This window comes from Aquarana catesbeiana, linkage group LG03, assembly GCF_042186555.1.
Source record: "Aquarana catesbeiana isolate 2022-GZ linkage group LG03, ASM4218655v1, whole genome shotgun sequence".
Lineage (NCBI taxonomy): Eukaryota > Metazoa > Chordata > Amphibia > Anura > Ranidae > Aquarana > Aquarana catesbeiana.
This window is the reverse complement of record NC_133326.1, coordinates 625,320,931-625,384,729: the sequence shown is the minus strand read 5'-3', so window position 1 is coordinate 625,384,729 and position 63,799 is coordinate 625,320,931. Positions and strand designations below refer to the sequence as shown.

Below are 63,799 nucleotides of genomic sequence, written 5' to 3'. Positions count from 1 at the left end.
ATATGGGGGGTGGTAATATATAGGAGAGGGGTGTGGGGGTGATATGGGGGGGTGGTAATATATAGGAGAGGGGTGTGGGGGTGATATGGGGGGTGGTAATATATAGGAGAATGGTGTGGGGGTGATATGGGGGGTGGTAATATATAGGAGAGGGGTGTGGGGGTGATATGGGGGGTGGTATATATAGGAGAGGGGTGTGGGGTGTAATATGGGGGGTGGTAATATATAGGAGAGGGGTGTGGGGGTGATATGGGGGGTGGTAATATATAGGAGAGGGGTGTGGGGTGATATGGGGGGTGGTAATATATAGGAGAGGGGTGTGGGGGTGATATGGGGGGTGGTAATATATAGGAGAGGGGTGTGGGGTGATATGGGGGGTGGTAATATATAGGAGAGGGGTGTGGGGTGTAATATGGGGGGTGGTAATATATAGGAGAGGGGTGTGGGGTGATATGGGGGTGGTAATATATAGGAGAGGGGTGTGGGGGTGATATGGGGGGTGGTAATATATAGGAGAGGGGTGTGGGGTGTAATATGGGGGGTGGTAATATATAGGAGAGGGTGTGGGTGATATGGGGGGTGGTAATATATAGGAGAGGGTGTGGGGGTGATATGGGGGGTGGTAATATATAGGAGAGGGGTGTGGGTGTATATGGGGGGTGGTAATATATAGGAGAGGGGTGTGGGGTGATATGGGGGGTGGTAATATATAGGAGAGGGGTGTGGGGTGATATGGGGGGTGGTAATATATAGGAGAGGGGTGTGGGGGTGATATGGGGGGTGGTAATATATAGGAGAGGGGTTGTGGGGGTGATATGGGGGGTGGTAATATATAGGAGAGGGGTGTGGGGTGATATGGGGGTGGTAATATATAGGAGAGGGGTGTGGGGTGTAATATGGGGGGTGGTAATATATAGGAGAGGGGTGTGGGGTGATATGGGGGGTGGTAATATATAGGAGAGGGGTGTGGGGTGTAATATGGGGGGTGGTAATATATAGGAGAGGGGGTGTGGGGGTGATATGGGGGGTGGTAATATATAGGAGAGGGGTGTGGGGTGTAATATGGGGGGTGGTAATATATAGGAGAGGGGTGTGGGGTGATATGGGGGGTGGTAATATATAGGAGAGGGGTGTGGGGTGATATGGGGGTGGTAATATATAGGAGAGGGGTGTGGGGGTGATATGGGGGGTGGTAATATATAGGAGAGGGGTGTGGGGTGATATGGGGGGTGGTAATATATAGGAGAGGGGTGTGGGGTGTAATATGGGGGGTGGTAATATATAGGAGAGGGGTGTGGGGTGATATGGGGGGTGGTAATATATAGGAGAGGGGTGTGGGGTGTATATGGGGGGTGGTAATATATAGGAGAGGGGTGTGGGGTGATATGGGGGGTGGTAATATATAGGAGAGGGGTGTGGGGGTGATATAGGGGTGGTAATATATAGGAGAGGGGTGTGGGGTGTAATATGGGGGGTGGTAATATATAGGAGAGGGGTGTGGGGTGATATGGGGGGTGGTAATATATAGGAGAGGGGTGTGGGGGTGATATGGGGGGTGGTAATATATAGGAGAGGGGTGTGGGGTGATATGGGGGGTGGTAATATATAGGAGAGGGGTGTGGGGTGATATGGGGGGTGGTAATATATAGGAGAGGGGTGTGGGGGTGATATGGGGGGGTGGTAATATATAGGAGAGGGGTGTGGGGGTGATATGGGGGGTGGTAATATATAGGAGAGGGGTGTGGGGGTGATATGGGGGGTGGTAATATATAGGAGAGGGGTGTGGGGGTGATATGGGGGGTGGTAATATATAGGAGAGGGGTGTGGGGGTGATATGGGGGGGTGGTAATATATAGGAGAGGGGTGTGGGGGTGATATGGGGGGTGGTAATATATAGGAGAGGGGTGTGGGGGTGATATGGGGGGTGGTAATATATAGGAGAGGGGTGTGGGGTGATATGGGGGGTGGTAATATATAGGAGAGGGGTGTGGGGGTGATATGGGGGGTGGTAATATATAGGAGAGGGGTGTGGGGTGTAATATGGGGGGTGGTAATATATAGGAGAGGGGTGTGGGGGTGATATGGGGGGGTGGTAATATATAGGAGAGGGGTGGGGGGTGATATGGGGGGTGGTAATATATAGGAGAGGGGTGTGGGGTGTAATATGGGGGGTGGTAATATATAGGAGAGGGGTGTGGGGGTGATATGGGGGGGTGGTAATATATAGGAGAGGGGTGTGGGGGTGATATGGGGGGTGGTAATATATAGGAGAGGGGTGTGAGGTGATATGGGGGGTGGTAATATATAGGAGAGGGGTGTGGGGTGATATGGGGGGTGGTAATATATAGGAGAGGGGTGTGGGGTGTAATATGGGGGGTGGTAATATATAGGAGAGGGGTGTGGGGGTGATATGGGGGGGTGGTAATATATAGGAGAGGGGTGTGGGGTGATATGGGGGGTGGTAATATATAGGAGAGGGGTGTGGGGGTGATATGGGGGGTGGTAATATATAGGAGAGGGGTGTGGGGGTGATATGGGGGGTGGTAATATATAGGAGAGGGGTGTGGGGTGATATGGGGGGTGGTAATATATAGGAGAGGGGTGTGGGGTGTAATATGGGGGGTGGTAATATATAGGAGAGGGGTGTGGGGGTGATATGGGGGGTGGTAATATATAGGAGAGGGGTGTGGGGTGATATGGGGGGTGGTAATATATAGGAGAGGGGTGTGGGGTGATATGGGGGGTGGTAATATATAGGAGAGGGGTGTGGGGTGATATGGGGGGTGGTAATATATAGGAGAGGGGTGTGAAAGATATGACAAGAGTACAGCACACTTTTCTTGTATATTTCCATGTTTGATGTATTTTCCTCTTCCTGGTATCCATGATATGTAATATACGTGTTGATGACCTCCCCCTCTCGCACCCCGCTCTATCAGCACAGAAGACAGTCTCCATGGAAACTGTAGACATGTCCAGCTCGTACTCTTCTTGTATTTTGTCCAGAAGCGCTTCAACTTGTGCTCGCCTTTGATTGGCCAGCCTCCATGTCAATCACACAGAACAGCTGCCAGCCTGCCAGTGTACATTATCCAGGCCGCGGTTCTCACTCAGCCAATCAGCTGCCCCGTCCCGCCCACCGTGTGACAATGTTGCTGTTTCAGGCAAACCACACAGGTACTATCTACTTTGCTAGTGGTTTCCCGCTTATCCAATAGCGTAATTCGGAGAGGAGATAGCCAGTGTTACGAACCAATGGGCTGGCGATATCGTGGTGTGGGCGGCGCTTGTGAAATGTCCTCTGTAAAGTGGAAGACTGAAGGGGTCAGGACTGGCAGGTGATGGTGTCACGTACACATTGGCTTTGTGGTGGGCACAGGGACATCTCTCAGGCTATAGCAACCTGACATGTCTGGAGGACTGCGAGTCCCAGTGTTCTCTCATGGTCATAGGCTGGCAGAGCATGCTGGGACTTGTAGTTCTGACATATCAAAGAAGAAATAGGCAAGCTGTGCCTTCCTGTTGGTGGGGTGGGGTCCCAGCATGTGCTCCCCTCCCCCACCCTGGGGCTGCATCTCTCTGGCAGCAGTAGGTGTACACATTGGGGGACATCTGTTGAGGGACTCATGTGACATTGTTTTCTGTGTACTGTGGACAAAACTCCAGGCAAAGGTCTGAAAATGCGTCAAAATTTCACTTGCACCATCGGGGGGCGGTTTTCATTCTGTGGCAGCGCTACTTTAGAGCAGCAGATGGGTGAATTTATGAATAGGGCTGAACGTTGAGGGGTCGGTTTACACCGGCCCGGTGCGCTGCAGTGCGTTAGATGCATGAGTATCAGCAGCCAGACAGTGTAAATGGGCCCAGTGCGCTGCCTTACTGAGCTGTTTAGTTTGAAAAGCACTGACACATCACATGTTAGTGCATGAAACGCAGCACAACGCACACACATGGATAATCTGTGTGATGTATTGTGCAGTAAAACTACCATGCACCATTTTAAGTGCGCTTCCACCGCTAGGGTTGCCACCTGTCCAGGATTCACCTGGACAGTTCAAGTTTGAAATACGTCTGGGTTTCTGACCACCTGAAACCTGGACACATTATTCAGACTAGATTGTGGCTTACCATCAGGGTTGATGGCTGCAGTTGTCTAAGCCAACAGTGTCTGTTTCACTCTCTTTCACACTGCCCGAAACCAGCACTAACAATCCCCCCCTCCCCCCCACACAGACTGGAGAGAAGAGAGGGCTTGATCTGCTCCTCTTCCTACTGTATTTACCCCTCTGTGTCTGCCCACACTCCAATCCCCGACGCTGTGCCTCAGAAAAGCAATGTGAGGGCCAGAAATTTGAAGTCCAGCAGCCTTTAGATACATCTGTATGAGAGGTGCTGACTGCCAAGGGGCAAGTGAGCTCACCATCCATCCCTGTCTGTGACTGAAGTCTCCCCCCTTCTCTCTCCTGCCTCTGAGTGAGTACACTAAGGTAAATCCGGGTTCTCAGAGAACCCCTTACATCAGTGTTCCCCCTTACACCAGAGTTCACAGTGTTCCCCCATAAATCTGGGTTTCCAGAACATCCCTTATGTTCAAGTCCCCCTTACATCAGAGTCTGCAGAGTTCCCCCTTACAGTGTAAGGGAACTCTGCAAGTTCAGAAGAAAAAGGGGAACTCTGCTGATTCAGCTGTAAAGGGGGAACTCTGTGATTAAGTTCATATGATTAGAAATGTTATTTAATTGCAAAATATACAGTTGGGACGGAAAGTATTCAGACCCCCTTACATTTTTCACTCTTTGTTATATTGCAGCCATTTGCTAAAATCATTTAAGTTCATTTTTTTCCTCATTAATGTACACACAGCACCCCATATTGACAGAAAAACAGAATTGTTGACATTTTTTGCTGATTTATTAAAAAAGAAAAACTGAAATATCACATAGTCCTAAGTATTCAGACCCTTTGCTGTGACACTCATATATTTAACTCAGGTGCTGTCCATTTCTTCTAATCATCCTTGAGATGGTTCTACACCTTCATTTGAGTCCAGCTGTGTTTGATTATACTGATTGGACTTGATTAGGAAAGCCACACACCTGTCTATATAAGACCTTACAGCTCACAGTGCATGTCAGAGCAAATGAGAATCATGAGATCAAAGGAACTGCCTGAAGAGCTCAGAGACAGAATTGTGGCAAGGCACCGATCTGGCCATGGTTACAAAAAAATTTCTTCTGCTTTCCTAAGAGCACAGTGGCCTCCATAATCCTTAAATGGAAGATGTTTGGGACGACCAGAACCCTTCCTAGAGCTGGCCGTCCGGCCAAACTGAGCTATCTGGGGAGAAGAGCCTTGGTGAGAGAGGTAAAGAAGAACCCAAAGATCACTGTGGCTGAGCTCCAGAGATGCAGTTGGGAGATGGGAGAAAGTTGTAGAAAGTCAACCATCACTGCAGTCCTCCACCAGTCGGGGCTTTATGGCAGAGTGACCCGACGGAAGCCTCTCCTCAGTGCAAGACACATGAAAGCTCGCATGGAGTTTGCTAAAAAACACCTGAAGGACTCCAAGATGGTGAGAAATAAGATTCTTTGGTCTGATAAGACCAAGATAGAACTTTTTGGCCTTAATTCTAAGCGGTATGTGTGGAGAAAACCAGGCACTGCTCATCACCTGTTCAATACGGTCCCAACAGTGAAGCATGGTGGTGGCAGCATCATCATGCTGTGGGGGTATTTTTCAGCTGCAGGGACAGGACGACTGGTTGCAATCGAGGGAAAGATGAATGCGGCCAAGTACAGGGATATCCTGGACGAAAACCTTCTCCAGAGTGTTCAGGACCTCAGATTGGGCCAAAGGTTTACCTTCCAACAAGACAATGACCCTAAGCACACAGCTAAAATAACGAAGGAGTGGCTTCACAACAACTATGTGACTGTTCTTGAATGGCCCAGCCAGAGCCCTGATTAATCAATCAATCCTTTTTTTTTTTTTATATAATTCTCCTACTGGGCACCTTTACTCCCCGTCTCCCCCGTCTAGTCCAATTTTCAGCTTTCAGCGTTGTCTCACTTTGAATGACAATTGGATGGTCATACAACGCTGTACCAAAACAAGCCTAAAATTAAAAAAAAAAACGATCACGGCTTCCCAGCCGTGGCAGCGCCGTTTTTTTTAATGCAGAGGCCGGGCGTGACATCATAACATCGCGCCGGCCTCCGAACAATCATAGAGACTCCAGCGACCATCTGGTCCGCCGAAAATCTCTATCGTCACCATCCGGGGCCGGTGGATCCATTCTCCGCCTCACCGATGGAAGCGGTGAGTCGGTAGAAGCACCGGAGTGCGGCGGGAGGGGGGGCGTCCCCTCCCTGCCAACCGTAAGAATGATCAAGCGGAGGAACAGCCGCTATGATCGTTCTTATGGTGCAGGGAATCGCCGGCTGAAAACGGCAATATCTGAATGATGTCTGTAGCTGCAGGCATCATTCAGATATCCCCGCACAAAGTCAAGGACGTTCCTGAACATCCTACATGGGGGCGAAGTGGTTAAAATCGATAAAAGTTTTCTTTCTCCAGGTTTTTTTTCCCCTTTATTTTCACCTGGTGATGCAGCCAGTAACACACTTTGGGAAAGATTTACTAAAACTGTACAGTGCAAAATCTGGAGCAGCTGTGCATGGTAGCCAATCAGCTTCTTACTTCAGCTTGTTCAATTAAGCATCAAAGCGGTTGTAAACCTCGGACATAAAATACGAACAACGCATATCCCTCTATAGTGTGTACTTGTCTCTATTAAGAACACTAAGGGATTGATTTACTAAGACTGGAGAGTACAAAATCTGGTGCAGCAGTTCATGGTAGCCAATCAGCTTCTAACTTCAGCTTTTTAAACAAAGCTTTGACAATAAAACCTGGAAGCTGATTGGTTTCTATGAAGAGCTGCACGAGACTTTGCACGCTCCAGTTTTAGTAAATAAACCCCAATGCATCATTTCTGTCTGCTGCTTCGTTAATCTATTATCAGCATGAGTCACTTCGGACAAGTTTTCCTGACACCAAGAGAAAGAAGGTAACAGGGGAGGGATCTCCAGCTGATTGATAGTTACAGCTCTGTTCCTGTGTGAAGGGGGTGTGTCTCTTTCCTCCGATCAGAACTCTCCTCGCTGAGCCGAGCTCTCCGTCCCCTTTTTTCTGAACTCTCAGACAAGCTTATAAATTCAGCACTTTGAACACATGTAGAGAAGAGAAGACTGCAGATAAACAGGTACAACGTATATAGGAGGATTTGTTCCATCTCTGTGGTACACCTGAGGCCAGTCACTTCACTGGGTATATGTGAGAGTTTACAACCACTAAACAATAAAACCTGGAAGCGGATTGGTTTCACCAGATTTTGCAGTTTTAGTAAATCTCCCCCATTCTGTCTTAGGGTGTCTCCACTCTAGTGGAGGAGCAATGGAGACACTTTTGCACAGCAGCATTGCCAAGCTGGGGAGAGGGTAGTGTTAGATGGCCTAGCAGATTTAAAGCAGCATTATACCCAAAAGCAAACATTTATTATATTGCAGCTTACCAATTCTTAGATGTGATGACTGACTGTATTAGTTTCCTTTTTTAAGCCTTCTTGCTTCTATTTCCATCTGGTGATTCAGCCAACAAATCTGTTGTTTTTCACAAACTCAAGCTCTCCAGCAGAATGTATCAGTTTACCTGGATGAGTCAAACCACTTAAAGTGGTGTTCCACCCATTTAAAAGTCAGCAGCTACAAAAAGTGTAGCTGCTGACTTTTAATAAACAGACACTTACCTGACCCACAGTTCAGCGATGCGGGCGCACGATGCCTCGCTCCTCTCTGTGGTGCCGGCATTGTAACTGTGGGCGAGCCGAGCTGCGCGTTGTGAATGGCTGGGCAATCTTCTGGGACCTGTGACGTGTCTCAGAAGATTGCAGGGAGGAAGGGGGAGAGGTGAACTTCCTTCCGGTGCCACAGCGCCAGGGTAGGTAGTGGGAGCTGGGTGCCTGTCAAAACTGGGTGCCCGCTCCCCCCTAAAAAAAAAAAATGACATGCTAAATGTGGCATGTCAGGGGGTCACCAATACTTAAAGCGGAAGTTCCATTTTTGGGTGGAATTCCGCTTTAACACGTGCAGGGGTGATTAAATGGTTAACTTTTTTATTATTATTATTATTATTTTTAGGTGTTATGCATGGGCTCAAATCGCACTGCAAAGAATCGCATGAGATTTGAACAGGAATGTGGTGCGATTCCAGTGCAAATCGCATATGGTTTCCCGTCAACTCCAGATCTGCACGGTCATAGTGTGCGCCGATGATGGAAAACCACAGCCACTTGTGGTGCTCACAGGGCTGGAGGAGATGTAGAAAGTTCTGGGACCCCTGTAAATCGTCTTGAAGCGCACACGTGGTATAGGGCTGAAGTGGTGTCACCTTGGACCGCCTGTACATTTCCTCCAGCCCTGTGAGCACCGCAAGCGGCTGTGGTTTTCCATCCTTGGCAGGTCCCGCGTGAAGGGGACACTATGACCGTGCAGATTTGGATTTGACATATTACAGATATGTACTTTTAACATGTGAGTTGTTATAACATTTTTTAATAAACTGTTTGCCCATTGCTACACTTAGATGGCGCTTCCCTGTCTTTCTTTACTGGGTTCACACAGGAGTGGTGGGCGAAACTGCATGTGATTTAGAAAAGAATTACACGGCATTCCTGTTCAAATCGCATCCAATACTTTGTAGCGTGATTTGAGCCCATTAATTTTGCAAAGATATTGGTACTTGGTATCGGCGTGTACTTGACCGAAAGTATCGGTACTTGTCGCCAGTAAACACTAGTATCGGTGCAGCCCTGCTATTCACAGCTGTTATAAATGTAACCCATTCATAACAGTTCAAAACATTGCTGTTACAATGATCATCATTGTAACAGCAATCAAAGTGACACTGAACTACTGTGATGATAGTATATAAAATATAGTAAGAAAAAAAAAAATTTTTTTAAATGTTGAAAAAATTAAATAAAAATAGTAATTAGTAATAGTAAAAAATAGTAAATAGTATTCCTGACCACTGCCACACCAGTCATATGATGACGCTGTACTGTACTGGGGAGTGGTGTAAAGAAAAAAAAAGTGAAAAAAAAAAAATTTAATTTCTTCATTTTCGAAAAAAACTGTAATGCCCCGTACACACGGTCGGATTTTCCAATGGAAAATGTGTGATAGGACCTTGTTGTCGGAAATTCCGACCATGTGTGGGCTCCATCACACATTTTCCATCGGATTTTCCGACACACAAAGTTTGAGAGCTTGCTATAAAATTTTCCGACAACAAAATCCGTTGTCGGAATTTCCGATCGTGTGTACAGAAATCCGACGCACAAAGTGCCACGCATGCTCAGAATAAATAAAGAGATGAAAGCTATTGGCTACTGCCCCGTTTAAAGTCCCGACGTACGTGTTTTACGTCACCACGTTCAGAACGATCGGATTTTCCGACAACTTTGTATGACCCTGTGTATGCAAGGCAAGTTTGAGCCAACATCCGTCGGAAAAAATCCTAGGATTTTGTTGTCGGAATGTCCGATCAATGTCCGACCGTGTGTACGGGGCATTAGAAAAAAATTGCAACTTCAAAAAACTCACCATGCCTCTTACTAAATGCCTAATGCCCCGTACACACGGTCGGACTTTGTTCGGACATTCCGACATCAAAATCCTAGGATTTTTTCCGACGGATCGTTCTAAACGCGGTGAAGTAAAACACGTACGTCGGGACTATAAACGGGGCAGTGGCCAATAGCTTTCATCTCTTTATTTATTCTGAGCATGCGTGGCACTTTGTCCGTCGGATTTGTGTACACACGATTGGAGTTTCCGACAACGGATTTTGTTGTCGGAAAATTTTATAGCAAGCTCTCAAACTTTGTGTGTCGGAAAATCAGATGGAAAATGTGTGATGGAGCCCACACACGGTCGGAATTTCCGACAACAAGGTCCTATCACACGGGCATTAGACTGTCTGCTTTCCAAAAAGGGGTAATTTGGGGGTATTTATACTGTTCTGGCAGTTTAGGGCCTCAAGAAATGAGAGGCCGTCAGTACATCAGGATTGATTCATTTTCAGATATATATATATATACCATAGTTTGCAGATGCTATAAATTTCACACAAACCAATTTATATACACTTATTGGGATTTTCTTTTTTTTTTTAACCAAAGATATGTAGCAGAATACATTTTAGCCTAAATATATGAAGAAAATGTGATTTTATTGGATATGTTTTATGATAGAAAGTATAAAATATTGTTTTTTTTTTTCAAAATGTTTGGTCTTTCTTGGTTTATATAGCAAAAAAAAAAAAAATTCAGCGGTGATCGAATACCACCAAAAGAAAGCTCTATTTCTGTGAAAAAAATTATATACATTTTATTTGGGTACAGTGTTGCATGACCGAGCAATTGCCAGTTAAAGGAGCACAGCACTGAATAGCAAAAAATGCTCTGATCATGAAGGGGGTAAATCTTTCCGGAGCTCAGGTGGTTAACCACTTGCTTATTGGGCACTTAAACCCCTGCTCTGTCCAGACCAATTTTCAGCTTTCAGCGCTGATGCACTTTGAATGACAATTGCGCGGTCATACAACACTGTACCCAAATTATATTTTTATCATTTTTCCCCACAAATAGAGCTTTCTTTTGGTGGTATTTGGTAGGGGTGCAACGGATCGTCGCAGATCCGTGATCCGAACGGTGCAACCTGTTCGGATCGGCACACTTGCGCTCCGCGGAGCGTGCCGCTGCCTCGGCCTTAGGAAAGGCCGCGGCTTCGGCCTAGCTCCGGAGCGGTGGCCATCTTGGTACACCCGGCAGCCGTTTATCACATGATCGCTCCGTCAAATGACGGAGCGATCACTTGTAAACAAACCGGCGTCATGATATGACGCTGGTTCCTCTCTCCCCTCTGTGTACTGATCTGTACAGTGGAAAGGAGAGATCGGATGGCAGCAGCGCTGTGGGCTGGATCTGTAGTGCCCACTGCGCTGCTCTGTGAAATTGCAGTCACATCCATGGATCCATCCATCCATGCTTATCCATCCCTCCATACCCTGCCAATACTCTGCTATACCCTGCCATACCCTGCCAATACTCTGCCAATACTCTGCATACCTGCCAATACTCTGCCATACCCTGCCAATACTCTGCCATACCCTGCCAATACTAGGGGTGCAACGGATCATCACCGATCCGTGATCCGAACGGTTCAACCTGTTCAGATTGGCGCACATGCGCTCGCTGCCTCGGGCCTTAGTTAAGGCTGTGGCTTCAGCCTAGCTCTGGTGCAGCGGCCATCTTGGTACACCCGGCGGCAGCAGTGCGTGCTGACGTCATCACCCCTCAACTGGTGGATCTGATCTGGCTGGCTTGGCGGCTTCTATTCTGTAAGGTAAGACTAAACAACACTAGTCTTCCTTCCTAATTCCTATACTCATTCTGTATATACAGTGGGGGAGATGTGGATATTATTACAGTGGGGGAGATTGTGGATATTATTACAGTAGGTGAGATTGTGGATATTACAGTGGGGGAGATGACGTGGATATTTCAGTGGGGGAGATTTTTTTTTGTTGATCCGAAAATTATCTGAACCGTGACTCCTGATCCGAGGAACGATCCGAACCGTGAGTTTTTTGATCTGTCGCACCCCTAGTATTTGGTCACCTCTGCGGTTTTTATTTTTTGTTAAAACATGTAAAAAGACAGAATTTAAAAAAAAAAAAAAATTGTATTTTTGTATATTTTGTTATAAAATTTTGTAAACAGGTAATTTTTTTGCTTCGTTGATGTACGCTCATGAGGCGGCACTGATGGGCACCGATAGGTGTCAGTGATGGGCACTGATGAGTGGCAGTGATGGGCACTGACGGGTGGCAATAATGAGCACTGATCAGCACTGGTTGGTTACACTGATAGGCAGCACTGCTATGTGCCACCGATTGGCACCACTGGTGGGCATTGATAGTTGGCACTTGTGGGCATTGATAGGTGGCACTGGTGGGCACTGGCAGGTGGCACTTTCAGGGGGTACTGGTGGCACAGATGAGGCAGAATTGCCTCTTCCCCTTCGGGACCGATGTCCCTTGCACATAAGCCGGTGATCAGCTTTTTTTTCTCCTCACGCTGTCAGAAAAAAAAAAGATTACCGAGCTTTTGTTTACATCATGTGATCAGCTGTCATTGGCTGACAGCTGATCACGTGGTAACGGGCCGGGATCGCCCCCTTACTCGGATCTGTGATCACCCGACACACCGCGCGTGCCCTGCAGGGGGCGCGTGCAAAGGGGAGGCCGTCATATGACGGCCTCCCGGAAATTCAGGTCCACGCTGTGGCCATCATTCTGCTATAGCGCGGACGCCAAGTGGTTAAAGAAAGTTTAAAAATCACAAACTTACTGGCAGGATCATCAGGTAAAAAAAAAGGGAAAAAAAGAATTTCAATTGAAAACAGTCATATTCAAAACATTAAATTTTCTAAAAGTTAATGGGACATTTCAACATTAGATTTCAATCGTAGCGATAAGGATGATTGAAGCAGAAGGATGTGTTTTTGTTTTTTTTTTTTTTTTTTTTTTTGCTGAATGAATGACAACCTAACTATGGAAGAAGGAAAATCATGTTTATTGTAATGTTGTAATGTTGTAATGTTGCATGTGCTAGATAAAGTTTGATCCGAATATAGAACTTTCTGATACAATAGTTTTTATTGAGCAAAACAATATCAAGATACAGGCTTGAGCAAAAAAGGAAAAATTGTCCCACGAAGGGGGGCGCAACAGTGTAGCACATGTAGATACAAAAGAAACACATTTTCAAATGTTTCAAAGTGAAAAGTAGAAGCATCAGGCGGGAGTCTAGTTTCGGAAGTGATAATGAGTATCTGGGCACGGAGGCCAAGGACATAGTAAAGCAAAGGGAGTTGGACCGCCATGCATGCCAACATGTACTGTGACATACTGAAGCAGAGCGTGATCCCCTCCCTTCAAAGACTGGAAGGGGCAGTCTCCGGCAGACTGGCAGGTCAGTATTCCAACATAATGACCCCAACACACACCTCCAAGATGACCACTGCCTTGCTAAAGAAGCTGAGGGTAAAGGTGATGGACTGGCCAAGCATGTCTCCAGACCTAAACCCTATTGAGCATCTGTGGGGCATCCTCAAACGGAAGGTGGAGGAGTGCAAGATCTCTAACATCCACCAGCTCTGTGATGTCATCATGGAGGAGTTGAAGAGGACTCCAGTGACAACCTGTGAAGCTCTGGTGATCTCCATGCCCAAGAGGGTTAAGGCAGTGCTTAAAAATAATGGTGGCCACACAAAATATTGACACTTTGGACCCAATTTGGACATTTTCACTTAGACCCCTTTCACACCGAGCCGCCTATAGCGTCAAAATGACGCTATTTTTTGCGGCGCATTTCGGCCGCTAGCGGGTCGCTTTTGCCCCCCCGCTAGCGGGCGAGAAAGGGTTAAAACAGCCCGCAATGCACCGCAATAGCAGCATTTTGCCGGCGGTATCCCAGCGCTGCCCCATTGATTTCAATGGGGAGCAGCGGAGGAGGAGCGGTAAACACACTGCTCTTTCACCGCTCCAAAGAAGCTGCTGGCAGGACTTTTCACACTGGAAACAATGGAGCAGCTGTTTAAGGGCGGATTGCAGGTGCTATTTTTAACACTATAGCGCCTGCAAAACGCCCTCGGTGTGAAAGGGGTCTTAGGGGTGTACTCACTTTTGTTGCCTGTTGTTTAGACATCAATGGCTGTGTGTTGAGTTATTTTGAAGGGACAACAAATTTACACTGTTATACAAGCTGTACACTCACTACTTTTAAATTGTAGCAAAGTGTCTTTTCTTCGGTGTTGTCACATGAAAAGATATAATAAAATATTTACAAAAATGTGAGGGGTGTACTCACTTTTGTGAGATACTGTATCCCCAGTGAAGTGACTAGCTTCATACGATAAACAGAGATGAAACAAACCTATGTGCCCGTTTATCTGCAGCCCTCTCTTCTCTACAGCCATTTAAAGTGCAAAATTTACACAGAATGTCTTAGCTCCAGAAGGCAGGAATCTGATGCCACACAGCACAGAGCTGAGTGTAATCTGAGACCTGAGAGGAGGCAATGGACACCCTCCCACTACACAGTCTCATAAGGAAACATGCAGAGTGGAGGTTGTCTGTCACCTGCTGTGTGCTGGATGGGGGGCAGGGCCGTCTCCTATGATTCCCTGATGTCGACATAAAGATGAACTTTACCTATAACAACTTGATAAAAAATATTGTTCTTTAGCAAGGAACATACAGTACATATCACATTAAATAATTATACTACCTAAATTAGTGTGTGCTGTAAATTGCCTCCAGCATTGCTCCTGTTTCTTCTTGCTGGAGGCGGCCATTTAGCTGAAGCCCAGAGCCCCTGAACAGCAGTAACTCATAAAGCGGAACCAAACCCATGGATTTAACAGTTTCAACAAACAATTACATTCCTGGAATGCCAGGATTGCTAACTGTCACATTTGCTTGTTTCCTCAACTAAACTGTCAAACCATCAAATGGCTGCAGTCATAACTGATCACATGTGCAGCACCATGGCAACAGATCAAACAGAAGCAGCTTCCTTGGCTGTAAAAGATAAGGGGCCTCAATTTAAGGCTGTCAGCAGATTGGCATCTACAACTTCAGCAGTGCCTACAAATAGAGAGCAACTGACCATGTGCAGAGCAGGGTGAGACAGTGTATTACTGGATATTAAACAGTATAGACACTTATTTGTAATGTTTTACATAGCTATACCTGCAAAAGGGGCCAGCCTGAAGTCACCTAGCAGGACTTCATTTTCTGAATAAAGTTCCACTTTAAGACTTGACTAATGCAGACAGCACACTAAGTTCTATGGACTGAGGCTAGCAGACACTATATGAGGATATGCTTTGTTAATTTTTCATTTTAGAGGTTTACAACCACTTTAAGTCTCGCCATCTGGCTCACCAATCTTTTTCAGCATTGCTTAGCTTTACAGCAGAATTGATATGTGTTTCCTTCCCCCAATACATTTTAACTTTTCTGTGAACCCTGAATTTATGTTACTGAAAGTTCCCTGAAAGGATATTGACTGTACTTTTTCTTGTACAGGCCGGGGAGAAAGAATGCAGTTCTACGTCTCTCGCCTCCTCCTGATGGTGACACGGGCTGCCCTGCGGGTGTCAGGTGTTCTTTTCTGGATACTAGTTTATGTTGCCTCTCTGTTGGCAGCAGTCTCCTACCTTCCTGATGCCCTGAGACTTATAACAAGAGGACCATTCAGGGCATTTTACTGGAAGCAACGCAGGACTGCCCCATCCTGTTTAACAAGCAGCAAGCATGGGCAGCATGGATACATCCGGATAAAGGTAAGAAATGTAATATTAAAAGATATGTGCACTTCTTAGGGGCTCCCCTTTTCCATTGTTTTTTGTAGTATACTTTCACAGTGTCAGAAACCATGAATCAGATCGAGTCAGAAGTACAGTTAAATCACACTTGTTTAATAATAAAAGTAAAAAGAACAAACGTAGTCAAAACATAGCCAAAGTCTGGTAACTGGAACGGATAGTCAGACAAGCCAGAAAGTCAGAGAACAACCTAGTGGAACAGCAAGCAGGATCTGGAGCCAGAAGGAATATCAGCCAAGCAAGTCTTTAACAGGAACACAGTAGATAGTTTCTGTGATGTTGACCATGGCGAAAGCAGAGATCATCTGGGCTGGACGGCTTAAGTAGGCAGGACTGACGAGCAGGATATCATCAACAGGTGAGTCACTGTGGAGAGATAAGAGTTGGCAATTAGCCGACAGCTGAGCGGCCAGCTCAGACACGGAAGGGCTGAGCCCAGCCCTGACACACAGCTTCTCAGGGACCTAAGCCACAGGGCCTGCCAGGGGCTGAATGAGAACTCTTCCAAGTCTTGTCACCACTCGCACCTCCTGCATTAGCTAGGTGTGACCTGAACTCCATTCACTTCAGTGGGAAAGTCTGTCAACAGCTTGGCAATGTGGCCTTCAGGGAAGACCTATAGACATGTAAAGGTTCCTCTGTTCTATTATGTGTGAAGGTAGGATTCGTGGCATTCACTAATGTTCTGCTCTTTGTTTGTCCAGAATTCTGGGATGCGCTTTCATTATGTGGCATCTGGAGAAAAAGGGAGCCCATTAATGCTGCTCCTCCACGGCTTCCCTGAAAACTGGTAATGTGATTTGGTAATTTTAGGTTTAATGTGTACATCTTTATGCTGATGTGCTTCTTATCATTGTATAAACACAGTTCATAAAAATTAGATAAAAGTGTCAAAATCATCCATAGCAGCTAATCATATTGGAGCTGACATTTTCATAACTGGAGAACTCCACAATAATCTCCTTAATAAATAAAGAAACAAAATACAGTAGTTCCTTGGATTACGAGCATAATTCGTTCCAGATGCATGCTTGTACTCCAAAGCACTCGTACAGTATATCAAAGCAACTTTCCCCATAGGAATCAATGGGAACTCAGATAATTTGTTCCAGTGTCACTGCTAGTGTAAGCAGTACCGCATGTGGCCTGAGGATGAGGGGGGCCGGAGACACTCAGAAACGCTCAGAAACACTCGGGAACGCACCTCTGGCCATGTCGCGGTACTGCTTATACCAGAGGGTTGTATCCGTCTCGTCTTGCGAGACAACGCTTGCAAATCGAGTCAGGATTTTTTTTAAAAACCAGCTCATATTGCAAAACGCTCGTAAACCGCGTTACTCGCAATCCGAGGTTTTGCTGTATATGCAAAACCTTCATAAGTTGCTTTGAAATATACAATGTAATAAAACATATAAAAAAATGAGTACCCTGGTGCAGTAGTAACTTCAACTAGTTTGCAGAGTGTCCTAGGAGCCATGAAACCCATGGGACTTTGTTGTGCATGCTTTTAACTTCAAGATTTTTACCTGGACCTTTCCAATCTCCCATGCTGTGATGTTGGCTTTAGCCAATCAAATTGATTGGCCAATAGCAGACTGGAGGGCCAAAACTTCACTCTTATAGCTCAAATAAAAAATTGCCTATTACGGCACTCTGGACTTTTAATTAGGCAGACACTATATAAAGAAGCTAATGTATTCTGCAGGCACCCAGATTTACTAACATTACATTGGCTACAGGTAGCAAATACAGTGCACCCGGAAAGTATTCACATCGATTCACTTTTTCCACATTTTGTTATGTTACAGCCTTATTCCAAAATGGATTAAATTCATTATTTTCCTCAAAATTCTACAAACAATACCCCACAATGACAACGTGAAAGAAGTTTGTTTGAAATCTTTTCAAATTTATTAAAAATGAAAAAACAAAAACAATCAAATGTACAAAAGTATTCACAGCCTTTGCTTAATACTTTGTTGAAGCACCTCAAGTCTTTTTGAATATGATGCTACAAGCTTGGAACACCTATTTTTGGGCAGTTTCTCCCATTTTTATTTTCAGGACCAGTCAAGCTCCATCTGTTTGGATGGGGAGCATCGGTGCACAGCCATTTTCAGATCTCTCCAGAGATGTTCAATCGGGGTCAAGTCTGGGCTCTGGATGGGCCACTCAAGGACATTCACAGAGTTGTCCCGTAGTCACTCCTTTGTTATCTTGGCTGTGTGCTTAGGGTTGTTGTCCTGTTGGAAGATAAACCTTCACCCCAAGTCTGAAGTTCAGATCACTCTGGAGCAGGTTTTCATCAAGGATATCTCTGTACATTGCTGTGTTCATCTTTCCCTTTATCCTGACTAGTCTCCCAGTTCCTGCCGCTGAAAAACATCCCCACAGCATGATGCTGCCACCACCATGCTTGACTTTAGAGATGGTATTGGACAGGTGATCAGCGGTGCCTGGATTCCTCCAGATATGATGCTTGCCATTAGGCCAGAGAGTTCAATCTTTGTTTCATCATACAATTCCTTGGACTTCATGGCTTGGTTTGTGCTCTAACATGAACTGTTAACTATGGGACCTTATATAGACAGGTGTGTGCCTTTCCAAATCATGTCCAATCAACTGAATTTACCACAGGTGGACTCCAATCAAGTTGTAGAAACATCTTAAGGAGAAACATCTTAAGGATGATCAGTGTGAACAGGAAGCACCTGAGCTCAATTTTGAGTGCTTTTTTGTTTTTTATTCTTTATCAAATTTGCAAAGATTTCAAAACAAACTTCTTTGACGTTGTAATTATGGGGTATTGTTTGTAGAATTTTGAGGAAAATTAATTAATTTAATCCATTTTGGAATAAGGCTGTAAGGTAACAAAATGTGGGAAAAAAGGAAGCGCTGTGACTACTTTCCAGATGCAATGTACTTTTACTTTCAGGTAATTTATATTTCAACTCATGATGTCACAGTGTGAATCGGGGAGAATGCTAGTTTCTCAAATATTCTGGTATTGGCTCATCTGTCCTTTTTGGGCTATCTGGGCTAATTTTGGTTAGGGTAAACTGATTGACTCATCTCTAGTTAAAGTGGCTATAAACCCTTATACATACTGAGTGAAATGACTGGCCTCAGGTGATACACAGGGATTAAACAAATCCTCCTACATAAGTTGTGCCTGTTTACATGCAGCCTTCTCTTCACTACATCTGTTCACTACAAAGTCCAAAATTTATACGGCTTTTCTGAGTTGTCAGAAAAGGGGGTGGAGAGCTGAAATTAAACACTGCAGAGCTCAGTGAGGAGAGCTCTGAGAGCTCATTGGAGGAAAGGGACACCCCCCCCCCCCTTTTCACACAGGAACAGAGCTGAAGCTGTCAATTACAGGCTGTGCGTTGGAGCTCCATCTCCTGTCACCTTTTTTACTTGGTGTCAGGAAAACTTGTCAGAAGAGACTCATGCAGATAGCAGAGGAACAGGGCAGCAGAAAGAAATGACACTTAGGAGTTGATTTTCTAAAACGGGAGAGTGCAAAATCAGGTTCAGCTGTGCATGGTAGCCAATCCGCTTCTAACTGCAGCCTGTTAAAAAAAAAAAACAAAAAAAAACTGGAAGTTGATTGGTTTCTATGCAGAACTGCACCATATTTTGCACTCTCCAGTTTTAGTAAATCAACCCCTTAGTGCTCTGGAATTGAGACAAGTACACACTATAAAGGGCTATACTTTGTTCATATTTCATGTCTTATGCAGCGTACACATGGTTGGACTTTTCGACCGGACTGGTCCGACGGACAAAATTCGGCGGACAATCCGATCGTGTGTGGGCTTCAGCGGACTTTTCCAGTTGCAAATCTGACGGACTTTATATTTGGAACATGCTTCAAATCTTTACGTCGTAACTCCGCCGGACCCAGAAATTCGCTCGTCTGTATGCTAGTCCGACGGACAAAAAATGACGCTAGGGCAGCTATTGGCTACTGGCTATCAACTTCCTTATTTTAGTCCGGTGTACGTCATCACGTACGAATCCGTCTGACTTTTGTGTGATCGTTTGTAGGCAAGTCTGTTTGTTAGAAAGTCCGTCAGAAGTCCGCCAATAGTCCTTTTGTTGCTGAAAAGTCCAACCGTGTGTACACGGCATAAGGTTTACAACCACTTTAAGGGACTTCGCACTTACCATGAGATGCTCTGTGTCAGATTGTTTTTGTAAATAATTCCAAGAACTTTTTATGGCTCTTGTTATCTTTCACTTACTTGTAATTTTTCCTTGGCAGGTACTCCTGGCGGTACCAGCTGGATGAGTTCTCCCAGGGATACTGGGTGGTCGCGGTTGACCTCAGAGGGTTTGGAGGCTCAGATGCACCTTCTGAACTGCTCGATTACAAAATGGAGACTCTCCTGCAGGATGTTAAAGATCTCATTACAGGATTTGGTGAGGGTCATGTGTGTGTGTCTCAAAAAAGTAGGCCTGGTTCACACCTATGCAGTTTGTTTTTGATCAGTTTCTGCAGTGCTTTTTGCGGTGCATTTTGCATTTTTGCACGTGTTTTTTTTTTTTTTTTGTTTTTTTTTTATGTGTTTTGAATTTTTTATGCTTTTTAAAAAATTTTTGGACAATTTGTTGTTGGGCAGATTAAAAAACATAAAGCGTGTCAAAAATGCATCAAAAACCCACGACATGCTTATCTGCAGCATCGCCATTGAAGTCTATTGAACAAAAAACGCACCATTTTGCTTTAAAAAAAGTTCCTGACACTTTCCAAAAATGCAGCAACAGAAATAAGCAAAGAAGTCAACTAGTCCCATAGGAAACCTTGTTAAATGGACTGTAGTGCATTTCTGCAAAAAGCACCAAAAAATTGCATAGGTGTGAACCAGGCGTAATGTGTACTGCCCATATGCTGTAGTAATTTGCTACTTTCCTCTCTCCTACAGGTTACTCGAGCTGTGTTCTAGTGGGCCATGACTGGGGGGGCACCTTGGCGTGGACATTCGCAGTCCGTCACCACAACATGGTCTCTCGTCTCATAGTTATGAATGCACCTCACCCTTCAGCCTTTCATGGTGATTCATTTTTAATGCCAAAACTCTCTATATTAGCCTTAGCTTTGTCCCACGTTAAAATACATTCATACCTCTTTCTACCACAAGATGGTGGTGTGGAGCTGTATGTGTGCTATCTATTGGGCTTCATGTCTAATAAACAGAGGAGAGGTGGAAAGGTAGCCAGAAACTATTGCTTGCTTACTTTAAAGGATAAGTCCACCTTTTGAAACATGTTAACTGTTCCACCTGTTTTTAGGGTGGAACATGTAACATGTTCCCAATGCTGCAGCCGCTGCCTGCTGCCCTCTCTCCCTGTGACAGCAGTAAGGGGAGAAGTTTCCCATACTAGCTGTCACTTCTTAAAATCAACGTGGCCTTACGGGGCTCCGCCCACAGGGCCGCGTCATTCATTTACACAGCTCTGTGTATGAATGAACTACAAGCCCCGACATCCTTTGTGGCTGTCAGCTTGTAGTTCTTAATGAACTACCACGGCACTGTGGAGCACTGTGGTAGTTCATTGATTTGTTCCTGTCAGTGTATCTGCCTGTCCGCACTGGATGTATGGGTACACAGATATACTGACAGATCTAAAGGAGACCTGCGTGGCACCTGCGATCTTCTGATCGCTGGTGCAATGCTTTACAGGCTCCAAAAGAAAAAAAAAATGTACATTTTTTTTTTCCTGCAAAAAAAAAAAAAATGTGCATTTATTATTTTTTCTCTAAAAGGTGAACTTATCCTTTAATTTTTTAAAACGTACATGGATAGAATAGACACTTTAGCTTTAGTTTTATTGAAGTGCAATATTATTATTATCTTTCTATTTATTTGTTTAGTGTCATCATATTCTTGAAATCATTAACGTGGAAAGAACAGCAAACAGACAGTATTAACAATATAAACAGTGCAACATAAAAGCAAACGTATGAAGTAACAGCATAACTAAGGATGAGCTTGGGAGTGTTCACGACCCCACATGCCCAAGCCCACCAGGAAGCTGACACTGCACAGTGCTAATCACAGGCAGTAAGACAATTCCTGATCCGCGGCTGCAGAAATCGGGAAATGTCTCACTGCCTGTGATTAGCGCTGCGCAGTGTCAGCTTCCTGGTGGGCGTGGGCATGTGGGGTTGCGAACACGCCCAAGCTCATCCTTAAAGTGGACCTTCAGTCATTTTTTCATCTTTCCATCTATGAAATCTTCTGCCCTTGTTGTTTTAACTTTGGATAGTAATTTTTTTTTTTCTGCCAGTAAATACCTTATACATCCCACTTCCTTTTTCTTGTCTGGTAAAAAGCCTAGGCTTATGACATCATGCACACCTTCCTCTCACTCTCGTGAGAGTTTGCCAGGAAGGGAGAGGGGATGAGTCATAAGAGGGCCAATGAGAGCTGCAGGGCTTCAGAGCTGGGGGTGTGCCTCTGTGTGTCTGTAAATCCAGGAAGTGAACAGGCAGCAGCTTCAGCTGCCCACAGTTAAAATGGCTGCAGCCAGACTTAGTGGAGGGAGATTTCTGCAGCGTATTTGGCAAGTACAGAATCACAGTATATATAAAATAATATGCAAAGTGGTTGGAGGGAAGCTTCAGACTGGCAAAGATGTTTTTATTACAAATTATGTGAGCAGACTGCAGTTAAGCATAATTAGTTGCAAGGAATCAACTAAAAGAACATAAAAACAACATAAAAAAGGGTTTAAAGTAGAACTATCTGCAAAACTTTTTTTTTTTGATTTTGGATAGAGCAATGAAGGGTTATAATCCCTGTCAGTTTTTTTTTTTTTTGCCATCTGTGTCCCATTTTGGAGCTTTCCCTTCACTTTCTGTGCCAAAGCCAAACAAGAAGTGAGAACAAATCCCTACAAATGAAGGGAATTCCTTGGGGACCCCCTAGGTCATCAGAATTAGTGTTGGAAGATTTCTCCTCTGTTACTTTTCTGGGGACAACCCAAAATGTGTGATTTTCTTTTTACTTTCACATTCAATGATAATGGTAAACAGGACAAATTGAGAGCGTGAATCTCCCTAATGGGGCACAGACAGCATTAAAAACTGCCAGGAGTTTAAATCCCTCTCCACTCTATCCAAAACTAAAAAAGGTTTAGCCCTTAGTTATACTTTAGGGTCTTAGGGAGGAGGTAGTTGTCATGTGTCAAATGAGGCATAAAAACATTACATGCACTCACTAGCTTATAGTGCAGATGTCATTCATCTGTATACAGCTCAAGATGGTGATTTACTAAAACTGCTGACTGCAAAATTAAACATGCTGCCAGCAGGCTTTGAACAAGCTTCAAGTAGTACTAAAGCTTCTTAAACCTACTAGGTTTGTGTAAAGTGACAGTCAACGCTCCCTATAGGATCTGTGGATAAAGTGGTATTAAGCCCTCCACATTTTTTAGCTTAAAGGATATGTAAAGGTTCATTTTTGAAAAAAAAACAAAAAAACCCCCAAACATATCATACTTACCTCCTCTGTGCAGTTGGTTTTGCACAGAGTGGCCCCAATCCTCCTCTTCTGGGGTTCCTCAGTGGCGCTCCTGGTGCCTCCTCTTCTCGAGTGCCCCATTGGAGAGCCGCTCTCCCTTGGGGCACTTGTTCTGGCGCGCTCCCGTGTCCTGCTGCTGCGTACATTGACACAGACAGCAGGACTCAGCCCCGCCCCCCAGCTCCCTCATCATTGGATTTGATTGACAGCAGCGGGAGCCAATGGCTGCGCTGCTATTAATCTATCCAATCAGGACCCGAGACACAGGCTGGAGCTGGTGTGCTCGTCCCCGTAGCTGGAAAGCCCGGATTCAGGTAAGTAAAAGGCGGGCTCTGGGGGGGCTGCTGCATCACAGGAGGTTTTTCACCTTAATGCATAGAATGCATTAAAGTGGATGTAAACCCTCACATATACCCAGTGAAGTGAACAGCCTCAGATGATACACAGAGATTAAACTAATCTCCCTACATACGTTTTACATGTATATCTGCTGTCTGCAGCTTTATATACTGTTTAGAAAGTGCACATCATGTTCTAATTTTCACTTCCTCATTCAGTAGTAGCAGTGTAGCGTTGGATTACACTGGGAGACCGCTGGTTGGAGGAAAGGCACACACCCCCTCCAGATAGGCAGAGCCTCTCAGATCTGTCATGTGAATAGAGCAGCTTTCTGCTAATCTATTTATAGCACCCGCCCTGACACAAAATTCAGCCTGGTTTTATCTCATGTGTCAGAGAACTTGTCATGCTGATAACAGAGGAACGGAGCAGGAGAAAGCCACAGGACTTAGTGCTTTGAAGAGAGATAAGAAAACACTACAGATATATGTGCCCAAGTCAAATTTCATGAATCAGGTTTACATAATTTTAAGGTGAAAAACCCACACACACTGAGCACAATAATATAAACATTCCCCAGTAAACTATTTGTTACAATTTTTACCCCAGCATTTGCAGTTTTCAACTTTCAGTGCTGCTTCCCTGAACTTCCACTCTTCATAGGAAAGAGTTATCAATCAACAGTACAGTCTTAAGCCAGTCTGTTAGCTTAAAGAGGGGAGGGGAAAGGAGGAGCAGGGGAGTGCTTTGCCATCCTAGAGCATGGGGCTGTGTGTTTCTATTGATGCACACAGTGTAGGGAGACACAACGCTAGTACCTGCATGCAAGGGTGACTCCATAGGATACTGCAAGAGAAGGGGACCACCCTGAAGCCCGGGGCAGCAGTCATGGCACCAGCTTAAACAGGATGATAGGCAAGGATTAAAAGATAAAGAAGCTTCATACTCAGTACATGATTTAATCATATGCTGAAATTGCTTTAAAATGCAAGGGTTTAAAATTACTATTACCTCCCCAAACTGGAGCCACACACTACTTTAAAGGACTCAACAAAGCTTCCCGAAAGCGATACAAATGCTTTTTTTTAAAGCTTGTTATACGCAAAGCTCTTAAACAAACCTAAACCCGTTGTGGACAAGGCCTAAGGGATCCTAAAGAATATGTCAGTGACTCAAGGAAATGGGAATAATAAATAACCAAGAAGAAAGAGTATGAGGAAGTTAATAAATGAGGGTTGGATGGATAAAAAGGTAATCTAAGGTGACTGGTGGATATGACAGGATTCACTAACGAGGTGTGATTTCGGGGAGGTTTTGAAATAAGAAACAAGAGCAGCATGGTGTACGTGCCTTGTATGTACCAAAAAATGATCCCTGTATGAAGTACTTGTGTGTTTATATCACTACATAATTCATAGATAAATATTTGAAAAAAGTAGATCATTGACAAGTGCAGATTCACCCTGCAGAATTGCTCTGTGTCATGTGACTCTTCTTCTGAGCTCAGTGGAGGGATGGCTACTTTTGGGTTCTGAAACACACAGTGTTTACAGTAGTAGAGGTTTGACCACTTCAGCCCCAGAAGAACTTACCCCCTTCCTGACCAGGCCATTTTTTGCGATACGGCACTGCGTCGCGTTAACTGACAATTGCGCGGTCGTGTGACATTGTACACAAACAAAATTTACGTCCTTATTCTTCCCACAAATAGAGCTTTCTTTTGGTGGTATTTGATCACTTCTGCGATTTTTATTTTTTGGGCTATAAACAAAAGAAGAGTGACAATTTTGAAAAAAAAAACACAATGGGGGTTATTTACGAAAGGCAAATCCACTTTGCACTGCAAGTGCACTTGGAAGTGCAGTCGCTCTAAATCTGAGGGGTATATCTGAAATGAGGGGAAGCTCTGCTGATTTTATCATCCAATCATGTGTAATCTAAAATTCTGTTTTTTATTTTCCTTGCATGTCCCCCTCGGATCTACAGTGACTTTACTTCCAAGTGCACTTGCAGTGCAAAGTGGATTTTCCTTTAATAAATAACCCCAAATATTCTTTACTTTTTGCTATAATAAATATCCCAAATTTAAAAAAAACAAAAAACAAATTTCTTCATCAGTTTAGGCCAATATATATTCTTCTACATATTTTTTCATTAAAAAAGTCGCAATTAGCATATATTATTGGTTTGCGCAAAAGTTATAGCGTCTACAAAATAGGGGATAGATTTATGGCATTTTTATTATTTTTTTATTTTATTTTTTACTAGTAATGGTGGCGATCAGCGTTTTTTAAATTTTTATCGGGACTGCAACATTGTGGCGGACAGGTCGGACACTTTTGGCACTTTTTGGGATCATTGACATTTATACAGCGATCAGAGCTAAAAATAGCCACTGATTACTGTATAAATGTCTCTGGCAGGGAAGGGGTTAACACTAGGGGGCGATCAAGGGGTTAAGTGTGTTCCCTGGGTGTGTTTCTAACAGTGAGGGGATGGGATTGTCTAAAGGAGGACTCAGATTGTTGTTCCTACTTAGTAGGAACAGACAATTTGTTTTTCCTCCCCTGTCAGAACAGGGCTTTGTCTGTTGACACACAAATCCTCATTCTGGCTTTTGTGCCTGCAGTTGCAGGTGGCCGTCGGTGATCGCGCCCGCCAGCCACGCGCATCGGGTACCCCACCATGCAGCGGGCACGCCTGCTATGGCTGTTAAAGTAGCCACCTTATATATATATGGCGATTCGCACAGTAGAGTTATCCTGCTGCTGTATATATACAGGAGGCGGTCGGGAAGCGGTTAAAGGAATTATTGCAGAGGGAGCAGCTATGATTGCTTAGCGGGTGTAACCCTCTACAGGATGGTCACATTCGTAATTCTTTCCTCTCTTGGAAGATTGTGGATCTACGCACATCATAAATAAGAGTTTATTTTAGACTTTTAATGCCTAGCACACACAGGCCGAATGTCAGGCCGCATCGGCCAGTTCAATAGAAACCCTGCGACATTCGACCCGTGTGTATGGCAGCCGGTCCGACAGAAGCCAGCTTCTGTCGAAAGGTCATGACCAAAAAAGGTCTGCCGACTGGCTCCTAGTCGGTGCTCTCAGCCAACGGCTGAGAGCGCTGGCCGGAGTGTTCTGGTGTGGGGGATGGGGCGGGGTGGTGTCTAGGGGGTGTCCACCTTTTCCACCTTCTCCGCTTCCTAAGTATCTCTGAGCACTACAAAGTGTTGGCTCTGTTATGTATAAATATATATTGTACACTATTTTTTAACCTTTTTTATTTTTATACACTTTGTTTTCTTTTTTTTTTATATGGGGGGTCTTTATTTGGTCAATGGAGACCTTCTACCCCATACAGCTGTGCAGCAACAGATTGCTTCCGATAGTGGTCTATTGCTGACTACAATCAGCCAGCTTTCTTTCACTATAGCAATGATCTACTGCTGCAGGGAGACACTGGACTGAGTTACAACAAACCTGCCCAAGTCTCTGTACTAAGAGGAAGTGCTATGATGTAACTTGTGAGTTAAAAAAATGAAAAATAAGACTTACTGGCAGGATCCCTAGGTGAAAAGGACAAAAAAGCCTAAGAAGGTAATTTAACCAATGCAGCCACCACATTTATGGATTGGTAAATTACAATATAACACAGATTATATTAATTGAGTGAACATTCTGATTATAGTACAGCTGAATAGCATTAGTACCTACATGAGTGATTTCAGTTATTTTCTGGATTGTGTTGTTTATTTTTTTTTACATATTGATATGATGGTTTATATTATGATGATCACTCAGTGGCGGCCCATCCATTAGGGGCTCCCGGGTGCCGTCCCCTCTCTCCACTCCACCCCCCTATATGCAATGAATAGATTCCTACATAGCATGAATCTATCCATGGCCGCCGCAGCCACCCCCTATTCATGCGTCCGTCTCCTTTCAGGGCACCGGGTGCATGAATTACAGAGGCAGGTTTTTTTTTTTTCTGGAGCACCTGATTAGAGCCAGAGGCTCTAATAGGCTTCAAAATCGGGTGGGCTTGTGTCCCAGAGGATGCGCTCTGATCCCACCCAGGTGTGTTACAACAGCAAATTAATATTTGCTGTTGAAACACTGATCCTCAATCCGGCCAATCAAAAGCGAGTGTGAGACCCTTTTTTCTAATTGGCTGAAAAGTGAAGACTCCCAATTGGCCGCCGAAGAGGAGGGAGGAAACCAGGAGAACGGGAGGCCGCTGGAGAATAGTAGGAGAACTGGAGCCCGCTGAGCAGGGGAAGCTGTCGGTGATGAGGTAAGTGCTACCGATCAACGGGGGGGGGGGGGGCATGCTGTTTTCCACCAGCCACCACTGGTGATTACATTTATTGGCATAGATTAGATTTCCTAATAAAATTCAGTTAAATGTGCTATCAGTGTTATATACCTGTATTGTAGTAACCAGGCAATGCTGCACTGATATGTGTGTATAACAGTATGAGGGACCTCTCTATCAGAGCACTATCAGGGATTGGTGGACCCCACGCCAACCCTTCTCTTGGTGTCCTTAGCAATGTTGGCTCTTTGCTGTTGCACTAAAGCTCAGTATGTGTGTTTCTCTCCTCAGATTACGTTCTGGCTCATCCATCTCAGCTATTCTTATCCCGCTATGTCTTCCTATTCCAGTTACCTATTCTACCTGAAATCCTGCTGTCTTTGGCTGACTTTGAGGTAAGTAAGGCTTTGTGGAGTACCTTAGATCCAGGCACAGATGTATTTTGACTATCTGCTAGTATGCGATTGAAAAGATAAAGCAGAACAGCTGTGAAGTCATTGGACGGCTGCGCAAATATGCTGTCACAGCATGGCCATATCTAGGGGGTGCTGGGGTGGGTTGCACCCCCCCAGATCTAAATTGCCCCCCCAAAGCCCCCAGACCACCCCCCTCTGCCCTGGATGCTCCCATTACAGCACAGCATGCAGCTCCTTCTCCCCACAGTACACAGAAATTACATTCCTTACACACAGCCAGTCAGCCCCAATCTTTACAGGGTGTATCTGGCTACTGCAGCTATGCTGCCATTCCAACCAGGGAATTTCACAGGTCAGAACGGCAACATAAAAGCCAGCTACACCCTGTGAAGATCATGGCTGACTGGCTGTGTGTAAAGGAATGTAATTTCAGGTCTGTGTAGTTTGGGAAGGAAAAGCTGTGTACAGTGCTGGGATTGGAAAGGAGCTCTGACAAGTGCCCTGCCAGGGGTGATCCCTGACCCCTGACTCGATCCCTGACCTCTGACTCTTTAGTGGTGATCCCTGTCCTCTGATTCTCCATCAGTAATCCCTGTCCTCTGACTCCTCAACGGTGATCCCTGTCCTCTGACTCACCAGGGGTGTTCCCTGTCCTCTAACTCTCCAACCGTGATCCCTGTCCTCTGATTCTTTAGCAGTAATCCCCGTCCTCTGACTCTCCAGCGATGATCCCTGTCCTCTCTCTCTCCAGGGGTGATCTCTATCCTCTGGCTCTCTAGGGGTGATCCCTGTCCTTTGCCTCTCCAGCAGTTATCCCTGTCCCATCCCTCGTCAGCGGTGATCCCCATTCTTTTCCCTGCCAGTGGTGATCCCTGTCCTCTGCCTCTCCCGCAGTGACCCCTGTCCTTTGTCTTGCCAGCACTGACCCCTGTCCTCCACCCTGCTTACCCCTGTCCGCAGCTCATCCACTGCTGGCGTTCTATCCCTTGCATTACTGAATCCCTGTACACTGCCCTAAAAACCAATAGCCTCTGTACTCTGCCCTACAAACTGCTGATCCTATTCTCTGTCCCGCTGACCTCCCATCTTCTGCCCCCCTGTGCATTTTTACTGCACCCCCACATAGGGTTGCCACCTGTACGGGAATGACACAACATCAGTCAGTCCATCTTAACCTGTCAGCTAAATCTGCCCTCCTAGGATCTGAGCTTTTTACCAGCTTGTCTCCCTGAGTGCAGTACTGTCTTGGGCCAGAGGGGGGTCAGGAGGTAGGCTGCACCTTCTCTGATCCTGGTGCCTGGATGCCGGCGCCCCCGGACGATCCGGCTGCAGAGAGGCAGCGCTTAAAGTGTGTGTGTGGGGGGGGGGGGGGGGGCAGGGGGGAGCCGGCCGGGAACTTCAGGTTAGTACAGCAATGGCAAGGCATGTGCACTTGTGCAGGATGGTGAAGCTTTTAAGGGAGATGGGAGAAGATGAAGGCAGTAGAGGGGGTGTAAACATGGTTCAGAGCTGAGGAGGGGTGGATGGGGGATCATGTGTATGAGAATGCAATGGAAAGGAGTAGAGAGAACAGATCCCTGCACTCGGTATATACCATGCCTTGATCCCTGCACTCTGTATATACCATGCCTTGATCCCTGCACTCTGTATATACTGCTTCCTGATCCCTGCACCCTGTATATACTGCATCCTGAACCTTGCACTCTGTATATACTGCGTCCTGATCCCCGCACTCTGTATTTACTGTTTCTTGATCCCTGCACTCTGTATATACTGCGTCCTGATCCCTGTACTCTGTATATACCATGCCTTGATCCCTGCACTCTGTATATACTGCTTCTTGATCCCTGCACTCTTTACATACTGCGTCCTGATCCCTACACTCTGTATATACTGCGTCCTGATCCCTGCACTCTGTATATACTGCGTCCTGATCCCTGCACTCTGTATATACTGCGTCCTGATCCCTGCACTCTGTATATACTGCGTCCTGATCCCTGCACTCTGTATATACTGCGTCCTGATCCCTGCACTCTGTATATACCATACCTTGATCCCTGCACTCTGTATATACTGCGTCCTGATCCCTGCACTCTGTATATACTGTGTCCTGATCCCTGCTCTCGTTTTGTAGCGCACTCCTGACCTCTGCACACTTCAAGACCCTCCCACTGCAATTTAGCCAAACCCACTATTTAATCTGGAATGTTCAGGTAGAGGGGGGTGCGTAGTTACTCTCCTGCACCTATTCTATGAGATAAAAAGCCCTGCCTGGGATGCAGCCAGACAGTGCAGGAACTCAGAAGGGGTATCGTAGAACCCAGTGATGATTCTTGTGGGCTGCACCTGCCTGTGCTGTGTACTGTCTGCCTTCTCCCACGTGGCAACCGACCCCTCCTCTGCCAGTGTCATTAGTACAGTGACAGTGTACAGTATTATCACTGTATTAGTGTCACTAGTGATGTCAGTGTCAGTCCGTTAGTGTACCTCCCAGCGAGGGTCTGTTAGCACTAGATTTCTTGCCACTATCACAATCACCGCTAAGATGTTCGGCTTTGGCTTGAAGAAATGGTTGCAACCCTACCCCTACATCAGACAGGCTAGATTCGGCCCTGTGGCACAGCTGCATATGATCCCTCTGCTACCACAAGGCTGTCTTTGCCTAAGAGAATAGTTAGTGAATAGTTATTGTGGGAATTATTTCTAAACCTTAGGGTGCTCCCTAATAATGTAATAATTTTAATGTTCCAGTTGCAGCTTTGAAAAATGTTACATGTGGACATTTTTTGTGTATTTTATTCAATTTGTGGAGGTTGAAAAATATTAAGTTGTTTTAGTGTCATGTGTGATATTAATTTTATTTAATCTTGTTAGAAACATTTAAAAAAAATGATTTTTTTTAAGGCTACATTCACCTTTAACAAAAAAATAATAAATGCACATATTTTTGCAGGTTAAAAAAATGTGCATTTTTGTAAAAATAAAATAAAAAAATGTGGATTTATTATTAATATTATTTTTTTAATTCTTTATTTAGAAGAAGCAGTATAACATGGTTTTCAACACATACTGTACACATCAGCATGAAATGCAGAGAACATTGTACACCAAAAAGATCGAAGGTGTTGGGCTCAGGTGTGAACAGTATTGGATATGTGTATTCAGCAGTGCTTTTTGTACATTCCCTTGTAGTATACCGTTTCCCCCTAAGCATTTTTCTTTTTTACAATATACGTGGAAAAACTACCTATTCATTATTTTTTTTACTCTGCAGTCTGTAAGGCTTTGCAGCCACAATCAGCAGATCATGGGTACATTGCCAAGATCCTGCAGACACCCAGTACAGCTGTCTGCCGATATGTCATACGGGCAGACAGCTACTGAATGGCAGCAAGAATCATTGCACTACAAGGACGCGGACAAGCGCCCTCACAGTTCATTAAAAACTACAAGTTATTCACAGAGTTCTGTAAATGAATTAATGACATCTACTGTTGGCCTCCACGGCCGACAACAGATGTAGTTGATTCATTCACAGAACTCTGTGAATGAATGATGCAGCTGTGTGGGCAAATCCCCACATGACCACACTATTTTTAAATTCTGATAGCGGATTCAGGGAGGAGATCCCCTGTCCGATGTCACAGGGAGGGGGGCTCAGGGGGGAGAGGAGGCAGGGGCTGGAACATGTTACATGTTCCACCCTAAATACAGGTGGAATATGTAATTTCTTCCAAATGTGAACTTATCCTAAACAATCACAATTTGGATAGAGGCAGAGAAAGCAGTAAACATTTGATATAAAATGCCAGATGTGAATGGCAATATAATTAATTAATGGCAACTTGCATATATACCTCACAGTGCAAGTTTGCTTTACTCTGTAAAGGTCATCATACCGTGTGCCAAACTGATGTTTATTCTCTTTTCAGTGATATATGGAACCTCTGTATTACCTGTGGTAGGTATGGGCTTCTCTGACTGACGGTATCTACTGTAACAAGCCTCCAGCTTTGACCCGGAACCCCCATAAAGGGTTCTGGATCTAGCTGCCCCGTAAATGTATAGGATACAGGCAGTGTTTTGTTCTTATTTTAAATTTTAATCCTGGTATTAATTGCTGTGGCCTTCAAGTGGTTGTAAAAGCTTATTTTTTACCTGCTCTGTGTAATGATCTTGCACAGATCATTGCACAACCTCCTCTTCTGGTCCACCGCCAGTGCTCTAGACTCTCCCCCCTCTGTGTGTGCCAGCATAGCAAGCCCCTTGCTATAGGGGCACGTGTGAGGGCACGCTCCCAAGCCAGGCTGTGTGCGTCCATGGACACACGAAGCACGGCTCAACCCTACCACTCCGCTCCTTACAGGCTCCCGCTGTTGCCAAGTCTCCTGTGAGAAGAGAGAAAGGGGGGAAGAGCTGCTGCAGATGGGCACAGCCCTGGATGAAGAGAGGGAATAGGTAAGTGTTTAAGGGAGCGGCTGGGGGGATCAACTATTAAAAGGTTTTTTACCTTAATGCAGAGAATGCATTAAGGTAAACAATCTTTTGCTTTTGTAATCACTTAATGTCTTTGATTATTTTCAGTGAAATACCAGCTGCAACAGTGTGACATATGATATGTTTGTTTTCTACAGTACATCAGGAAGCCTCTGGTTGATGACTCAATGGGAATCCAGAATAAGCAGCGGAGACTCACCAATGAAGAGACTGAGGCTTTTATATATTACCTGTCTCAGAAAGGAGGCATGACACCTCCTCTTAACTACTACAGAAATCTTTTTGGGTAAGTGATAAAATAATAGCATGATATAGACATATCAAATATTGCATATGTGGCCTCTTATACACCTCTAGTCCAAGCACCCCTGAGTGATGTTATAGGCGGCAGAGGGGTAGTGGAGCGTGTTGCAGAGTCCAATGAAACTGCTGATGCAAATGAGAAAAGGAACACAGGAGTTCTGAAACTGGTGAACAATAGGCCACAAAGCAGGGGTACGATCGAATCATGGGCCAGAGTCGGTAAATCAGCAGCAGGTGCAGGGTAACCTGGTAGGCCTTAGTCAGCAACAGTCCTGCAACGAAGTACAAGGTCAGCAGGCAAAGGCAGAGGTAGTCAGAGAAATAGACTAAGGTTGACAACTGGCGGAACTGAAGAATGCAAATACAGGTCACGAGCAAGCACCCGGAAAGTAGCAGGTCGGTTTACTGGTAGTAGGTTGCAGGGTACTGCTGAAGGCCACTCATCACTGCATGTAGGCAAGGTTGACCCTTACGTAAATTATTTAGCAGTAATGCTCTTAATTGGCATGCATGTCAGGTCCTTCACTTGCAGGGCCGCTGATAGGACAGTACAGCCAGTACCGGGCCGAGCTCTGTCACTTCAGAAGGGGGCCCGGGCACCTAGAGGAGAGTCAGCTGTACTGCATTGTAACACCTGTGGATCCCTTGCAGCACTGCCTGCTTTCTCCCTGTGGCAACTCTGCAGAGGAATCATTTCTATATACTTGCTGTGTCCCAATCTGAAGCAGAAGGAGAGGCAGGCAGGTCTCTGCCTGTGCCTCTGCCGAGTACTGAAACTCCCCCTCGGTCCCCCCCTGGCCCTTAGTTGGCAGTGTTATCTCCTGTCAGATGAATGAGCAGGAAGCTTGCTCCCCCTCCCTCCAGATTGTGCTCTCACTGCTCTGTATTCACAGAACTCCAGGACTTGGATGCAGCGTTTTTTTTTTTTTTTGCTTGTTTTTCCCACGCAGGGTAGCCCATTCACTCAAATGGGTTGCCATATGTATGACCAACACATCACAGAGGCTCTAGAACCTTTTAAGGCATGCAGCTTTGCCACAAAACAAAACACCAGTCTGCTAATTGCATTTGGGGTGCCATTGACAATTAATGGCACCACAAGCGCTATGCACATTTGCAGTGCATTTCCAAAATGCACTGCAAAACGCCCGTTACCTGTGCACTTTGTCACACATCCAGGAAACATCAAATGCATCCTAATGCCTAGTATACACTGCCTTTTTTTTCCGTTCAACCCAGCGGGCTGAACGAAAAAAAACTGACACCTCAGGTCAGAACCACTGTACTAACACACATGTTAGTACAATGATCTCCCCTACTGTTCTATTGTGTTCTGACAGGGGGACGGCCCCATTGCAAGAACATTCCAGTCAGTGCTCACAGCCATTAGCTGAGAGTGCTGATCGGGGGAAATGGTCAGCAGATATTTTTCGGTCCTGCCCCTTCAGAAGCCGGCTGTCATATAGTCCGACAGGGCTGTATACATGCCATGGCTGCAATGCTTTACTTTACGGCTGCAGCATTTTTAACGCAGCTGTAAAGTAAAGCATCGCAGCTGCAGAGTTTGATAGGCAGCACCACCTGTCAAATTTCTCATTGAGTTGGGCCGCTCTGCACCTTGAAGACAAATACTTGGCTCACAGTTGCAATGCAGTCTTGCAATTTAAAATTGCCATTAAGCAATTGAAAAAAGTAAAAAGAAAAAAAAAAACAACAGGTGTCAGCAGGGGGCACTAGCGAGGTTATAATTTCTGCCATGGCTGCAAAGCATACCATTGCGACCATGGCATTTTAGCGATTTGTTATTTCCGGGGGGCCCTGACAGGTAGGTTGTACGAGGCCCCGTGATTTCTAACAGCAGCCCTGTTCACTTGCATGTGCCTCCAACTTTTCTGTTTATCTAGGGCAGCCTTTCTCAGCTAGGCTTTTCTGGAGGCTTAGGGCTCCTTCAGAGGTTGCTATGGGTTCCTTGAGAAATTAGTATTTTTTGCCTCTTGAATAAGTAACCACTGACACTAATGATTCTTTTAGCTATCTGTAGGGGGGGATGTTTCCCAATGACCACAAATGTAAGGAAAATTCTTCCCAGTAATCACTGTATTAACGCACCCTGAGCTGTAGATATAGTAATTATTAGCAGGGGTTCTCTGAGACCGGAACAATATTTCGAGGGTTCCTCCATGTTGACAAAGGCTGATCTGTGTGTTTTAGAGTTGTCTCCGTAATGTACAGCCTGTGTTACAATGGAACCTTTCCTTGCAGGTTCTTTCCAGTGAAAGCCCAGGACGTACTTGTCCCTACGTTGCTACTGTGGGGTGAGCTTGATGTATTTCTAGAGGCAGCAATGGTCCCAGAGATGAAGCAATATGTCCACGCTCCTTTTCAGGCTGAGATTATACAACATGCCAGCCACTGGCTGCAGCAGGATCACCCCGAAGAGGTCAACAGGATCATGAGGGATTTTTTAAGCCAGGAGATGCCAGTGTCTACACACCATGGGCATATATAAGTAATAAGAAGTATTGGTAAACTGAATATGACCGAAGTGCCTATTTTTCCTTCATGGGGAATGATCAGTTGCTTACCCTGGATTTTAAGACTGCTAAAAATGCAGTGGGCTGCCATGTTTGTTGGCACCCATGGAAAAAGTGGCATTATTTTATAACTGGAAAGAAGGTGCAATTCTATAAAGACTGTCCCAGAGGAGTAAAATAGGGGTCTCATCAGATGTACGGAATGAGGCCAAATCTTCATGTTTGCAGAGATATGAAACAAACTGTCCTAAGGATAAATTAATGCTGTGCAGCCACAGCTAAGTCACGGAATGGAGACCAGAATGTACCACTCCCTGAGTATAAGTTACATCATTTTCAGCTGCTAAATGTAATCTTTTTAATACATACAATATAATATGTGTAAAACTGTGCACATATCTGTATTTCCTGGTTTGGAGAGCCTCAATCCATGTTCATAAGGCCACACAGAAAAAATTGACACTAAGAAATCTGTATTTTGTGATTTTGGAATTGATAAGCTACTTACTGGACATCTCAATAGCGTAAAGCTACATACACAATCAAAATGCATATATGTTTACTGTTTTACCTGCTAGAGAATCTGTAATTAAGGGAGAAGTACAGCCAAAGCTCATTTGGCTGTATGTCTCCTATGGATCACAGGAGTACAGTTCATTCTACACTCCTGAGATCCAGTGAGCGGGCTGAAGTCTGCTTGTCCGAGCCTGGACCGGCACCCGGCTCAGCCTCTCAGCTAGCCTCTGAGATCCTGAGCCAGCCGCTCCTGCCCCCTCCACAGCCCTCCAGTGAGCGTAGGGACAGAACAGAGAGCTGGTGACTGATAGTCAACCAGCTCTCTGCTCAGGAGCTCTGAAAACTGAGCGATCTTAGTGTTAGAGCCGGCAGGGGACAGATGCAGCATCGGACCAATGCTGCATCCAGCTAGGTAAGTATGATTCAGAAAAACATAGCCCCATACTTCTCTTTTAAAGTGTTTGTTACCCCAACACTTATACACATATTCCTGATATATACCTGCTGTACTATGTACTTGTATGAAAAAGTATCCTGTCCTGTTTGTATTGCTTCCTTTAGCCTAGGTTCACACTGACAGCGGGAATGAAATTGTGCAAGTTTAGCTGAACTCGCACAATTTCATTCCCGCATGTCAGTCCCGACTTCGGGGCAATCTCAGAGACATCTGTGTGGGTTTCTGGACAGATGTCAATTGAAATCACACCCCGAAGTCGCCAAAAGTAGTACAGAAACTACTTTTGGGAACCGGTGCGGCGCTGGCAATTGCTATCATTTTGGCATGCGACATGTCAAATCGCATGCCAAATCGCTGCAATGTGAACCAGGGGCTTATGTGAAACCCCTGGTGTTCCTGCCAGTCCTTCTGCTTTCATATTAAGAACTTGTCCTGACACGCCCCTGCTGCACAGCCATTCAATTAAAACTCAGTGAGCTGCTGCTTTTCCTCCCCCAGCTCTCTTATGCAACTGAGAACAGAGGGAATGTGATCACTTGTAAAAAAGGTATTTATATTTTTTTTTTTTTTTTTTTTTTATAGCTATACACAAATGTTTTTCCTTTAACTTCTATTTTAACCATTTCAGCCCTGGAAGAATTTACCCCCTTCCTGACCAGAGCACTTTTTGCGATACGGCACTGCGTTGCTTTAACTGACAATTGCGCGGTCATGCGATGTTGCACCCACACAAAATTAACGTCCTTTTTTTCCCACAAATAGAGCTTTCTTTTGGTGGTATTTGATCACCTTTTTTGCGCTATAAACAAAAAAAAGAGTAACAATTTTGAAAAAAAAGCAATATTTTTTACTTTTTGCTATAATAAATATCCCCAAAAAATATATTAAAAAAACTAATGTTTTCCTCAGTTTAGGCCGATCTGTATTCTACATATTTTTGGTAAAAACAATCGCAATAAGCATATATTGATTGGTTTGCGCAAAAGTTATAGCATCTACAAAATAGGAGATGGATTTATGGCATTTTTATTATTATTTTTTTTTATTAGTAATGGCGGCGATCTGCGATTTTTATCATGACTGCGACATTATGGTGGACACATCGGAGACATTTTTGACACTCTTTTGGGACCATTGTCATTTATACAGCGATCAGTGCTATAAAAATGCACTGATTACTGTATAAATGACACTGGCAGGGAAGGGGTCGATCAAGGGGTTAAGTGTGTCCTAGGGAGTGATTCTAACTGTGGGGGGGATGGGCTACCTAGGACATGACAGCGATCACTGCTCCCAATGACAGGGAGCAGTAGATCTCTGTCTTGTCACTAGGCAGAACGTGGAAATGCCTTGTTTACATAGGCATCTCCCCATTCTGCTGCTCCGTGAGGCGATCGCGGGACTCCGGCGGACATAGAGTCTGCGGGCACGTAGCACGCGGCGGGCGAGCGCGCCCACAATGCCGCTTCTTAAGGGAGAGGTACCTGTACGCCCATTTGCGCAGCCTTGCCATTGTGCCAATGTATATCGTTGCGCACTGGTCGGTAATCGGTTAAACTGAATGGGTTGTTTTACAAGGTGATCATTTTACAATCAATTTAAGATCAGCCAGTCCTGTGATTTACAAATATTGTTCATATGGTACATTCAGTTGAGTGACATGTAATTCATCTTTCTGGTTCAGCAGTTGAATAAACATATTTGCTGCTGACAGTGATCAGGGAGCAGTAATGGTAGACCATTGCATACTGTAGGGCCTCTTGCACATGGTACTCCTGTTTGAGCACCATCTTTTTCATACTTTTTTTTTGTATGAATTTGCACGTATTTTTGCATATATGTGTTTGCGCAATTTCGTGCACACTCGTGCAAGAGGCCCAATAATGACAATGTCATTATAATATTAGTGGTGCGAAATACTTTTTTTTGTAGGATAAACTCTTTTTGTGTCTTTCATGTTCCTGGGTTTTCCTCTTTCATATATATACAGTAATGCTTGTTATGATACTGAGGCATTGGTATCGCTAAACCAGGATGTAGATGAGTGTGGGTTTCACAAGATTGGCTGGCTGAGGGCCCATTCACACCATATGCAATGCACTGTGCTGGGCAACTGTGTGTGTGTGTGTGTGTGTGTGTGTGTGTGGGGGGGGGGGGGGGGGGAGGGGGGGGTGCACTAATAATAAGTAGGGAATGCCACATTTTTATGCATTTCAGTACGTTGTGATGCAAAACATGGCAATGCACTGCATTGAAATGCCATTTTGTGGAATTTCAATAAAGCCAGGAAAAAAAAAGTAAAGTAAAAGTCAGAACATTACATCTCACCAATCCCTCACAGCACACACCAGTGATCATGAGCTACGTAGATTATAACGCACGCTGCTGGTGTGAATGGATCCTAATATGACAAATCCCTAGGTCGGTAAAACAGTAACATTTATGCATTTGACCTGTGTATGTAGCAGTTTGCCCAGAGTTTCACTTAAGGTGCAATTCCATTTTTTTTGAGAAAAAAAAAACAATCCTCTATGGGTGACCATTGTACCATTGTACATTGCAATGATTTTTAGCAAACTGTGTTGCTGATTCCTACACATTTCTGTCCTGAAGAAATTGATTGATGTATCGCCATGTCCTTTCCAGACCGATTCCTGAATGGAAGAGTCTGGTCTTTTTAACCACTTGAGTGGACATCTGTACTATCCAACCACATAAACATGAAATTATATTTATGGGGGTATTCTGTATACCAACAGTATACAGAAAGACTCCGAGTTGCCATATTGCAGTAAATTGAGTTTTTTTTTTTTAATTTTTAGAAAAATAAAAGCAGCAGAAGAATGAAATTGAAAGGTGATGATAACATTAAATTACAAAATGTTTTGTATTAAGCCCCTCTGTTGTCTAGAGATGAGACTTGCCTGCCTTTTTTTTTTTTTTTTGTGCAGACCATCAATGTGACATATTAGTACTGCTAAATATAGCACTTAAAGTATACCTGTCATGAGGGAAATCCTGTGTGCTGGCATTCATGGTCTCCTGAATGTGCTGGTTGCCTGCCTGTGTCTGATGTCAGGACCTCACAAACCTGGGATACGAAAGCAATAAATAAAAGTCTATATGTTGCCTCCTCACTGTTTTACAGACATTAATAGCACACCAACACCCCTTAATGCACATGGTTACAGGGCAAAGGCCCCATTCACTTCAACGGGTTGCATTCGGTGAACACTAGTGCCTGTCGAATGCAAAAGGGGGTTTAATTCTTGCTACCATGGCATGTGTACACCCTTGTCTGCTGCCTTTGCAGTTTGGGGGGTTGGAAATACGCATCTTAACCAAGAGTTTTTACTGCCTCCCAACCACAAGCGTGAATGAGCCCCTAATGTAGTATTTCTCAGCCAAGGTTCCATGGAGCCCTAGGGCTTCTCCAGAGGTTGCCAGAGGTTCCTTAAGCAATGAGCAATTTCTGCCTCCCAGATAAGTTTCCACTGACGCCATTGATCTTTTCTTTTAGCTATCTGTAAGGGAGGTAATTCTTCTCAATGTCAACAAATGTATGGAGCATGCTTCTCACTGAACATCACACTAATCTAAGTTGTAGATATAGTAATTTTTAGCAAGGGTTCCCTGTGACCAGAAAGTTATTTCAAGGGTTTCTCTATGTTGAAAGTTGTGAGAAAGGCTGCACTAATGTATTGAACCAGAGCATCATCATAGTAGGTGTCAGTGACTGGACCTAAACTCAAGACCTCTGCTGTGTCTGGCAGTAACTCTTCTTGTTGAGCCACCTGAGACGCTGGACAGCTCCCTGGACAATTCCTTGAATGATCCTGCCTTAGACCTTGTTTCTCTTGACCTCTGAACCTTTTTCTCCTCCCATGAACTTCCTGAGTTAAGCCATGTCTCTGCACTACCTGTATGCCAGATTATGGTGCTCTCTCCAGCCAATATCTCACTCTTGTCACTCCTGCTGCTGTCTGTTTCTCGGCTACCACTTGTTACTGACCTTTGGCTTGTTCCTCGACTACGCTTCTGCTTGATCCTCATCTGCCACTGGACCCCGGCTTGCTCACCTCCTGGTGGGGAAATTCGGAGGACCGCAACCTGGTACCAACATGCAGCAAAACCATCTCCACCATCAGGATCCCTGGTGAACACTGGTTAGTGCTTAGACTCCACACTTTGGATGAGCCCGTGTCACCTGCCAGGGTAACCTGCTTGTATACCTATCCTGTTGGTCAGTGGGAGCTTCTCTACTGCTATAGCTGCTGGTCTCCATGCCTGACCCCTGATGGTGACAACAAGCTGGCAGCTAGCATTTTTAAAAAGAGAGGTCAACAATGGCAGCCAGTATAATTTTCCTGTGAACAAGTTATTATTATTATTATACAGGATTTATATAGCACCAACAGTTTACACAGCGCTTTACAACATTAGGGAGGACAGTACAAGTACAATACAATTCAATACAGGAGGAATCAGAGGGCCCTGATCGTTAGAGCTTACAATCTAGGAGGGAGGGTCAAGTTATACAAAAGGGTAATAGCTGTGGGGGATGAGCTAATGGAGAAAATAGTGCAGTTGTTAGATGGAGGCAGGATACTTTCCAAAGCTTGCCGCCTCAACCTCCGCAACATCTCTAAACTACGTCCCTTTCTAACCAATGAAACCACAAAGCTCCTGATTCACTCCCTGGTTATCTCTCAGCTCGACTACTTTTAATGCCATCTCTGCTGGCAAAAAGGCCCCCCCCTTAAAAATCAACATTATTGTGACATAATTTCATAGTACAGAGATGAGCGAAACAGGGATACAGATTCTACTTTTTGAATATCTGTTCTAACAGTAGTCATCTGGGAGCTATCTATTAGAGCTCATGCACACTGCAGCTCAAAGGAGCTCAAAGAAGCGGCTCCTACAGGCTTTTGAGCTCTTTTTTATGCCTGGAAACTCCCCTCCATGTTAGCCAATGTGTCCATGCACGCTATGGCATTTTTGGGCGATTTCAGGCATATGCTCCTACAGGCAGAAAAAAACACCCACCCAACACACATTTTTGAAAGGAGCTAGTGCCCCAAAGCGCTCAAAGAAGCTCGAAAACGCGCAAAAATGTTTTTACCAGCTTTTTGTTTTGTACATACAGTGGTTAAGAATATACTATCTAGGAGGGTTTGTGAAAAAAAAAAACGCTTATGCTCAAAAACGCTCAAAGGAGCTTGAAAAAGCCTAAAGTAGCTCACTAAAAATGTGAACAATAGCACAAAAAAGCACAAGCTTCTTCAAGCTGAAATAAAAGCTCAAATGCCTGTAAAAGCAGCTTTTTTTTTAGATGCAGTGTGCATGAGCCCTAAGTACAAATGGTACGAAAATCAGAAGGGGATTGTCATTTGAGAGACTGTTGTCTGCAGTCCCTACTGTTAGTACGCTCCTTTCAACAATTGTTTTCCAATTTTCGGCCAACAAATGTTGGATGACAGGCTAGTAAATGTTTGTCAAACGACAGCTCCACATCAGATTTTCGGATGGTCAGTACACAGATCCGTCACACAAAAGTCGAAAGTACAAACACGCATGCTCGGAATCAATGCTCACCAAACACGAAATTAGCAGAAGGGGCCCAAAGGGTGGCGCTCAAGAGCTGAAATTCCTCGTAGTATGTCTCTACGTTCGTATTTGTGGCACGACAATTTGTGTAAAGTTAGTATGCAAGACAAGATCCTGGCACACTCCCAAAAATCAGACGCTCAGTTGTCCAACAATCGTACCGTCTGTACAAGGCTTTAGGCTACATTCGCATGGTCGTTTAGCCACAGTGCAAATCCCAGCAGCAGCAATCTATTGATTCCTGCTGCTGGGTTTGTCAGCTGTGAGCAGATAGCTGCAGACGCTGAGCCCATACACTGCAATAACAGGCTATTGGTGGCTGTTCACACAGTCAGGAAAAACCTGCAGTGATCGTGGCTGGACAAAGCACGTCCAGCCACGATTGCTGCAGGTAATTGCCCACTATGCAGACAGATAAAAATAGCTGTGGCTGCTGACAGTCTGTCATTGCAGTGTGTACAGACTCAGTGGTCGCGGTTATCCGCTCACAGCTGACAAACCCAGTAGCAGGAATCAATAGATTCCTGCTACTAGGATTTGTACTGTGGCTAAATTCCTGTTCAAATACAGCCCAAGGATGAGAATCTTCTCATGTGCTGTCTCTAGATGGCGCTGTCTGAGACAACCTCCCCCTGTCTCATGACACTAGCAACCTGCATGGTAGATAGAGGACTCAGCCCGAGATGCACTCTTTTTTTACGTACTTGTCCTCTGCGCGACTACAGAAATTTCAGGAAAATAATTACTTACTAGAGAATATTTTTTTTTTATCAGGGTCACAGACCAGAAGAAGTTTATGCAGTTTTAGGCAAGCCTGTTGACTGTCGTAAATTTGGAGATTATCTTGACCTCTATCCACATCTATGAGGAAGAAAATCTAACATTTTTAGAGTATCTCACAAAAGTGAGTACACCCCTCACATTTTTGTAAATATTTTATTATATCTTTTCATGTGACAACACTGAAGAAATGACACTTTGCTACAATGTAAAGTAGTGAGTGTACAGCTTGTATAACAGTGTAAATTTGCTGTCCCCTCAAAATAACTCAACACACAGCCATTAATGTCTAAACCGCTGGCAACAAAAGTGAGTACACTCCTAAGTGAAAATGTCCAAATTGGGCCCAATTAGCCATTTTCCCCTCCCCGGTGTTATGTGACTCGTTAGTGTTACAAGGTCTCAGGTGTGAATGGGGAGCAGGTGTATTAAATTTGGTGTTATCACTCTCACTCTTTCATACTGGTCACTGGAAGTTCAACATGGCACCTCATGGCAAAGAACTCTGAGTATATGAAAAAAAAAAATTGTTGCTCTACATCAGTGGTTCTCAACTCCTGTCCTCTGGACCCACTAAGAGGCCAGATTTTAAGTATTACCTTGGGTAGACTAGAATACTGCAATCACTGAGCAGCAAATGATATGACCTGTGATGTAGTTATCTTGCAAACCTGGCCTGTTAGTGGGTCCTGAGGGCAGGAGTTGAGAACCACTGCTCTACATAAAGATGGCCTAGGCTAAAAGAAGATTGCCAAGACCCTGAAACTGAGCTGCAGCACGGTGGCCAAGACCATATGGCAGTTTAACAGGACAGGTTCCATTCAGAACAGGCCTCACCATGGTCGACCAAAGAAGTTGCGTGCACGTGCTCAGCCTCATATCCAGAGGTTGGCTTTGGGAAATAGATGTATAAGTGCTGCCAGCATTGCTGCAGAGGTTGAAGGGGTGGGGGGTCAGCCTGTCAGTGCTCAGACCATACGCCGCACACAGCATCAAATTGGTCTGCATAGCTGTCGTCCCAGAAGGAAGCCTCTTCTAAAGATGATGCACAAGAAAGCCCACAAACCGTTTGCTGAAGGCAAGCAGACTAAGGACATGGATTACTGGAACCATGTCCTGTGGTCTGATGAGACCAAGATAAACTTATTTGGTTCAGATGGTGTCAAGCGTGTGTGGTGGTAACCAGGTGAGGATTACAAAGACAAGTGTGTCTTGCCTACAGTCAAGCAATGTGGAGGGAGTGTCATGGTCTGGGGCTACATGAGTGCTGCTGGCACTGGGGAGCTACAGTTCATTGAGGGAACCATGAATGCCTACATATACTGTGACATACTGAAGCAAAGCATGATCCCCTCCCTTTAGAGACTGGGCCGCAGGGCAGTATTCCAACATGATAACGACCCCAAACACGCCTCAAAGACGACCACTGCCTTGCTAAAGAAGCTGAGGGTAAAGGTGATGGACTGGCCAAGCATGTCTCCAGACCTAAACCCTATTGAGCATCTGTGGGGCATCCTCAAACGGAAGGTGGAGGAGGGCAAGGTCTCTAACATCCACCAGCTCTGTGATGTCAGGACTCTAGTGGCAACCTGTGAAGCTCTGGTGAACTCCATGTCCAAGAGAGTTAAGGCAGTGCTGGAAAATAATGGCGGCTACACAAAATATTGACATTTTGGGCCCAATTTGGACATTTTCACTTAGGGGTGTACTCACTTTTGTTGCCAGCGGTTTAGACATTAATGGCTGTGTGTTGAGTTATTTTGAGGGGACAGCAAATTGACCGTTATACAAGCTGTACACTCACTACTTTACATTGTAGCAAAGTGTCATTTCTTCAGTGTTGTCACATGAAAAGATATAAAAAAATATTTACAAAAATGTGCAGGGTGTACTCACTTTTGTGAGATACTGTATATTACAGATACTATTAGATTCCAGGAACTAACTCTACATATATTTTTCACTATTAAAGTGGTTATAAATGTTTTTTTACTGTAATGCATTCTCTTCATTAAGGTGAAAAACACCTAACTAATTGTCTCCCCTCCCCCCCCAAACATTTACTTGACTCCTCTCACTGATCCAGCGCTGTCCCCGGGTGCAGCACTGCTCCTCCACTTCCTGGTCTCACAGGCCATAGGCACCTGCAGCTGTCAGTCAAATTCCTGTGGGGAGTGGCCCACCTTGGGAGCATGCCTGCACGAGTGCCCCAATAGCACATGGCTTGCTAAGGAGGTACTTGGAAGAAGAAGGGGCGGACAGTGCCAGCGGGGCACCACAAAAGAGGTAAGGGACCACTCTGTGCAAGATTGTTACACACAGCAGGTAATTATTACCTCTTATTTATTTGAATTAAAAGAAACAAATTAGCCTTTACAATCACTGTAAGGTTTAAGACATTTTTATGTTGTAGAAGACAGATCTAATGTCAGCCCAACAATTTTTTTATTTTTTTCTGTTGATGCAGTTGATCAAAAGAGAAATCAGACAGCGGCACATGTTTTGTTTGGTACTTGTGTCAATAGAGTTACCAGGTGGTTTGTTTGCCCCAGTTATACATAGTGGTGGGACAACTTGCTAAAACACCATAGTAAAGGAAGATGCTGCTGCGCCAGAAGGTGATTTGGTACATTCAGTATGTCATGTTCTGATGAAGTAGCTTGCTGGGTGACAGAAACTCATATGAGAGAAATGTTACACAATGCTTTATTCTTGGCAGCGGTTTTAAAGAGAACCAGTCACCAACATGCTTCTGAAATGTATCCAAATCTTCACTCTTCAATCATCTGAATCTTCACTCTTGCACTGTCTCTGAAACCAGGTTTCCTTGGGGATCTAGCCAGGTGTTAGTAGAGGGAATGTGTGGATTTTCAGTTAGAATTACTGGAAGCTTCTATAAACAGTAAATGATGTTTATGTCCTTTTATGAAACTGAGATCAGCGGCGATCCGGAGTCTCACCGCTGATCTCAGCGCTTTACCAGTTTATGAAACTGAGATAATCAGCGGAGAACATGTTCTCCGCTGATTATCTCAGCACAGTGAGAATTCACAGAAACGGCCAGTTTATGAAGGTGCGATCTCCACACCTCACTGGCGATCTGTGACAGAATTCTCACTTTCTGATTCACCATTTCAGAAGTGGAGAATCAGAGTGAGAAGCCTGAAACTGGCTGATATTCTGGAGAAAGAAAGAAGTCTTTTGACTTCTTTCTTTCACCAAACAGTCAGAGCACACCTTCCCCACCATTACACACCCCAAAACCAGCAGGATAGGAATTTATAGTGTGTATATATATATATATATAAATATATATATATATATATATATATATATATATAGATACATATATATAGCTATATATAGATACATATATATATATATATATATATATATATATATATATATATATATAGATAGATCTATATATATATATATATATATATATATATATATATATATATATATAGATATATATATATATATATGTATATATATATATATATATATCTATGTGTATATATATATATATATATATATATATATATATATATATATATATGTATGTGTATATATATATATATATGTATCTATATATATATATATATATATATATATATAGATATATATATATATATATATATAGATATATATGTATCTATATATATAGATGTATCTATATATAGATATATATATATTTTTTTAGATGTTCACGTCTCTGGCTGGGTTCACACTTGTGCGATGCGTGAACCAGCGTGATTCCTGTGCGGGTTTTCACATCGCACCTACATTGACATCTGCGCACCACTGCGGGTGTCAATGTAAAGTTAATGACACCCCCAGATCATTTCACAGATCGCAGTGCGAACTATGTAATGGTGCAGGAATCGGATCGCATGGGTGTTCACACCCATGCGATCCGATTCCAGTGCGGACCAAATAAAGGGTCCTGTACCATTTTGGTGCAAATGCAATATGATTTAGGGCCAGTTCCCACTGCTGCGGTGTCCGAGATCGGATGTGATTCGCACCGTAGTGCAAAATCACATCCGATCTCTGTGCGATGCGATTTCAGCCATACAGATAGTATTGCTAAATTTGCATTGCCCTCGGACCAAACTCTTACAGGACCCTTTTTTTGGTCCACAGCAGAATTGGATTGCATGGGTGTTCACACCCATGCGATTCGATTACTGTCCGAGTTTGCAGATCGCACTGCGATATGCGAACTGATTTGGGGGTGTTAACTTTTAGGCCCAGTTCACACTTGTGCGATGCCGGACATCGCACAGGCATCGCATGTTATTTGCAGCACACTGCCATTCACATTACATGCGATGTCTGTGCGGTGCGATATCAGCTGTACAGATAGTATGGCTGATATTGCACCGCATTCGGTGCAAACACGCACAGGACCCTTTTTTCTGTTCGGACCAGAATCGGATCGCATGTGTGTTCACACATATGCGATCCGATTCATGTCCGAACTGTCAGTTCGCAGTGCGATATGCAAGCTGATCTGGGGGTGTCCTTAACAATGTATTGACACTCCCCAGCGATTCGCATATGGCAGTGTGAACTGACATGCGAGTCGGTGTGATGCGGGAACCCGCAGTGGATTCGCAGTGTTCTCGCATCGCACCAGTTTATCAATTTTTATGTTTATCTATAATGAAATATATTTTATTTTAATTTATTAATAAATATTTATACTTGTATACTTTATTAAAATTATTTTTTTAATGATTATAAATGTATTTTGCATTTATATGAATGGTGTATAGCTGCATTACATATGTGCATTACATTCATTTACTATACACCATTCACATTTAAATAGGAACATGTATGATCTTTAAATATTGATAAAAACAATGTTTTTTTTATAATTAGGTTAATGTACATTGTGTAGGGGGAATTTATCTTTATTATTTTATTAATATGTTGGGGAATAATGTGTGCTGATTTGTGTTAAACTTTTGTATTTTATGGTTCCTCATACTGTAATCCCGCTATATCACACGAGATTACAGTGAGAGGAGCCGTTCTCAGGAGTTCCCGGCGTTTGTAGATCGCTCCTCAACTCAACATGAGAAGCGATCTACACACTTTCATAAACAGGCACTCAGAGGAGAGCGATCTCCTCTGAGAATGCCTGAGAACTGAAAAGCGGTATTTTACCGCACTTTCATAAAAGGACACCATAATAACATTGAGAAACAATAATGTATAGCACGTACAAAAACGTTTGAGCCCCTAATGTATACAAGAAACTACTGAATGTTCATATATGATGGCGTTATGGACTCCACTAGCCCTCTCAAGGTATGTTGTGCTATCTGACATCAAGCTGTCAGTAGCAAATCCTTTAAGTCCTGTAAGTTGCTAGGTGGGGCCTCCATGGATCAGACTGTTTTTTCCAGCACATCCCACAGATGCTAAAATCATATCTGGAGATTTTGGAGGCCAAGTCAATACTGCTAACTCGTTGTTGTGTTCCTCAAACCATGCTTGATCACATCAGACCAGGCCACCGTCTTCCATTACTATGTGGTCAAGTTCTGATGCTCACTTGCCCATTAAAGACACTTATGCCTGTGGACACGGGTCAGCATGGGCACCCTGACCAGTCTGCCTACACAGCCCCATGCACAACAAATCGCGATGCACTGTGTGTTCTGACACCTTTCTGTTGAAACCAGAATTAACTTTTTCAGTAATTTAGGCCACACTAACTCTTCTATTGGATCGGACTACACCTGCCAGCCTTCACTCCCCATGTGCATCAATGGGCCTTAGCCTGCCATGAACCTGTCACTGGTTCGCCTTCTTTGGACCACTTTTGGTAGGTTCTGATCACTCCAAACCATATCCCACAACAGGTGTAGTTTAGACTTGCTCTGACCTAGTCATCTAGCCATTTCAATTTGGCCCTTGTCAAAGTTGCTCAAATCCTTATGCTTGCCCATTTTTTCAGCTTTCAACAGATCAACTTCAAGAACAACATGTTTATTTGCTGTCTGATATTTCCCACCTACTTTCAGATGCCATTGTCACAAGATAATCAATGTTATTCACATTAACCTTCAGTGGGCATAATGTTATGGCTGATTGGTGTATAGTCCTGGAGAAATGGTGAAAATGTCAGAGACTGGTGGGCAGTTATGCAAAAATACCTACAAGAATTAATTTCTGTTATGGGGGTAATACCAGCATTTGATGTCAAGGGTTTAATTTATCCACAGTACACCATTACATCTATAGATATTTTTGTTGGATAAATGATTGAAAAGGCAAATTTTTCTTGTGTTCTTAATTTAGTATATCAACCCGATTGGTAACCTCCAGATTTAAAATCAGAAATCTTGGCAGTAGTGGAGTGTTGTAAGTGATGCCATTTATAGGCTAACTTTTATACAAGCTTTCCAACATGTTACGTTTCTTTGTGGGGCATTATACCATTATGCCAGGATTTGGTACTTAAAGAATGTTTTACCCCCAAAATTTCATATTGCTGAAATGTGTCTGTTGTACAAGGTACTTGTGTTGAAAAGTGTACTGTTCTCCTTTATGTGAAATACCTGGTGATCCTGACAGTCCCCCTGCGTTCCTGTTTCAAACTGACCACACCAGGGCATACAGTAGAAGCACAGGCTTCCCAGTGTGGTCACATTTCTGGCAGTGCTGGGGAAGAGCCTGCCTGTCCTCCAGTGGCCAAGACTTGTGCTGACACGCCCCTCCCTACACAGCCATTCACTGAACTGCTTCTCCATCCCCACCTCTCTAAGCCCCTTATGCAGCTGAGAACAGTGGTCATGTGATCACTTATAAAAAAAGAAGAAAAGGTATTTATAATGAGATAGATTTTATATATATACACACACACACATACACACACACAAACACACACACATGCAAATGATTTGCCTTTCATTTCTATTTTAAAATAAATGGGTTGTTTTACAATACTTTACATATACTTTAAAGTAGCAGGAAACTGATATTTAAATATTAGAGTTGCACCGATACCGATACTAGTATTGGTATCGGTGCTGATACCGAGTATTTGCCCGAGTACTCGGGCAAATGCTCCCGATGCTTCACCCAATACCTTTGCATCCCGGAAGTCAGTGGGCGGAGTGGGTGGCAGAAGGCGGAGCACAAGTCCTTGCAGCGGAGGAAGGTAAGCTTATGGAGCAGGGGTGTGGGTCGCAGCCGCAGCCGTGTGCCACCCATCAGCATTGGTGACCCAAGCCATCAGAATCGTTAACGGAAGTGACGGCCCGAGTCTCCGCCAGAGGCTGTACAGTGCACTGCCCATCTTGGTACACCCTGGACTCGGCCTCAGTAGCCTGCAGTCACAAGGCGGCAGCGTCCATCTTGTTACACCCAGCCCATATAGTTCACTAACTATATGGGCTGGGTGTAACAAGATGTCCACTGCTGCATTCTGACTAGGCTTACTGAGGCCGAGTGCAGGGTGTATCAAGATGGGCTCTTGTATACTCATTACTTATCAATTTTATTTTATCATGCCAGGCTGCCAGCAATTATTTAGTGCTGCATTATTTTCAGTGCCACTGACTACCAAACAGTTCCACCTACCATTGCCCATAAGTGCCACCTATCAGTGCTGCAAATCAGTGCCCACCAGGCATTGCCACAAACCAGTGCCAGCCATCAGTGCCGCATATCCTTGCCCATCAGTAAGTGCCAGCCATCAGTGCCGCATATCAGTGTCCATCAGTCAGTGTCACCTGTCAGTGCTGCAAATTAGTGACCATCAATCAGTGCCACCTATCAGTGCTCATCAGCGCTGCTGCATATTAGGGCCTCCTCATCAGTGCCACTGCCAGTTACAGTTCTTCATAATTATAAAGAAGATATAGTTAGTCTGTATTGTGCTTTGAAAACTGTTAAAAAAAGTATCGGTAATCGGTATCAGCGAGTACTTGAAAAAATGTATTGGTTCTTGTACTCGGTCTTAAATAAGTGCAACCCTATTAAATAGTCTCTCACCTTTACCGCCCATGGTCCTATATGACCTTTATTACAAAATGGCTGGCTGACGTCAGAGGGGAATCTCAGCCCCTCCCGCTGCTCTCCTTAGATCGGGGAAGGAGAGCGGCAGGGATCACATGACCACACAGTGGCGGTGTGAGAAAAGTTATTTAGCATTATTATTTAAAATAAACACACACCCTGTAGTTTGTGACTTTCTAAACCAGAGGGGAGACCAGTAGTTTCATAATGTGACTTAACCACTTTTTTTTTTTAATAGGATGGTGAAAGCTAAGATCTGATAAATTGCCTGCACCAGTTCTTATCTCAAACACATTGATCTTTAAGGCTGTCCTTGCCTTGGTAAACCACCTGGAGAGAACCCCTGAAGAAGTTTAGCGTCACCCGCTGATTCTCACTTGCATCTGCATTATGTCCACACAGAATGTGATCGCATCTGTGATGAAGAAAGCAAAATTGTCATTCGTGGTCAAGACAGCCGAACAGGATTTGATTAATCAAAAGTCTTACACAACAATGGTGCTGTGTTTAATTTGGCAGCATTCACTGTAAACACCTGACACCTGAGTAATTCCATTACAAAGATTGCAGATCGCGGTGACTAAACCCTTTTGTAAATAGTGTACCTGCTCTTGGAAGCTGTGCAAGTTTTTATTTATGTGTTATACAATATACCTTGTTTCAAAGACCGAGTCCGCCAAAAATGATTTTTTTTCAATTTGGGTGGATGCCAGCAAGTTCATTTTGCTTGGCTTCTCAAGCTTAAGTATCCCAATGTAGAGATATCCTGCTCTGTATCAGCCATAGCTGTGGCTTATCTGGCTTTTTCTAAGCCGATCTAAAATACAGCAAGAATCTAGAAACTGTGATGAGTGGTTAATCAAAATATAACAAACAAATGACCAATGGTGGCTACATGTGGTCAACAGATATTCATGGTAAGATTCGGGTGTAAAACAGGCATTTGTGGCAAGACATGGACAACAAAAGGGCAAAACAGTGGAAAAAGATGGACAGTGGTCAAAATATACAGCAAAAATGAGTAAGTGCATTGAAGGGGCAATAAAATGTAGAGGCAATTATATCAGTCCAGTCTGCCTCCCACCGCTTCCTTTACCTATACTGCAGACATCTTCTCCTCCTGTAGCATTTTCCCCAACTTTGTGACAAAGAACAGGGATGATGACATCCAGTCTGGTAACTGGCCATCCTGACAGCCCAGAGACTTGGTATTATCAATTAGCTGGAGTCACTAGCCCAGCTATGCTAATCTGTGTTACGCCCCTGCGCAGCATAAAGCAGCCATGCAAATTCAGTATTAGCATTCTCTAAATAGGTAGCAAACAATAGCAGTGAATACACCGATCAATTTATGACCACTGACAAGTTAAATGTATACCACTGATTATCTTCTTACAATGGCATCTGAACATCAGTAGGATGGCAGCAAGTAAACATGTTGTCCCTGAAGTTGATGTGAGTTAAAAGCCCACAAAAATGGGCACTGCAGTTTGATGTGTATGGGGCTGTTTAGTCGCAGATCGGTCAGGATGCCCATGCTGACCTGAAAAAAAGTTGTGACTATGAGGTAAACTAGAACAGTTGTCATTCTTAAAGCAATTTTTTAAACATTAAAGAGGAGGTCCAGCCTCCCCACGAAAAAATAAAAGTCAGCAGATACAAATACTCAGCTGCTGACTTTTAATATATGGACGCTTACCTGTCCAGAGAGCCCGCAATGTCGGCACCCCAGCCATCCTTCAGATCGGCTGTCGTGTGCAGCCGCCATTCCTGGTAAGGGAACCCAGCAGTGAAGCCTTTCAGCTTCACAGCCGGTTCCCTACTGTGCATGACCAAAGCGCCCTGTGCTTTCTAATTGGTCTGGCAGCAGAGGAAGGAGGCCCCATCTCCTGAAAGTGGGGAACGCCCCCCCCTCCAAAAGGTGCCAAATGTGGCACTAGAGGGGGGGAGGAAACGGATAAGCGGTAGTTCCACTGGAACGCCACTTTAACTATGCATAACAATCTTGGTCCAGAAGGAAACCCAAAGATAATTCCTAAATACTCTTGGCAGGGAAAATGGGTAGTGTGCTTAAAATGAAAAGAGCAATGGGCTTTGACAATAGTGTGCTGACCATAGAAGCCACTCAATCAGAACAATGGTAGGGACAAGAAATTTGGGCCCCTGAATAGCTTAGGCCAGCTATAAACGGCTAGAATCTCGTCCGGTTCAGCAGGAACAGGCCGAGATTCGTAGGTACAACCAGCCTGTCGGATTCAGTTGCGATTATCCCTAGCGGCTACTAGGCTTGCAAGACAGGTCTTCTCATCCAAAATACGTCTACCTGAACTCCTAAATGCTCTTTAGGCTGAATAAGCACACATTCCTGCAGGCACACTCTGAAATCTTGTAGTAAGCCTTCTCAGAAGGGTTGAAGCTGTCATAGACATTGCCACAAAGGAGGGTGAGGGGAATCAACTTTATATGTAATGTCCATAATTTTGGATTTAGGTTTCCAACAAGCAGCGCGTTCTTCTTTCTTCAGAATGTACCAAACTGTTGATTTGGCCACTCTTAATGTTGCTGCTATCTCTCTGACTCAAAATGCAAACACACGCGTCTTCCTGAGGCCCCAGGAAGACGTAAGGTATTACGAAACATGTAGGGCGGTGCTATGTGCTAACGCCACCACGCCACATGTGACCCTAATAAATGGGGGTTTGCATTTTGAGTCTGCCGGTTATTTATTATTATTCATTTTTACAGTATTGCGGTTCTTACCGCCTGCTTTCCTTTTTAATAATAAAGGCTCCTTTTTATAAACGTTATTTCACAATTGGAGCCCTTTTTCTTATATCCCTTGTACACTTTTGGCTTCGGGTCAGAGTGTATTCCCCTAGATTGGAGTGCCTATTGGTCTGTTCCCATTATACCCTGCTGAGTGGCACCCATCCATATCCCGGAGGTATCGTATACTTATCAGTCCCCGCAGAGACCTTAATCTGCCTGCACTGATGACCTCGCTCTAGAGGGGGTCTATCTGTTACGGTAAGAGTTCCCACTCATAGAGTGGGTTCTTCTTTTCGGATTGGGATCCTTTCCTTTTCTCCCCCTCTCCTCCCCTGTTGGTGAAGGTGGACAACCCTTGGAACTTTGTACCTCAACGGATTTTTCTTTTTTTCATTTATTGTATTACTTCAATGGACTTTTTTTTATATTCATTTTTCAATTTCCATAATTTTTTGGATTTTTATACATTCATTAACTTTGTTTTTTATTACCCACTTTCAAGTCTGTTATTTGCACACGTTTTTGTGTTTATGAATTTTTGAACGTTCACTGTTTATTTATCTATTTGCACCTTATGTCACTTGATTTGTGATCTTTTCACATTTAGCGCAACTTATTTTTTTACTATTTTACTTGCACCATAGAGATATTTGATGATTTTTGTTGCAGCTAATTTTTTATTTTGTATTTTAGCGCGGTATTACTTTGTTTTTTACTATGTTTTGGTAAATACCTGAAAATCTAAAATTGTGCCTGTGTCCAAATATATATGGACCTAATTGTATCTAAAAAATACTGAAAAAATGGATTCTCCTTAATAGGAAGATTGTACAAACTGTGTGACAGATTCAAATTGAAAGCTGGAAATTGCTTCTTTCCTCTGAATCCTGCCGGTGTGTGAGAATTAAGTGTATCGAATTAGAACAATTCAAAAAATGTTAAGCTTCTCCACTTCACTTACAGGCTCCCGGGCATGTCAAGACTGAGGAATTGGTTATGTGTAGATATGTCTCAAATTGACAGCTACACATTTTTAACTTGATGTCTAAAGAGCAACAAAATTGAATGTCATACAAAGTATTCCCGCTAAATCCAGCTTATAAGCGGTAAGTAAAATTGGCGTACGGCCAAACCATCGTCTCTCACCAGCCACATCTGACTATGCTACCTGTCATCTCTCACTTTATGTTAATCAATCCCAATTCCAAAAAAGTTGGGACGCTGTGTAAAATCTACATGAAAACAGAATGCAATGATTTGCAAATCTCATAAACCTATATTTTATTTACAATAGAAAATAGAAAACATGGTCTTTCCTCTGCTGGGTGACTAGGCAGGGCCCATTCCCCGTCGCTTCCCCCTGGGACACATCCCTCCCATTTTCCCTTTTCTTTCCCCCATTCCTTTTTTTTTCTAACGTCTTCTTCCCACCTGTATTCTTCCATTATTCTTTCTCCACCCCCTATAATAAAACTTTTTTGGAAACTGCGGAGTGCATCACTATGGTTAGAGTGATCAATTCAGGAGTGTCTTATGTTGGGTTCCCACACTGAGTCTAACCTTGATTAGCTGACATCTAAGCCTATAAGGTACAGATCGTGGCACAGTAATGTCAGTTCCTTCACTACCACATCTACCTTTTTGGCCAGTTCATACCTATTTAGCTCATTATCCCTTTCAAATGTGTACTGAGAATGATCTTTTTTTTTGTTTTCTTGTTACCCTGTGATTAATCCATGATTTTGTTGATCACAACAGCACTACAAAAACTTGACTGTAAAACTGTTAATGTTTATATACTACCTCTGTCATGCTTATGTACGCCTTTAAATATAGAATAAAAAAAAAATAGAAAACATATCATATGTTTAAACTGTTTGGCTCTGCAGCCCTATTAGGACCCTCTAATAATGTAGGGTTTTGGGTTTTGGCATCCCACACCCAGAAGTTTTAGATGCTGAACACTCCAGCGGCCATTGAGCGCTTCAAGGCAGGAATAATGGCTGCAAGGAAGTTTCTATTGGTATTTTTGCTATATTTATACAGGCTGTCTCTATTTATTTATTTTTTAGTGACAGTGTCACTTTAGAGCAGCCTTTTTCAACCCTGGGGTGCCTTAAGGTTTCTTCAGGGTGGCCTTGGCAGGTGGATCAAGCCTGCCATTTATACACAAAGCCTTTCTAGACACTGGCATTCTAACAACCAATAACATCATCAGTTAATAAGGAGGATGTCTGTTGTCTCCACGTCATCCTTGTTTGACCCTCCTGTGCCCCTCTCCCTCAATACTGGGTTGACATTAGCTGACTGATAGAGAGAAATTGAGGGAGAAGAGAAACATTGGCATACAAGGTCAGTACCAGTGTGCAAAAGTGTATTTGCTTTGGAAGAATAAATCACCTCTAGCTTTGGGTGTCTTATGTGTGGATGTTGCTGCATTATGTAAAGCTATTAGAAAAGTTTTTTTACATTCTAGACTGGGGTGCATTGAGACTGTCTGTAATTTTAAAGGATGACTCAACTGTAAAAGGTTGAGAAACACTGCTTTAGAGTAGTAGTAAAGCTATATTGTTTTTAGCTTGACACATTGAGCAACATCAAATAATCTTTCCCCAACTAACCCCAGCCACTATTTGGTTAATTATTTGGTAAAATTCTTAGCCCACTTGCCCCCCCGTATTTGCAGCTTACAACATTAGTGTAGTGTGGTGGATGTAAACACTTCAATAATAACAAGGTATCCTCATAAGATGTGCAACATCACTTGCAGAGCAACACACAGGAGAAACAGCCCAAGGACAGAAAGTGCCGGCATTGGTGCAGCCCACACGTCTTGGCCTGCAGAGTGCCCATGCTCCAGGTGGGGATGTCACGCAGGAGGGGGTTGGGCAGAACCTTCAGAACTTGGGATTGGCACTGTGGCTTCAAGTTCTTCCTGGTGGAGGCTGCCAGATACCATAAAACTGTGATGATCTGCAAGGCAACACGATCAAAGTGCAAAATAAAATCAACACATATAGATATAAGGTGCAGAAAAAAATCAAACAAAAGAGCAATATATATAAGGTGGCGATAACGTACCCTTTATGGTTCCATAGGGTTTTGTATATCAACCTTCTCTGTCGGCAGCCTCCTCTATCACAGTGCGGACCAGATACTAGACATTTAGATTCTTTCCTGGATGCCCTTTTTCTTTCTTCACCCATTCCCCTGACCAGGGCATATGGACCAAACTGATGCGGTCTGTTTTTCATCCTAGGGCTGTTTCTCCTGTGTACTCCCCTGCAAGTGATGTCCCACATCTTGTGAGTAGGATGCCTTATTATTAAGTGTTTACATTCACCACCTTACCCTATGGTTTTTGCACTGTGTCTTTCTCTCCTCTCTCGTTTTGCTCACACAGATGGAGTTTCCCCTCCGTAGTATGCAGCAGCAAATCCTGTCTTAGTGCTAGCTTTGAATGGCTAGTCCTGGGCTACCCACATTTGTTGATCTATAGTGACCAATGTTTACATTGGGTTTTGATTCATTCTTCATTACCATTATTTTGCATTCAATCGTATTTACATGTCAGTAAGGCTTGGTTTGAGTGCTGTGTAGCCAGACGCCTCAAGGTGCTGAGGTGGCTGTCTTGGCAGTTTGCAACTTTCAATGCTGCTGGTGCATGCTGTCCCAGCGCTGCATCCTTGAACTTCTGGTCCTCATAGGACAGAGTTCACAGTGGACAGTGCAGTCTGGAGACAGTCTGTTAGCCTGGAGAAAGGAGGGGTAGAAGGATAAGGAAGCAGGGGAGTGCCTTACCATCCTAGGTTATAGGGTTAGGTGTTTCTATGGATGCACACGGTGTTTGGGATGACACAGTTCTAGTCCATGCATGGACCGTGCATAGGATGCTGCAAGAGAAAGGAGCCACTCTGAAACAGAAAACCTAGGTCCAGTGGTTAATGGCACCAGCTTAAACTGGAACATAGGCAAGGATTAAACGATAAAGAAGCTTCATACTCAGTAAGAGAGTAAATCAGCTGCTGAAAGTTCTTAAAAAAGCTGAATGTGTAATATCTCTTTAAGCGTAATGACCAGTGGCAGCCCCCCCGCTGTTTGCCGGCACTTAGCCCCATTGTGGCGGGTGGCAGGCAGCATAGTGCTCCGAGTCCTCTCCTCCATGGCGGCTTCCAGCTCCTCCCCTCCTCCTCCTAGGCGTCCAATAGGCTTGCCTGCCATTTCAGCCAATCAGGTGACCAGTGCCAAAACCTGCTTCCTGATTGGCCGGGAGGAGGATCAGTGTTACAACAGCGAATATTGATTCGCTGTTGTAACACACCTGGGTGGGCTCAGACTCTCTGCGACCTGAGCCCACCCTATATTGAAGCCTATTAGAGCCTCTGGCTCTAATCGGTGCTTAAAAAAAAAGCCCCCCTTATTGGAATCCATGCGCCGGTGTCCTGAAAGGGCAGTAAGGCTTGGTTTGAGTGCTGTGTAGCCAGACGCCTCAAGGTGCTGAGGTGGCTGTCTTGGCAGTTTGCAACTTTCAATGCTGCTGGTGCATGCTGTCCCAGCGCTGGAATCCATGCGCCGGTGTCCTGAGAGGGGCCGGATGCATGGAAAGGGGAGGCGGCGATGGACGGGTGGAGGGGGGGGAGGCACCTGTGCGTCCTTAATGGACGGGCCATCCCTGGTAATCCCTGGTAATGAGCATGCTTTAAACAGCCCATAGGTAGTTCACACAAATATTTACAGATTCCCCACCTGTCCTGGCAGACTGCTAGCCTGGACCTAATATGAAATGCCTGCAGCGGTGTACACTGACAGGGGGTTCTCTGTGCCGCATCCACTGAACTGTGTGGAGCTTAGTTCTGTTCACCCAGCAGTCAGCAGACCACAGGGCACCACATGCACAAATACGTATACACAAATGTTTGGAATAGAAGGACTGCAGGAGGTCATTTTACTTTGCTGAACTGACAACCTGTCAGTGATGCAACTAACAAATGCTACAGGCAGATTCTCTTTTTTTTTTTCTTAAGTCAAAACAGGCTGAAAAATTGAAAATAATACCTTGAACGCAGATACATACCTGATACCAGTGAAATGTCACCTGGTTCACACTCTGTAGAGGAAGGGTTATTATTAGTTGTATAACAAAGGTTTCACCCTAAAGTGAAACATCCCTCCTCACTCCAATGTTTTTTTTTTTTTCTTCCCCCCTTACCTGGTTTCCTGGGTTATCCTAAAAAACACTTCCACCGAATCCAGTACTTTCTGGATTTTGCTGCTATATTCTTTGCTTACAACATTGGGGGGTACCTGTGTCATTCAGGTACTTGCACCTGGCCCCCTGATGACACGTGGCTGCACATGTGTATTGTGTTTTAGTTTGCCCCAAAAGCCTCCTGGGATGAGTGACGTATCATTGGAGGCTTCAGGTAGCTGGGGATGTCATAGTCGCCTAGGCAAAAAAGGCAGAAGTGCAGACTGCAGTCCCCAAAAAAATTTGGTATTTGTGATTTCTTTAAAGGCTAAGTTCACCTTTATGAAAAAAAATAATAAATGCTCATATTTTTGCAGAAAGAAAATGTGCATTTATTTATTTATTTTCAGCAGGAGCATGGATAGCATTGCATCACGTTTAATAGATCATGGGTGCAATGTGGACTTCTGAAGACATGTCCTCCTGCTTTCAACCCATGCCTCTGTATGGGGTTTCTGTTTGTAACCCGGAGGACACGTCAGTAGACTACGAGAGCGCTCATCAGCTCCCCTGCAGCTCATTGAAACTACAAATCCATCTGCCGCGGTGGAAGACAGTACTTGTAGTTTGTTCATTCACAGCAAACTGTGAATGAATGACATGGCTGTGTGGGCAGAGCCCTGCACCACCGCACTCTTCAAAAAATGACAGCGAGTACGGGGAGAAGAACCTCCGCCCGCTGTCACAGGGTGAGGGGAATTGGGGGAAAGGCGGCAGAAGCTGGAACATGTTACATGTTCCACCCTAAATACAGGTAAAACATGTAACATATTCTGAAGGTGAACTGATCCTTTAAAAGGGGTAGCGGAGCAATATTGTTTAACCTCAGTCCTTAGCGCCGAGGGACCGCATATTTGCGTTAATTGCCCCCAATACACCTGTGCCGAGAGCGTGCACACTGAGGTTTTTGGACCACATGACAGCCAATCACGCCTCCTGTTGTCATAAACCTTTTACAGGGCCGGGAGTTACCGTCACTTTACCGAATACGATCGGGAGTTTTTGAACCACGTGACCGCAGTGACAGCCAATCACGGCGTTCACGTACAAAAAATTTTAAAGGGCCAGAGATGCCGGCGCCAAGAGGTTAAATAGGAAAAAAAAGGGGGGTAAAGCCCGCTATAAGTATATTTCAAATCAAAACACTTCCCCCCCCCCCCTCATTTTGGATAGAATGGGGAAGGATAAAAACTCCTGTCATGTTTTACTGCTATTTAGTACCAGTAAAAATCTGGCAAAGGTTCTAACTCTTACCCATTGTATTCAAAACTAAGAAAAAAGTTTTGGCTGAAAATGAATTGTAATTATTTTTCTTTTAGAAACGTTTGTGTGAATGTAATTAACATTTTGTTAACTATTCGTTTTATTAAAGCAGTATTTCCTCTACCTTTTTCTAGTCCGGGCGCCCTTGAAAAGTATTTTTAGTCTTGAGGCACCCCAGTCTATGGCTTGGTTCACAGTACTGCGTGTTGCAGAGCTCGCACAAAATTGCACTCGTTCCCGACACTCAGATAAATGCTCTGTTTTTACAGTGCCATTAGTTCTTTCATACTCATATTAGTGCACAATTTACGCAACATGTGCTTCCCGCTTAGTAATTCTGTACAAAGATCCACATTGTCAACGGGACAAAAACTAAAAAGGAAGTCTCCTCAATCTGGCACAGAAAAAGTTTAAACAAAGCTAAAAAAAAAACAAAAAAAAAGTTTTGGCTAGGGACACATAAATGCACGAACATACTAATGAAAGTTTATATCTTATTGATCCTTGTAGACTACACAGTATTAATACTGTTTGTCCCATGCTAGATAAACTTTATCTGTGAATAGTCAGAGCCAGGCTGAGTTGATATCTGTATTGGTGCTTCCAAAAGCAACTGGAAACATTGTGTGTTATCAGACAGATGTACACAAGGCTCAGATATTGGGCTATAGTTCTCACACATGAGTCTGGATGTATTCCTAATGTCAGCCTACGTGAGAAACAAGAAATAGAGCAATTCCTAGCCACTGAGGTCCAGAATCAGTCCGCTATCAGAATCAAGACAACATATGGTTAAACCTTTTTATGGCTCTAATTCTCTTTAGGGTCACAGGAGTACATTTACCGTTGTACTCTTGTGACCCAGAGTCAGCAGATAGTGGGCTATTACATATACCAATATAGCAAGAATTTCAAAAAATAACTTCACAGTGGGAGGCGTCCATTACTGGTTTGTGGGCTTATCCTTTGGCCTGCCAGCCTCAGGCAGGATCTTATCTAAGGTGCTTTTAGGTGCCTAGTAGTAGTTGTGCTACATACCAGGAATATAAAGATACATCATTACCTTGGCAACCTTTTTGCTACTGGTTCTAGGAAGATATTGAGAGGCAAGCATTCAGACCTTGTCCTACTTTGGCTGGTTAGTTAACGAATGTCTCAGGATCATAGGGACAACAGTGTTGGCTATTCCTATAGTCAAGTGGGCCCAGTGAAACTTTTCCAGATAGGGTTCCTAGAACAATGGAACACTACGGAATCAATCATTTAGGATCATGTGCCTGTAGAGGTGGACCATGGGTTTGAACATCATGAGATGCTTACCTTTCACATGTAACTCCAGGGTGTCATTAAGACAGGTGCCAGTCTGACGGGATGGGGTGCCCAGTGTCTCGGAAGGTCAATTCAGGGCTGTTAATACTCAGCTAAAAGTTATGTTTTGAATAACCTAAAGCCCCGTACACATGGCAAAATGTCGGGAGACATTTGCCAGTTAAAAAAAAAAACGGGCGAAATTCTGCCCGTGTGTATGTCTGTCTGGCCAGCTTCTGTCGGGTGTGCATGGTGGAAAACCAGCATCCGACGGACTCCCGATCAGTGCTTTCAGCCAATGGCCCACCTGTCAGAACACAACAGCTCAGCGGGGGAGATCGCTGGACTAACTTTGCATGGTTCATACAGCGGCTCCGACCGGATCTGACATTCTTTTTTTGTGTAACCCAGCGGGTTGTAGTGTATACCCTGCTTTAATTTGAGGGCCATGTCTTGCACCCTCTGTGGTCTTACTGAGAATGAACAACACAAGCACAGTATGTGAAGAGAGAAGGGAATAAGGAGCCGCTCATTACTCAGAGAGGTTAGGTCAGGCTTTAAAACATCCCGTCGACTTACCTTCCGGGGTCCTTAAATACAGAAGTGGATTTTCTGTCTCCCAACACTCTAGATAAAAAGGAATGAACCCTTTCAAAGTTGGTGTTTTTCCCATATTAGACAGAGACATATACTGTAGGACCAGTGATGGATTCCTTTGCACCTCCTCGTAACAGCAAGCATCCTGTGTTTTATTCCAAGTACCTACAGTACTATGCAAAAGTTTTATGCAGGTGAAACAAAAAAATGTTTTCAAAAACACATATTTTAATCATTTATTTTTATCAATTTACAAAAATACAAAGTGAGCGAACAGAAGAAAATCTAAATCAAATTAATACTTGGTGCGACCGCCCTTTGGGTTCAAACCAGCAACAGTTCTTACACTTGCACACTTTGTACACTTGCACAAAGTCATGGATTTGTAGGATTAGAGTTAGGTGTACGATTAACCAATTATACCAAGCAGGTACTAATGATCATCAATTTCATATGTAGGTTAAAACATGGTCATTAACTGAAACAGAAACATCTGTGTAGGAGGCTTAAAACTGGGTGAGGAACAGCCAAACTTTGCTACTAAGGTGAGGTTGTGGAAGACAGTTTCATGTCACAGGTCATACACCATGACAAGACTGAGCACAGCAACAAAACACAAGGTGGTTATACTGCATCAGGAAGGTCTCTCCCAGACAAAGATTTCAAGGCATGCTGTTCAAGCACAAAGAACTGGGTGTAAACACAGTGGTCATCCAGGGAAACAGAATGCAGCAGATGAAAGACACATCATGCTTACTTCCCATCAGAAGATGTCTAGCAGAGCAATTAGCACAGAACTAGCACAAACCAGTGGGGTCCAGGTACACCCATCTACTGTCTGGAGAAGTCTGGCCAGAAGTGATCTTCACAGAAGAATTACACCAAAAAGCCATACCACCGATATGGAAACAAGGCTAAGCAACTCAACTATGCATGAGAACATAGGAACCCCAGGTCTAGAAAAATGGCAGCAGGTGGTCTGGACTGAGGTGTAAGGGCTGTACAATAATGAGTGTCTGCAGGAAAAAGCGAAGCATGGTGGAGATTCCTTGCAAGTTCAGGGCTGCATTTCTGCAAATGGAGTTGAAGTGGCGATTTGATCAGGATCAATGGTGTCTTCAATGCTGAGAAATACAGACAGATACCTATCCATCATAACATACCATCAGAGAGGCGTGTGATTGGCCCCAACATTATTCGGCAATAGGGCAACAACCCCAAACATACAGCCAATGTCATTAAGAAATATATTCCGCATAACGAAGAACAAGGGGTCCTGAAGTGATGGTTTGCCCCCCCCCCCCCCCAAGTCCTGATCCCAACATCATTGAGTCTGTCTGGGATTACATGAAGAGACAGAAGGATTTGAGGCAGCCTACATACACAGAAGATCTGTGGTTAGTTCTCCAAGATGTTTAGAACAACCTACCTGCCGAGTTCCTTCAAAAACTGCAAGTGCAAGTGTACCTAGAAGAACTGATGCTGTTTTGAAGCCAAATATTGATTTGATTTGGATTTTTCTATTTTCTGAAAGTATTCTTAATTTACAGCATTTTCTTATCGTACATCACGGGACACAGAGCCATAGTAGTTACTATGTGGGTTATAGGCCACCTTCAGGTGATGGACACTGGCACACCCTAAGACAGGAAGTCCACTTCCTATATAACACCTCCCACTACTGGGAGTACCTCAGTTTTTTCGCCAGTGTCTAAGGTGTTGGTCACGAGTAAAGATGTGCTGTGCTGAGCT

At 44.1% G+C, this 63,799-nt stretch overlaps 1 protein-coding gene across 1 annotated transcript; it reads left to right on the top strand.

Annotated features, from left to right (window-relative positions):
- Window positions 1-3,265: 3,265 nt before the first annotated feature.
- EPHX3 (epoxide hydrolase 3) lies at window positions 3,266-38,544 on the top strand. Its single transcript, XM_073622383.1, has 8 exons — window positions 3,266-3,338; window positions 15,220-15,476; window positions 16,223-16,308; window positions 19,789-19,946; window positions 20,450-20,578; window positions 27,998-28,101; window positions 32,757-32,905; window positions 35,185-38,544. Exons 2-8 carry the CDS (start codon window positions 15,234-15,236, stop codon window positions 35,429-35,431), a joined length of 1,116 nt encoding a protein of 371 aa, XP_073478484.1. The 5' UTR covers window positions 3,266-3,338; window positions 15,220-15,233; the 3' UTR covers window positions 35,432-38,544.
- Window positions 38,545-63,799: the final 25,255 nt, after the last annotated feature.

Bases quoted from the DNA above. Each gene is read 5' to 3' on its own strand.
- EPHX3 (XM_073622383.1), top strand. From the start codon at position 15,234: ATGCAGTTCTACGTCTCTCGCCTCCTCCTGATGGTGACACGGGCTGCC. The intron at 16,309-19,788 runs GTAATGTGATTT...TTTCCTTGGCAG, and splicing joins CACGGCTTCCCTGAAAACTG to GTACTCCTGGCGGTACCAGC. The intron at 32,906-35,184 runs GTAAGTGATAAA...CTTTCCTTGCAG, and splicing joins TACTACAGAAATCTTTTTGG to GTTCTTTCCAGTGAAAGCCC.